Genomic DNA, 71,226 nt, shown 5'->3' with positions numbered 1-71,226 from the left:
TGCAGGCCTGGGAGGCCGGAGCCAGCGACGCTACCGCCGCGGGGTGAGTGTCGGTCCCGGGGGCGCCCCGGGATCGCAACAGTACCCCTCCTCCTACGGCCCCCCCCAGGAGGACGCGGCTTGTCCGGGTGCGCCCTATGAAACTGGAGGAGAAGGTCTTTGTCGAGAATGTGCGAGGAGGGCTCTCAAGAGTTCTCTTCAGGACCGTACCCCTCCCAGGAAAGGAGATACTCCCAGTGTCGACGACGGAACCGAACATCCAGGACCTCCTTAACCGTGTACGTGGCTCCAGGGTCAGTCGCAACAGGAGTGGGCTCCGGAGGCTGAGGTCGCAAGTGGGAGTGGACCACAGGTTTGAGAAGAGAGACGTGGAAAACATCATGAATCTTCAGCGTGGATGGGAGGCGTAACCGATAGGACACTGCTCCTATGCGTTCAGCTACCGGGAAGGGGCCGATGTAGCGAGGCGCCAGTCTCATGGAGGGAGTCCGCAGCTGAATGTGTCTGGTGCTCAGCCAGACCTTTGTCCCGGGTAAGAAGACAGGTGCGGGGCGTCGAGACCGGTCTGCATACTTTTTAAACCGGGCCGTGGTCTTGTGAAGTCTCTCCTGGGTGGAGAGCCAGAGCTGATGGATCTGCTCCGCTGTCAGCTGCGCTGCCGGGGAAGAGACCGTCGCAGGTAAGGGCAAAGGAGGTTTGGGTACTTTCCCGTAAACCAGTTGGAAGGGGGACTGTAAGGTGGCCGAGTGTTTGTGTCGGTTATAAGAAAACTCGGCCCAGGGAAGAAGCGAGACCCAGTTGTCTTGGAGGTCCCCCACGAAGGCTCGGAGAAAGGCCTTGAGAGTACGATTTGTCCGTTCGACCTGGCCGTTACTCTGCGGATGAAACGCTGTAGTTAGGTCCAGCTGTACCCCGAACTTCCTGCAAAGAGCCCTCCAGTACTTTGCTGTGAACTGGGGACCTCGGTCTGAGGTAAGGTGCAAGGGCAAGCCATGTAGCCGAAAGATATGGTGGACAAACAATGTGGCCAGTTCAGGAGCCGAAGGCAGTTTGGCCAATGGCACAAAGTGGGCCATCTTTGAGAATCGGTCAATGGTGACCCAAATGACGGTCTTCCCCTCAGAGGGCGGCAACTCCACAATGAAATCCGTGGAAATGTGCGTCCACGGTTCCGTAGGAATGGGAAGCGGCTGCAGGAGTCCCCATGGTCGACCTGGTAATGGTTTTTGCTGGGCACAAGTAGGACACGACTGCACATAAAGCCGGACATCCTCCTTCATCCGTGGCCACCAATAGAACTCCGTCAAGAGCTCCAAAGTTCGGGCAATCCCTGGGTGCCCGGCCGTGAGGGAATCGTGTGCCCATGCTAAGACCCTCCTCCTGGAGCGGGCCGGGACTACTGTCTTGCCCGCGGGTCTGACGTCAGAGGCGGCTAGACACACCTTAGCTGGATCCAGAATGTAGCGAAGTGGTTCTGGGGTGTCCTCCGTCTCAGTAGCACGAGAGAGAGCATCTGCCCTTACGTTCTTGGCCGCCGGTCGGTAATGGAGAGTAAAGTTGAAGCGGCTGAAAAAGAGGGACCAGCGTGCCTGCCGAGGGTTGAGTCTTTGGGCACGGCACAGGTATTCCAAATTTTTATGGTCGGTGTAGACTATGATGGGATGTTGGGCCCCCTCCAGCCACTGGCGCCACTCCTCAAAGGCTAGCTTGACTGCGAGTAGCTCCTTGTCGCCGATACCATAGTTTCTTTCGGCGGGAGAGAACTTACGAGAGAAATAGGAGCAGGGCCGGGTTTTCCCATTCTTGTCGAGTTGAGCCAACACAGCCCCTACCGCCACGTCGGAGGCGTCCACTTCTACCACAAATTGGCGCAAGGGATCAGGGTGTCGGAGGCAGGTCTCCCGTAGAAAGGCCCTTTTAAGTTCCTGGAAGGCTTGTGTTGCGTTGGGGGTCCATTTGTGGGCATCAGCTCCTTTACGGGTGAGGGCCGTTAGAGGCGCCACCAGGCTGGAGTAGTGTGGAATGAAGTGGCGATAGAAGTTGGCGAAGCCTAAAAAGCGCTGGAGCGCTTTCACCCCATGGGGCTGAGGCCATTTCTCAATGGCTGCGACCTTATCCGGGTCCATCTGGAAGCCCGTTGAAGAAACAATGTATCCCAGGAAAGGCAGCGAGTCTTGTTCGAATTGGCATTTTTCCAATTTGGCGTATAGCCGGTTCTCTCTTAGTTTCTGGAGTACTTGGCGAACATGTTGGCGATGAGAGGCAAGATCCCGGGAGTAAATTAGGACATCATCCAAATACACGATAACCGTGGTGTGCAGCAGCTCGCGAAGAACCTCGTTCATCAGGTTTTGAAACACAGCTGGGGCGTTGCAGAGACCGAATGGCATGACGAGATATTCGTAGTGACCGTCTCTGGTGTTAAAGGCGGTCTTCCATTCGTCCCCCGGGCGGATCCGCACTAGGTTATACGCCCCTCGGAGGTCAAGCTTGGTGAAAAAGCGAGCCCCTTGAAGGCGGTCTAAGAGTTCCGGAATCAAAGGCAATGGATAACGATCCCGACGGGTGATTAGGTTCAGGCCCCGGTAATCGATACAGGGGCGAAGGGACCCGTCCTTCTTCCCTACAAAAAAGAACCCGGCCCCGGCGGGGGAGTTGGATGGTCTGATGAAACCCCGTTCTAGGTTCTCCTTTATGTAGGCCGACATAGCCTGAGTCTCTGGCAGGGATAGTGGATAGACCCTCCCACGGGGTGGCGTAGTCCCTGGTAGCAGAGCGATTGCGCAATCAAAGGGTCGGTGTTCCGGGAGTAATTCGGCTTTTTCTTTGGAAAAGACGTCGCGGAAGTCGTGATACTGAGGCGGAACCGTCAAGGGGGTCGTGAGGAGAGGTAGTGTCTGCAAAGGACGAGCGGGGAGGCAGCGATGGAAACACGCTGAACCCCAAGACGTAATCTGAAGCGTGGCCCAATCGATCGTAGGCGAATGTTCCCTGAGCCAGGGCAGGCCCAGGACCACGGGGTGAATAGATTTTTCAAGAATGAGGAAGGACATCTCCTCCCTATGCAGGGCTCCGACTTGAAGCTTCAGCGGGGTAGTGCGAGTAGCGATGACACCCGGGAGGGGGACCCCCTGGATAGAGGAGACTCGCACGGGTGGTTCCTGAGGCAGGACCTTGAGCTGGAGCTGTTGCACCAGTTCTTGGAGGATAAAATTCCCCCCGGACCCAGAGTCTAGCAGGGCTAAGGTGTCAAATCCACCCTCAGGCAGACAAAGGCGTACCGGTACGGTACATGGGGAGTTGGGTGAAACATTGCCTAGAGTTAACTCCCCGCTAGACTCTAGGTTCGGGCGTTTTCCGGGCGCTCGGTACAGCGGGCTAAGAAATGTCCGTTGCTCCCACAGTAAAGACACAGTCTTTGGGCGCGACGGCGCCTCCGCTCTTCAGAAGATAGGGGCCCTCTCCCCAATTGCATAGGCTCCTCTGCCGAGGTGGTCGTGGCAGCAGGCTGGGAAGTTCGGGTACGAGGCGGAGTGACCCTGCGACTGGTCTGTCCCGACGTGGGTCTTCGGTCCCGGAAGCGGCGCTGGATGCGTCGATCCACTCGCCCAGCCAGCTCAATCAAATCTTGAAGATCGTCAGGCAGGTCCCGGGCTGCCAGTTCGTCCTGGAGCCGTGGTGAAAGTCCCTCCAGGAAAATGCCATGCAAGCTGTCTTCGCCCCAAGCCAGCTCAGAGGCGAGGGTCTGGAATTCCATCGCGTATTCTTCCAGAGGCCGATTCCCCTGTCTCAGCTGGAGCAATTCGGAGGCGGCTGTGGAGGCACGGGATGGTTCATCGAAGACTCTTCGAAACGACTTGACGAACTGCACTAGGTTGTTCAGTCTGAAGTCCTGGCGTTCCCAAAGGGAAGAAGCCCAGACCAATGGTTTCCCATCCAGGAGGGAAATGATGTACGTCGTCTTGACTCGATCCGTGGGAAATTGTGCGGGCAGCAGGTCAAAACGAATATAACATTGATTGAGGAATCCTCTGCATGTCTTAGGATCCCCTGAGTACCGGGCTGGTGCGGGCATCTGTACAGGAGTGATGGAACCCATACTAGCCTGAGAGGAAGATGCCACAGGAGCTACTGCGGAGGCCCCCTCCACGCGATCCGCCAGGCGTTGAACTGTTGACATCAAGGTTTCGAGGCAGTTCTGTTGCTGCTGTAGCTTCTGGGCTATGCCCGGGATGGCTTTGAGTCCAGCAACGTCCGCCGGGTCCATGGCCTTGCAATCTGTTAGCTTCGTGGACCCTTGGGCCGATCGGAACCAGGAGATGGAATACCTTAGAGAGGTAGGGGCACCGGTTCCAAACGGGAGGCGGCGAAAGCAGGCTCGCGGGCTACCGGGAGAAAGACACGAAGGGCCCTATGCGACCAAGGACCAGGAGATGAAGCTGACCCGGTGGGAGAGGTGCTTCGCCCTGGAAGCCGGTACTCCCCCGAGAGGAGCTCGTAGGAGTCCGGCCGCTGGGACTTAGGCGGTTCACCCTGGAAGCCGGTGTCCCCCCGGGAGGAGCCCGTAGGAACCCGGCCGCTGGGACTTAGGAGATCCCTATCGATGGAGAAGTAGCTCACCAAGCCCGGGTCAGGTGTCGGAGAATCGCTGTCAGCCGGTCCGCGTCTAGAGCCAGAGAAGTCGTTGTCAGCCAGTCCAAGTCGAGATCCAGAGAAGTATCGTAAGCCAAGCCGAGTCGAGAGCCAGAAGACACCGAAGCCGAACCAGGGTCAGAAGCCAAGAAGAACCACAAGCCAATCCGAAGTCGAAAACCAGAAGATCAAAGTGACGAGCAGGAACACAGCAACTGGGAGCAGGACGAACCTGGGAACCTCGTTGCAAGGCAATGGCTTGGCTGTACTGCAGGGTTTTTATACCCTGCAGCGTCTGACGTCACCCGGGAGCTTCCCCTGCCAATTTCCTGTGCTGGCCCTTTAAAGCCAGCTGAGAGACGCGCGCGTGCGTCTAGGGGGCGGGGCCAGCCGCCGAGGAACGCCGACGGATCGGAAGAGGCCGGGACGCGATGCCAGAGGGCCCTGCAGGCCCGAGTGAGGTCGGGACAGGCCGGGGGCGCAGCGCCCGCGGTCCCTGCAGGCCTGGGAGGCCGGAGCCAGCGACGCTACCGCCGCGGGGTGAGTGTCGGTCCCGGGGGCGCCCCGGGATCGCAACACCTATAGGTGGATTAAAAAAAAACAAGCCCCCTGTTGAGATCCTCTTGGTCCCCCCCCCCTTACAGCTACTGATAATTTAGTGAGGATAGGACACGGAATGGAAATGTTGGAGCCATTGAAAAAAGCTGAGCATTACAAACAGTCAGGCCGATACAGTAAAGTTCGCGGGAGAGCGGGCGAGCGCCCACTCTCCCGGCGCGCGCACAGGCCAGTGTCCTTTGCGCGCGATACAGTAAAACAAAATATTTAAATTAGGGCCCGCGGTAAAAAGAGGAGCTAGGGACACTAGTGCGTCCCTGGCAACTCTTTTTGGACAGGAGCGGCGGCTGTCAGCGGGTTTGACAGCCGACGCTCAATTTTGCCAGAGTCGGTTCTCAAACCCGCTGACAGCCACGGGTTCAGAAACCGGACGCCGGCAAAATTGAGCGTCCGGTTTTCAATCCGCGAGCTGATTTAAAAAAATTTTTTTATTGTTTTTAACTTTTTTTTAACTTTTGGGACCTCTGACTTAATATCGCCATGATATTAAGTTGGAGGGTTCACAGAAAAGCAGTTTTTACATCTTTTCTGTGCACTTCCCTGGTGCCGGCAGAAATTAACGCCTACCTTTGGATAGGTGCTAATTTCTTAAAGCAAAATGTGCGGCTTGACTGCACATTTTACTTACTGTATCGTGTGGGAATGACTAATAGCACCCGCAACATGCATTGGCATGTTGCGGGTGCTATTAGTCTCGGGGGGGGTTAGACGCGCATTTTCGATACGATATTACCCCTTACTGAATAAAGGGTAAAGCTAGCGCATCGAAAACGCACGTCCAAATGCGGGTTAACAGTGCGCTCCACCGGCCTGAGTGTGCTGTAATTCTGTGAACAGGTTTAACATACATATGCTAGGTTTTGGGGGTTTTTTTAACCCCCAATGTAGTAAGCTAATGTGCGTCCAAACTGGGTGCCCATTTTTTTTTTTTTTTTAACGTGCACATAACCAGGTCTCCTAGGCGCCCGACGCAGTATTGAAATGAGGTGCCATGTTAGCCATCAATTGTGCGGTCCCTAGCGCGTCCTTGGCATCGGGCACCTAACAGACATGGCAGTGCGCACAGCCACGAGTTAGAAAAACAGAGAGTGGTAAAGTTCAGCCCCACACTCACATACACACACAGGGTGATTACATAAGCCTCCTTCCCTTCAAACTGAGGGCTAACAAGGAGAACAACCATTGTGACAAGAGTGGCCAAGTCTCCATACAATCAATCAGGCCGATGCAATACCGTGCGCTCTGGCTGCAGCGCAGGGCTGAACCCGTGACTGGGCACACGTTTTGGAGCAGGCGTTAATTTTGGAGGAGCCAAAAAAAAGTCTACAGGAAAGCAGAAAATACTGCTCAATTAACGAGCGTCCGTTTTCCTAACCCGCTGACAGCCACCTCTCCCGGGCACCCGCTGCTGAGGAAGCGCTAGGGGTGCACAATTTCCCCTAGCGCCTCCTTTTTACCGGGAGAGGTGGATCGGTGCGCATTAAGGGAGCAGGCGCTCAATCATGAGTACCCGTTTAACGGGCACTGATACTGCATCAGCCTAAATACGTTCCAGGACAGAGGCCTGGCCCCTCCAAGTCTCTTTGCCTTCGCCTGTGACACTTAACCTCTTCTGTTGTTTCCATGGGATGCTATGGCTTTTGCTAATGCACCTATTTATCAGAGTTGAATCCTTTACAGGCCCAAAGACAAGAACTATCCCAGGACAATGATGGATATAAATCTTCAAGACCATATATGTTTTTTCTTCACATCTGAAGTACATTCTCATGGCTTTTGAAAGTCAAATCCATAACAGCATTCTAGCATTTTAAAGAAAGAAAGTCAACTACTTCCTCTCTAGCGAATGTTTTTTAGGGTTTTTTTGGGAAATGAAGATCCTCCAAGGCAGTGAGATTCCTCAGCTTTATTATCACGGGTTTCTCAACAATTCTACTAAGTGAGACACTCTGTTTCCATAAAATTACATTTAGTGAGGGGACTCCAAGGGGTCTCCAGAGGGCCCTCATCTTCCCCCGGATCTTCGTCCAAAACGTCACTGTTCCAAGGCAAGGTTAACCAAAGTCTTGGTCAATTTATCCAATGATGTCATACTTGGATTAAAATAAACCTCATCTAATTCAGAAGGACCTCATTTGCCTTTGGAAGTACAATAATTGTCTTGTGCTAACTCTGTTGTATATGAACAGGTTTAAAGATGGAGCATTTGGATTATTTTTTCATTTTAACAAAGGACATCTGCTAAACTCTTTAAGCTGATGGAGATCACTTAATGTTAGTAACTGTCTATTTTACATGCAGGTGTGAAGGGTCTCTGCAGTGTCATAGTTTACTTTCCAACTATGTATCCTGGCATTTGATTCTACAACTTCCAGGTTCTATTGCATGGGTTTGTGGCACTAAGCTAAAGGACTAGGTCCCATAGCTGAACTAGAAGGAAGATGCTATCTGATTTAACCTGGTTGCTCGTCTTTCTTTTCTTTCTACCTACCCTCAGGATCTATGCAATTCAGAGAAGAGCCGAAGACCAGAAAGAGAGTTGTGTAAATCAAGACAAAGCTCATGGACTTCAGCTACTGGAAGACCACAGCAGAAGAATTTCATGTGAACAGAATCAAATATAAATTGTTCTCTCACTCAGAAATGGGTGCATTATGAGACATTTCTGCCTACAGTTTGAAAGCATGAGCCACAGAGTACAATAACCTAGTGTACAGTGCTAAATCACAACTGGGTCTTGCATCTTAGCAACAAGTTTTCTATTGGCTGACTATCCCAAATTATGATTTCAGTTGACCTATTCTGGCTAATACTGGAAACAAACAAGACATTCTTTCATATGGCTTAGAGAAAGTTTGTCAGACACAATGAAAACTTGAATAATTTGTGGTATGGAGGAAAGGCTAGCATAGACCGGTCTGTTTTAGCAAGTAGAGGAAGAGATTCATCAGTTTTCTATCGGCTTTATTCCCATCAAAAATACTGGGCTAGCTTCATTGATAATTAACTCCGGAACAATTTGCGTCTAATGTTTGTTATCAGGGACCCCTCCAAGGATTCCTTTGTTCTGCTGCAGGATGATTAACCCTGCCCAGTAAGTAAAGACAATAGAATAATCTTTCCTGCTTCCATGATCCAACCCACATTATCCAGATGGTAATTGTTCTACTTTCCTCAAAGCACATGAAAGAAAATGGGTCGGACCAGCCATAGGAGTAATATAACAATTCTTCAATACTGGAAAAATACAGATTGATGTCTGGTTAAAGAACTCCAAGACTTAATGGCCAAAATATCATTTGAATGAATGAAAGCACACAGGGAAGATATGAGAGAGCTATGTAGTATATTATGGGACGAATACTTCTCCTGCATAAATACATTTTAAGCACATAGTATACGAGTAACAATAGAACCAGATCATGATCAGGTCAAACCAATTGTTTTAAGTTTGAATTCATTAACAAAACATAAATATCTTAGTGAAACACAGTTCCACAAAAAGACAACACATACATAGAAGAAAAAGGGAGACGTGATGGTGAAGATCTAGGGTTAATACAATTTTCAAAATCTATGTAGATTTGTTGAGCACATCCTTCAAAAAATTGGAACACCAAAGGATTTTATTTGTTGCCATATGCTACTGCTGAATGCTTAAAAATGTATTAATTATTGGATATTTTCTATAAACCACTAAAATGTATTAATTATAAAAAAAAAAGTTATTGATTTATTCATTTGAATATTAATCTCCAGTCCTAATTTCTGTAAAAAACGAGGGGTAACAAGTCCGTGTATGTAGTGGACAAAACCAGAACAAGCATCAGGGATAGTTTTAGGGTGGTGGAGGTGTAAGCAAGGCAATTTCTCAGGGCCTCAGCAGGGCCCCTCTTGGCAAAGTTGAGTTATGTCACTGAGGCATCCAGCTGGATCCACGCCTTAGTTTCTGCCCTAGGTCCTGCCTGGCATAGGCTGTCCCATATGGACAAGAGTCATCTTGTAAACTTTACATTCAGGTCATCTGTGCGTTCTTTTGGTGAGCTCTCTACAGCAGGATATTGCTTTTTGTTCCCGAGGCCAAGTGCCACACTATTAAAAATACCGTATGGCACTATCTAATATTATAGTTGAATGATTCAGAACAGAGGTTATGAGGTTTTGAAAAAAATGGAACATGACATGAACTATCATCTCACTCCTAGAAGTGCAAACCTATCATAGGTTAATAATAATGTTGACATCCAAGTTGAACTTCATTTGACCTGAATATATGTTAGAGAAGCTGGAAGGGTTCCAGGTAGGAGTCAAGGCAGATGCAACTAGGTCCAGTTGGCATAGCCAAAGGAGAACAAGAGGGTGGGGGCTTCAAACCTAATTCAAACTAGCTCAGCACCCCTTACATCAAGGAATCGGAAAAAGACTCAAATTAATACTATCATAAGAATGTCTGCAATCATGTCTTCCTCCTAGACTGATAAATAGCATAAGCTTTTCTTGTAATTCAAAAATGCAGATATCGTATCATATAACAGCTGGGGAAGTCTCTTAGTTCCTATATAATGCATCAGTCTTCTTTATCTCCAACAGGGCCAAATCTTAAACTCATTGCCCCTTACTGATACAATATCAAGATGCAGGAAGCATATATATGAATATCCTTATTACGAATACTATACGGTACTATACTTACTTCTTAAACTCTTAGAAAAGTCAATTTCACTTCAAATCCTTGTACTTTTTGCTGTAGGCTTTTGAAAACTGTTGGTATTTTACCAAAGGATATAACAGAGGTAAGAGAATGAGGTTGGCTTGTTTCTGCCACCCTCCAACCTGGTTAGAACCTGTCCTATTCTCATACCATCTAATGGACACTCAGGTCCAAAGTTAAGGCACCATGGGTCTTTACTCACAGCTGCCAAAGCCTTCCCCCAAATAAACTGTCATTGTCGTGACAGTCCTTGGAAGGGGGGCCATAGATAGTGAAACTTTTCATTCCACGTGTAGATGTTACTGTTGTGCAATGACCGAGATTCCTTATCCATGGAGGACTGCAAATTCTGCCTTCATGGCACTATCAGCCTCTGCCAACATGATAAGGAGAAACTGAGTTCAGGAACTGAACCCAAGGTCTCCTGCATGGCAGCTGTTTGCTACCTAATAATAATTTACTACATCAATTTCAAATTGCTTTTTAAGAAGGGCAGCTAAATGATCCACAGGGCTCAGACCACTATCACTCACAGTCCCACTAGGCCTCATCTTCCTATGTTGCATGTCTTCCTTCTTTTTCCTTTGGATTGGATAGGACAGTGTCATAGGGAAAGAGGATGTAGACATGGAAAACTTGAAGCCAGGGCCAGCCTAATAGCAGGCTGAGAGCCATAGAAATTTTAGCTGCCGTGCACCAGCCTTCTTAAAACCAATTGGTAGTTGATGTAGGTTATTATTGGCTAGTAGTCAGCTGCCCATTAATGACTATATTTATTTAAAGTCTTAAGCTGCCCTCCTCAAGGCCAGTGCTCCATTAGGCAAACTACGTAGTCACTTAGAGCACCAGGATTTTGGGGGTGGCAAACTTCTGCCAGGATAAGGATCAGAGTGGTGCTGTACCAGAGCCTATAATCACCAAAGAAGAGAGCACTGTGAAGGAGCCATTGCTGCCAACAGGAGGAAGCACTGTGCTGGAGCTGCCGCCAATAGTTAAGCTGGGCAGAGGGGTGGCGGGTGGGAATCACCAATAGTGCGCATAGGGTACCAAATATTCTTGCACCAGTCCTGGTCATCCTGACCTCTATGCTGCATGCAGTATGGGAATTTTCAGCTTCCAGTTATCTTACAAGGAAGGCTAACAATGAGAAGCTACACACAACCCAAAGCATTTTGTCAAAACAGCAGGCAGAATTATTTTCTCATTGACAGAAAAGTTAATAGTAGCCAATTGTAATATGTACGATTCCCAAAAATGTATTGTGGAAACACAGTACAGTCTCTAAAGCCATGGTATAAGTTTTGCTTAAAACCAAAAATTCATTAAAAATCACTTCATTTGCAACAGGGCAAATATTTTATTATCTCCCTAGATGAGTTATGGAGATCCACAACTAGTCGTAAACTGAAATGCACAGCCATCAGTGAAATATGGGACGGAAATGCAAAAGAATCTCTGAATGCCCCAAATTATGCAGCTATGTGTCAGCAGATTAATGTGGGAAGTGAAAGGTCACGACACTCTGTAGATTTGCCAGCCTTTCTGCTGGAATATTTCACAAAAGTAGGCGCTACTTAAAGTGAGCTTACTTTGTTTTACAAAGTAACTGACATCAAATAAACTTCCTTATTCTCTACAATAAGATGACTTTTTAAGTGAAGCTCTTGCTGCACAGTTTATGAAACCCGAGCAGGCTCACTTGCACGCACATCCAATGCCTTGGGCATTTTTGAAAGTTGGGCTCAGAACCGATAAACTCTAGAACCATTTTAGTTCAGGTGTACCAAGCATTTCTTTGCTGTGGCAGGTTAAAGTCTAACAGATAAATAAGTACATGGGGTGAGGGGTTCCCTATAAACCCTATATGGCAAACCACCAGTTCCTTACCTGAACCCGCAAAATCATATTACTTTCAGGAAGATTTCCTCCCATGTTTTTTTTAAACATTTTATTGGCAATCAAGGAGAATGATAATATTGATACAGAAAGCAAAAACAGAGCAAGCAAACTAAAGAGAAGTCACATTTAATCTCCCCAGGATGGCTGCCTGGGTGGCAGAGCAATGCAACTTAACTCCTCCCCACTGCTTTGTACACATAAGCACCCTGAGCACTTTACCTCCATGGCCCGCTTGCAAGTGGCCAGTCCACGTGGACAGGAGACACAACTGTGGGTTTCCTGCAGCAGAGCCAAGCCACAGGGCCAGACCAAGAAAAGATCCCTATGGGGTGGACATCATTGAATTAATTTCTACTAAACCCCATGTCACCAGAATGGAAGAATCTGTTGCAAACCTGATCACACAAGACAGATGTTTGGCTTGGAAGTATGAAAATTAGTGCTATCAAGTCACTGTATTAGATATCATCAACCACTGGACCCAATGGGTCTTATTGCTGAAGGGATTTTGTGACTATGGGAAACACCCGGGTTAAATCAGGACTAACTTGCTCAGTTATAATGAGTCAGCCCTAAATCTACTCTGTCTGAATTGGGTTTTCATAAGAGTTCATATGGGAATAATACCAACCAAGTGAACTAAAAAATAACATCCTGAAATATTTCTTACATTATTGTCCTGCTGCCATGTATCACTGGGAAAATGTAAATCGGCCAATATGATTGGTCATTTAGGGTTTGGCTCTTGCTATATGACTGCACATTGGCCCCCAAAAAAAGTCTGAAATGGGTAATTTTTTTAGTTTTCAGCCTCAATATTGCCCAGTTAAAAAAACTGTAAATTATGAAAAACAGCACATGTAGACAATGCTTAACTGATTTATAGCCTTATTATTCAATTTATAGACTATTTAAAAAAGAAATCCCACTTTAACTGTTGTACCATAATTATCTGATGCTCTTACTCAAAAGGATATTGCATGGCCTACTCTTCAGGAATTCAACACAAAGGAAAAATGTTCTAGTTCTTGACGTCCTACAGATAAATTGTGTGTTACTGAGAGAAAATTTGCAGGATAAATGTCTCCCTGGCCATACTTAAGATTTGCAAATGAACACCCGCTTGGCATGCTGATTGATCTCATTCCCCTTGTCTTCCCACATCCATATCTCGCTCATGACCTACCAGCAAGATCCTCAATGATATCCAGAGTGGAACTCCAGGAGAAACGCTCCATCGCACTGTATCCCAGCTCAGTCAGAGATGTAGGAAGGGTTTCCAGTTCATAAGCTCCACGTTTTTTCCAGTAGAGAAACATGGTGCAGCTTTGTTGAGTTGTTTTGTTTTTTTTTTAAACAATTCCAGTTCAATCTTTTAAAAAAGAAAACTCTTGTCTCTTCCGCTTTTCGTCACGTCTTTCTTGCTAGCCAGCCATGTATATTGGTTTGTTCTTCAGTCCTATGCAACTGTGTCTGTAGCATGGTTCAGCTATCCTGTGTGTGGGACTAGCGAGAAGGGCAACATTTGGCCTCAAGGAATGGATGCCGATCCCTGGACAAGTGCTTCATTCATCCCATGGTATAGGAGAAGGCCGGGGACAGCAAAGGGTGCCACTGTATACTGACCAATGGCCTATAGACTGGTCCAGACAAAGACCCTTTCTTCAACCTCCCACAGACATTTTAAAAAATTTCACTTTTCCTAAGACGAAAAAAAAAAAGGATCAGCTAAGGAAAAAGGACTTTTTTTTTTTTTCAAATTATTTTAATCACTTGGCATGGATCAAATTGTTTAGCATTTTGGCTGGTAAAAGAAAGATTCTACACTTTGCAGCCACCACACACCACAGAATAAAATTCAGATTCTTTGTCCAAAGGTGAATGGGTCTGCAATGGCGCAGACATTTATAAAATGCTTTTGTTTTTGCCTTAGGTTTTGCAAAACATTTTGGAGGACTTCAGTGCAGATTAAAACACGTCGCTTCGGTAGGCCTTTCACACATCAACAGATGGTCTACTATATTGTACTATGTGGCCTGGACCTTCAGGAAGCTATGATATCTTTTATAATCATAAACAAGCTTTTTCTTCATAGATATCATTGCAAATTTGTTTCCACAGTTCTCACAGAGCTCTTCTTCAGTTGTGCTGTGTTGATCACCGGTATGGTTCAACCAATGGAAAGTCTTAGTCATCAAGTGCTCTTCATCGATGGGTGGTCTTATGCAAAAAAAGGGGAAAGGCTTACATTTTTTTTAATGTAATGCCATTCAAAAACAATTTTTTATAAGTAAAACTAAACAAAAGAATTTCCAAGTCAGCAGACAGCCGACACATTCAGGAAATGACATCATTCACATAGGAGCAGTAAGTTTCAAATGGGCACGCAGGCGCACATTTACACACGTGCCAGATATGTGGCACATACGTGCGCATGTTTTAAAATAGCTCTGGTGCGCATATATGTGCCCCTAATTTTACAAGTGTGTGCACACAGCCGCGTAATGTTGGGTTTGAGCCGTACATGTGAGGGAATTTTATAACATGGGCACGTCCACACTATGACCAGTTTGACCAGACTAGAGTTAGGTCCTCCAAACCCCCCTGGTTCTTTAGCTTGCATGCCCCCCCAGTTAACATAGACCCTTCAAACATTTCATAGATGCCGGAAATAGTTTTATTGAGACTTACATCTCCTCCACTCAAATATACCTGGGCGCACAGGTACTTCTGCACACATCCATTGGCCACGCCCCAGAATGCCCTCATCCCGCCCACATTCCACCCCTTTTTTCCCCCAATGCAAGATATTTGTACATCGGGGCTTATGCGCACATGTGGGCTGTTTTTTTAATTGGGTGAGCACGCGCATGTCCTACATGTGTGCCTATCTCTGATTTGGGCATGCGCCCAGCTTTTAAAGTTCGCCGTTTAGGGTATGGATAGGGGGCTGAGTAAGTGCTCTCCAGCAGAGTCCAATCCAGTCTAGTAACTGATCACAGCTGAGCCAAGTCCATGGGATTCTGCCTTCATCACAGACCAGAACAGTTATAGAGGGCTTAGACCTATTCCAGAAATGGATTCTACTCACTGAATCCATCAGGTGCAGGTTGCAAAGGTTGGTTTGGTAGCAAAAGATGTTCTTATCTGTCACAATCTCCAGAGTCCTTGGGCATAACGCTTTCAGGTCAGATACAGTTTGTCAGCTTTGCCAGTGGCATAGAGATAAACTCCCTTTGTCCGCTAACTGGTTCCAGTTCAAATCTGGACCCACTGGAAATGTTAAGCTCAAACTGCAGCTCTATAAACAAAGCAAGTGCTGGTGATGTGGACCCTTAGATCGAGAGGGAGTTGACGCAACCTGCAGGGAGGAGCCCTGCAGGTCCACACCATTGGCAGGTGGAGCCCTGCTGGACTTTCACCAATACCAGCCCATGTTCCCCTTAGGTTGAGCCCTCGGGTGCCGGGGGCCAGCTGGACTTAGGTGCGGGCCTCCGGGTGGATGAATCCTACGCGGTGCAAGGTGGCAGGCCAGAAGCGCCGTGCCGGGTGCAGGCTGAGGTCAGGGCAGGCAGCGATCCAACAGTCGTGAACCAGGGAGAAGGTCAGGGCAGGCGGCAATCAGACAAGAGTCAAAAACCGGGCAGAAGGTCAGCCGGAGGATCAAATCAAGGAAGCGCTGGAAGCAGGTCGCTAGAACAGCACAACAGGAACCAGTAGCAGAGCGTCTGTTCTGGGGAACCTCAGGAGCGGGAAAGCCAGCAACCACAGGCGAGGAACCTGGCTGCCAAGGCCCAGAGGAGAGAGAGCTGACCTACTGACACCAACCATTCTCGCCACTGGCCCTTTAAGCGTGGGGGAAATGGCCAGACACGTGTGCCCAGGAGGCAGAGCCTCCACGCTGGGGGGAGAGAAGCCCGCGCAGCAGCCCCGACAGTGCATCGGGGAGCTAAAGACCGGAACAGCCCGCTGCAGCCTCCCGTCGTGCTGTGCAGGGACGGCCACGCTGGACCAGGAGTGAGGCGGCGAGGGACCGCCCCGCATAACAGCAAGGGCTCCCTGACCCCCACACATGACTCTGAAAATATCTTCCACCACAAGGATTCTCTGGACTCCTCCTACCAGTGAGAGTACAACATATCCATGTGTGAAGAGGAGTGGTCTGGGAAATTTTGGAAAAGATAAGGTGAAGAATTAAAGAAACCCCCCCCCCCCCTCCAATATCTTCCTACCTGAGAAACAGAACTATAGACACAACAAAGTGTTAGAATGGATTTATTTTTTATTTTTATTTCTTAAAATATATAAAAGACTGACAAAAGAAGGAAGCACTGCCAAAATATACTCTAAAGGTATAGAAAAATTGAAAAGCTTGGAAATCAGATCATAACAGGCTTGAACATACCACACGGGAGGACTAAAGACAGCTTCTGTATATAGTGACTCAGGTACCTCCATGAGCAACACAAATGTATGGTAGGGTAATATGTTCTTCAATTGCTCTGCAAGATAGAGGAAGCCTTTTGATGAGGAAAATATGCAGCTTGATTCACTAAGCTGCTTTTTTTTGGGATAATAGGGTTCAGCAGTTTTAGGGTGCCATAGTGGAAAATTTACAAAAACCAAGCCTCCAGAACGAAGCTGCAGAAACTATCCAATGCTTTTCTCTTAAAAAGCAAGTAAAAAAAACCAACCCCTAATCTTTTTCTTAAATGTTACCCACGCTGTGCAGTATCTAATGTTAATCTGTTTTTATTTCCTTAATGTTGTACTTCTGTTTTCCTCATTTACTACCGTGCTGCCAGTTTCCATTTCTGGAAGAGCTCCGGCTGTCCTGCAGTGCATTGCTGGTAACTGCTTCACTGCTGGGGAAGCCAGAAGTGCTGCCAGCCGGTCGCCGGGTCCTTGGGATACTGTCCTTCCTAGTTTACCAACAGCCGCCCCAATGCATTCTGCAAGATAAGATGCGCCAGACTGCATTAGGGCAGAGGTTTGAAGATTAGGACTGGAACAGCTTGTTGACACGATGCCTGATAATCTTGTGCAACCCGGCATTATCCCAAAGTGCAGACAACGCTGCTCCAGCCGTCTCCAGGATTTCAAACTTTTGTAGATCAAACAGTGCATCAAAACAGTTGTTATACCGGGGATCTGTTACCTGCAATAAAAGGCCAAGAAAAAAGTGCTCACAAGTCCACGGGAACAAAGGACCCATGGACTCGTAACCTTCCCAGGCACTTTAATTATTTCCCCCTCCAGTATTTGCACATCACTGCGACTAAAAATTGGGACATATGAGCTTTCAAAAAAAAAAAAAAACCTGCAATAATTTCCAGAGATACCCATGTGTATGATTGCCCCATAGAATCATTTTGAGAAATCAGTCCTTTTATATGAATATTTTGGGGGGTTTTAATTATTTTTACTTAGGGGGGTTAAAAAAAAAGTGAGGGGGCACTACTTACAAAGTCATCCTTTCCTTGAACAGAGGCGATCAGCTTTAAAAGAGGAGAAGGGAGCCGGCAGCAGTATCGTCCAGCCTAAATCCAAGCCCCTCCTTGTGAATCCTCAAGATGCACCTAAACCAGGCTTCTTTTTAAAGCAAACTGGGCAACATCTGTCCTTCGAACCCTTAAATCTATGATTTTCAAGCTGGCGAGGGCTTCTAGCCTAGACTGACATGGTTTAAATCTTCTAATGCCAGGCTACATTGTGTGTTTTTCTTTTTTTTTTTTCTTTCGAAAAGAAACACTGAAAGCATAACATTAAACAATTCCTGCAGAGTTCACTGATCGCAAGTTACAGAAAACGCCAGCGTCCTCTGCGTTGTTTGAAATGACCCGAGCTTCAGATCTCTCTATCCCTTTGAGGAACTTCAACCCTGCCAGATACTATAATGCTTGATAGACATCTCATATATTACATTCTGGAGGGATAACCGTAAACCAGCTCAGGAGCCAGGGAATTAAACCGAAAGCATGTGTTTTTCAGTCTAAAACTTCAAAGTTGAAACTGGACCAGATTTCTCAGACTGTCGCAAACTTGTTCCAAATTAGACTGGATTGCCCAATGGAATATTTTTTTTTTTTTTTTGTCTAAACCAAAAAGAGAGGCCTGACCGAGACTCAAACATGTAGATAGCATATGGAAAAATGATTAAAACCTGCATCCGAGGGTGGTCAGCCCTAAACCCTCGTCTTTAGGAGCGCTAAGATGCCAATTATGAAACCTAAATTTGGTTCCAGCTTTGGTTCCTTGGACCCAGGACTGCGGACCTCTTTACTCCTTCCTTATGGGTGGGCAATGGCCAGGGTAACCAACTGGCCCCAGTTTTTCAGGAATGAATGATCTGGTCCTGCTTTTTCCCCACTACATGCATGGCCTGACAGATTATTTTTTTTTTACTTAGGATGCAGGCATGCAAAGAGAGCAAATCCAGGACCGGATTGGAGGTCCTGAAGAAAAAAAAATGAAGCCAGGACAGCCAAAGGAGGAGGATTTGTGATTAGAGCAATTCAATTTGTGAAGACTTGTTTTTCAATTAGAATTATAGCACGGAAGAAAAATCCACAGAGAGTCCGATGCATGGGGCAGGGGACTCCCCCTCCAGAGACTTCTCTGGTGGATCAGTTACGTGGTTTTATAGCTCCATTCAGGAAGGGCTGAGAATCTAAATTTTAAAAGCCCGGGGCGCGCCGAAACCTGGAGATATGCGAATATGTCGGGCCGGTGAGCGCCGAGCGGATTTTATTAAGGCGCCCGCAAACACGCAAATCTCCCGCCAGGCGCACAGGTGAAAAGTTCCGAAAAAGGGGGCGGGGCACGGTCTGGGCAGGGCATGGGCGTTCCTAGATTTCAACTTCAAATTTGCGCATGAGTGCCTAACGCGCCTAGGCGCACGCCGGGGATCCCCCTGCCGCGTAACTTTACTTCCGCCACGGGGGACGCGTTAGCCAGGACGCGTCTGCGTGCGGTCAGTCTATTTCACAACACGGCCGCGTCCCTGCGCACGTGCGCGCCTGTTTAAACGCCGCTGTCCTTGTGTAGCAGCCGCTATGGTTTTATCTACTTGCAGCATTTATTTATTTATTTAATTCTTTTTTATATACCGACCTTCATGACGGGTGTCATATCAAATCGGTTTACGTGGAACGAAGGGGAAAACATTCTTATCAACCGATTAACAATAAAATAATCAGAGGAGGTAAAAAGTTACATATAAACAAGGAGATCAAACTTGGGAATTGAAGAAAGAAGGACAGAGAGATAGCAAAACCCTTTAATCACAATGGTTATGTAAGTTGGAAGGAAGGCTTGAGATGTAGAGTATCTAAAGTGAAAAGATTAAGGGAAAGCTTGGCTAAATAGCCAGGTTTTAAGCATTTTTCGAAATGTTTGCAGACAGGGTTCCTGCCTGAGGTCCGGTGGTAAATTGTTCCAGATAGTGGGTCCTGCTATCGAGAATGCTCGTTCTTTGGTTGCGGTGAGGCATGAAGTTTTGTTAGGAGGCACTTGAAGAATGTGAGGAACCTTTACATCTCGGGGCTCCTCCCCCTGGCTTTACCCATCCCTCTGGGGGCGGGGCTGGCTCAGGGGATATATATTGCCCCTCTCTGAGCACAAGCTCGGGGGGGGGGGGGGTGTCCTTGCCTTTTCCACAGTAGACAAACCAGGAGCTGGGTGCGTTGCTTGCTCCACACTGTGATGCAAGGAAGCTTTTGGGAGAGATTTAGAGGAAGTCTAAGAGATCTTTTTTTGAGCAGAGGCCGAGGAGGATGCGAAAGCAAATCTCCCTTGCTGACAGCTCTGAGAGGCGAGGAAGAGGGGGATGCGGCTACTTTTTGTCGATTATCTTTGCTAAAACATGATAGACATATGCGATCACAAGAAACTGTTTTGAGGTTTGATTTTTTTTTTATTTTTTTTTTTTAAATCACAGCTCACAAGAGGGTCCCGGATGGGAAAGTCGGGAGGTGAAATCTCCAGAACTCTGTGTCAGGTGAAGCGATCGAGAGCAGATATCTAGTACATTTTATTTTCAGCCATTAAAACTGGAATCAGATGGTGCCAGCTGTTCTTAAACAGCTGGGGGACACTAACAGAAAACAGCTGTGAGACAGGAGGCAGGGAGGGGGCTTGCATCGTGATTATTCCCCGACATGGCTCTGCCAGTCGCCATGAGAGAGAAGGGGGGCGAGAATTTGTAGGGCTGCAGCAGCTTTCAATCTTTTTCTCATTAAGGAAATGAACAAAAGTCTCCAAGGTTTGAATAAAAGATCAACTGTATCCCTTCTCCCTTCCTCTGTAGAGAAATTAAATATTCCAGTATCAAAACAAAACCCTGAAATGTTATATCATCAACAAAGATGGTTCTGAGAAATACATTGCCCTCAATATCACTACAAAAAAAATGCATTTGTTTACCCATTGGCAAACTTGGATGTTGAGAAACTTTGGGTCTTATTCAATAAAGATTTTTTTTCCATAGGCATAAGATGCAAAAATGTCTTTTTTTAAAATTTAGGCCCTTCACTGGGGGGGAGGGGGGGGTGAAAAACATTAACGCAAGGCAAATTGCATGAAAAACCCCAAAACCCTATGCCTAAAGTATTGAAATACATCAAAGTAAAACCATCCTAGAATTTACAAGTTTGTCAAAAGGTATTTTTCCCATAGGCACAAATGGAGTAAGAACAAGTTCTACTTTTCATTCCTGCTGGCGTTTAAAGCATGTAATGGGTTTCCATTAAAAAAAAAAAAAAAAAGTACTCAGTGGCTATTATGTGGGGCTAAACTGGAGACCCAGGTTCAAATATTGCCTTACTCTGCTAAGGTAGCATATATGGATTGGTTAACTGTTGCTTATATGCCGACACCTAGTGGCTAATGTGGATCAGCAGGGGAAGTAGCTGTAAGAAAGCTGCATCTTTCTGTTTTTTTCCAATCTTTTTTATTTCCAAGGAACAAGAAACTGACATGTCAATACAGAAGAAAACTACAGATGAAGAAAAAAAAAATAAAGAATTTGGTATTCCAGCAAATCAAATTTTAAATGCAAGCTTTCTGTGCCCTCAAAGGCTCCCAGATTAAATTATATTGTTCCATTTTGCCTTTTAAAGAATATGTGAGTTTTTCAATGGATACAAATCTTAAGAGTCCTGCTATATTGGCCACAGAAATGTTCTGCAGGATTTGGCCTACACATATTAAGGAGTACAAGGAAAAAAAAAGCTGGAAATCATACATGAGAGCCGAACTAATGTATAACAGGGATGAAGTGAGGCCCAGATGAGCACATTTGTCTCTACCATGCTGATTTCCCTGAAGTGGAACAGCCAAAATCGGCTCCTGGATGTCATTCTTGTTCAACAAGCCCTGAAACCAGGCCTGGATTTCTGCACAGGAACAGTTAAGCCTGTCCCTGGGTGAGCCAAATTTCTGGGGACAGCACAGGGGGGGGGGGGGGGGGGCTCAAGGTCTTTCACCTGGAAGGCCAGACATGCAGACACCTGCTGCTCCCAAGCATCTGTAGATCAATTTATCACGTTATCAATTTCCATAGTTCCATGGAAAATCTTTTTTGCTAGTTTTGTTGTTCTCTGTAAAGCTTATATACTATTTTAGTTCAGTGTAAACCCATGTGATGTTCCCATACTAATGTCGGTATATAAAAAAATCCACAAATAAATACATAAGTTTTACAATTCCAACCTACATCCAGCTAAAATTTTGCCATAATGCATGAACCAATGCTATAAAAACAACAACAATAGGAGTCGCTCTATCTAGTCTAAGAAGCTTATGCTCACAACAGCAGAGTAGGGAGGCAAGGACAAGCCCATTATAGGGGAAAAAACGACCCAATCAATAAGCAGCAACTGTTCAACAAACCTGGAAAGGAAAAAAAAAATACCAGGAAAGGCTACATAGAGCAGTACAAAAGGGAAGACAAGAAAGATAATATAGTCTGCCATATTGGATAGAGAAGACAAAGACTGCAATTTAAACAACTGATCAAAGACCGAGGCCATAATAAATTCTGCTTGCTGATTAGGGTTAAAAAAAACAAAAACCCAGCATCCAGACTTTGTTTAAATACAGTAAAATAGTTTTACACCTGAAGAGATACTGAAGAGCAGACGAACCCATAGGGAGACAATCTGTAGCCTAGGAGTTGTGTCAGACACTGAGCTAGCTCTGAATTCTCAGATTTCATCTGTGGGTAAGATTATGTAACCGGCCCCACCCATTTGATGCTTTATCCATCACTAAGGGATGGTATGGGTCCAGGTTTGGTCCGCATGGGAAGGATAATCTTCCGGGGTCCCTGGCGTGTCTATGCAGTGCTCACACTGGAGGTGGAGGACCTCCAACAGCAGCCAAACAGTCCAGAGGAGAAGCAATGAAGGCAATAACACCAGCAAGGGTCTATAAATGGATTCACACCAACGCCCTGCCATACAGTTCAACTACTAAAATGAGTAGAGGAATCAGGAAACAGTTCTGTCTGGAGTGCAAGAATGGTGTAGAAATAAAATAACTTTTACTGTGACTCAAAAAAGGTTAATCCAGGCCCCAGTACCAAAAATCAGGAATAGCATAAAAAATATCATAGCAATGAAGCTTCTTGTTGATTTCTCCATCCCTGCTTCAACGGCAGGGGAGAAGAAAAAACAACCAACAAGGGCTGTACAACATAGTCTAGGTAAAACAAATAAGCATGGGTGGAGCTTGCTTATTGCGGCGGTTACTACCCCTACTACCCCTAACTAATCAAGCTAGATATTTCACTTGGTTGCAGCTCCATCACTGCTCTCTACATTAATGGTGGGGGTGGAAGGGAAATAGAACCAAGAGCTAAGAGAAACAGATAAGTATGAGTGAAAAAATGTGTGAAGCTTGCTGGGCAGACTGGATGGGCCATTCGGTCTTCTTCTGCCGTCATTTCTATGTTTCTATGTTAAGGCGCTACCTCCCTTCTCACTTCTCTTGCACCATTATCCATGGAGAAAAACTGCTCCCCTTGCAATGTGGGAAAACTGGAATGGGGTTCCAGCACGTCGGCTGCTGGTTGGGACCAGCTGTTGTCTTCACAGTAGGAGATCAGGCTGATGCTGGGTACTGGTAGACTCAGTACTTTTAGTTTTCTATGTTTCGTTGTTTGCTTGGTTTTATCGTACCGATACCACTGCGTATATCGTTGTTACCTGCCGAGCTCGGTGGATCAGCGGGTTAGAAATTTTTTAAACAAACAGAATCTGGACTCTCATCTCAGGAAGAAGGGGGGGGGGGTGTCTCCAAGAAAACAAATCCCCTAACGCTCCAATAGGAAATCTTAAGGGTCACTGATCAGTGGTCATCACCACCACTCCAGCCACAAAACCAATAAGCCAGGATGTATCCATTGTGGAAGTGCTAACACCCCTTGTTGCCTCAGATTTGTCTTCCAGCATTGTCCAGGGCAGAGCCGTTCCTGGGAAAACCGCTGACACCTCACATTGCATCGGGCCAATATCTGATGAGGATGAACTACTGGCATGCAGCGGCAACTTAAATGTTTTGGATTTAATCACTCGCCTTTCCACATCTGAGCTCTAGGTGAGCTACGGTCAGGTACAGTAGTTGGTAGTTGCAGAAGAAAAGTGGCATCCAGCGCTTCTTTTCCCATCTGCTCTTCTAAAGTTTCACTGAAGGAGCTGGACCTTGGTTTGGTGTCCGCTCTTCCTCTCCTGGGGCCTCAGGAGCCTCATCCTCCATGCCTTTGACCCGAGGATGGTCTTTCCCTGCTTGCTCCAAGCTACCACAGGACAAAAGACATGCTGCCTCCTGCCACCAGATCTGTGCAGGGAGACCCCGCTGCCTCCTGAAAAGGTCACTGGGTTACCTCCATGAGCAGCGCTGGGTGGGGGGGGAGAAACCAGAAATACAGTCAGGCCCAGATTTAGGTGCAGGCAAAATAAGGCCGCTGCCTAGGGTGCCCGATATCCAAACCAAGGAAGAGCCGCCCGTCTTAGGGTCGGGTGCTGGCACAGTCACAAAGGGGTGCCATCGCAGCACTCTGCCTACGGACACCAAAATCTTAAATTTGGCCCTGGATTCAGTGATGGGAGAAGAATTTGGAGGTTCTGGGGGAGAAAGTGTAGCATCGATAAGTGTTTCGGCTGGCTTGACAGCTAAATGTGTCCCTGGCTCAAACACTTAACCGTCTAGCCCAAACAAGGATACGTCTAACTTAAGCAATCAGCACCGACAGGGTAACAGGACAAATTAACAATGCTTGACCTTGGCAGCATGACAGAGGTAACGTTTTCTCAGCTTTTTCAATAATGTCTCCTGAGTGCTGAACCTGCTCAGGCTTTCCATTAGACACGTGTGGCTTCGTTTTCTAATCTCCTTTTAATAAAGTGAGGGATACACCCTGCTTGCTGCTTCGATCTGAGCTCTTACGCTGTGTGCTCACATTAACGATCCACTGAGGGAACCTGGGGCCTCAATTCATGACCACCAAACGTTTTGTGCTTGCTTACATGCCCTCAGGCCTCCCCCCTAAACTTCAGATCACCTGGTTAAAACGGAAGAAACTGCCAGGGGAAATGTCGCGACACTGAACAATGATGATTAAAACCATCATTTTGACCCCCCCTTTTAATTCTGGCATTTTATTCCCCAGGCGAAAGCTTCCACACACAATCACTCCCCATCCGTCAGGTGTCTGCTACACGGACCCTCATCAGAACCTCACACAGGTGTCACACCCAAGAAATGGGTGTGGTCAAGGCGGCTGAGGAGTGGGCTCAGGGGAGTGCACTTTTTTTGGACAAATTTAAGAAATTGACTACAAATAAAGGAAAACAGGCTTTAGAATAAAGGAGGCAGAAACAGATCCTAGGAACAGGCAAATCTGCATTTCAAAGAATCTAGCTGGCGCTGCTAAGTTAGGAATACAGTTCAACATATTTATTGATGCTTTTCAACAAGCTGTGGAAAAGCACTTAAGGGGATGATTCAATCTGTCCAACCCGAGGCATGATAATTGTCCTTAAACTGCATGGATCAGTTTCAGATTTGGGGGTGATGGTCACCCACAACTCTTATTAAAAATAACCTGAACCTGAGGAGGATGAGGTCATTTTCAAGAGGGTCAGATTGAAAAGTATTCCAAATCCCAACATAAGCATGCTTTCTCCTCTTGCTCTGTATACTACACCACTTTGCGTTATAGTATTGTACATTCTAGGACTTCTGCAAGGTAAAAATACTTTGAACTATTCTATTTTGTGATTTAAACAAACAAAAAAACCCCAGAGTTTTGGCAGTACTTACTCATTTTCATGCGCAGGTTAAGCCAGCTGCGGGGAGGTGACCCACATTTGGCCAGCACTGAATTCATGGTGTCCCGCCTCTCTCCAGGTTCCTGCTTGGGAGCTACCACAGCAGTCCCGTCAGCAGTCTCATGCCCACTGCCCGGTACTGTGATTCAGGCACTCTCTTGTGGGCTTTTGCTCATCTTCAAGAAGCCAGGATCGATTGCTGTTTTTCCTTCAGCTTTGCAGAGACTGCTACAGAAACAGCAAGCAAGAATGGAAAGGTTCCAAGTTTACTGCCTTTAATATTCAGTTCTCCAAAAGGCCTGGTCATGGGATAGCACTCTCCTCAGCTTCCCATTCTTCCAACCTCCAACAGCAGCTGTTCAATTTATCATCTTGCGGATGAGTTTGGATCATTCACTTTCTTCCTTCCAACAATAAATTTCCAGCATTAAAAAAAATAAAATCTTTTTTCCTTCATAAGATTTTTTTTTTTTGTTCCTTTGTGCAAATGATCTTTTCCCCCTCAGTTGGGGGAAAAAAAAAAAAGGAAGAGATAGGGAAGAAAGTGAAGCAGTTTAGATGTCTCCACTCCCTGTCAGCTTAACTTTCTGCCTCTGTCCTGAGGTCTTTTCTGAAAACTCAAACCACAGTCCTGCAAGCATCACGGCAGGAGGAGGAGGAGGAGGGGTTTCCATAGCAACCATCTGCTTTGAAGCTGTGAGGCATCATTTTCCAGGTTTTGCTTCCAGCTCTTTCACCTTCTGCTTCACTTTATCCGACGGGAAAGTGTTACGCTTCTGCTCCTATCTGGTTTTTTTTTCTTTTATACAATGCCTTCTCTGTTTTGGGGTTTTGTTTTGTTTTTGTTTTTTTTCTGGCAAATTCTGAAAATATGTTTACCTTAGCAGGGTCTGTGTGAGGAGGGCCCTTGTGTTTCGCATGCGATTTTTTTTTTATTTTCCAGTCTGCACAGATGGCTGCCATACTTATTTTAGCCACTGTTCAGGCTTGATTGTCAGCCAAAGCTTTTCTCTGCCGCCAAACCTAACCATATGGGGAGAATTAAGACTGAATAAGCTTAAAATGTAACCCCTTCTGAAGAGTCCTATCATAAGACCAAGAAGCTGCCCTCCCCGAGACTACAGGTTCAGAAGGCATCATTCACAAGGACCGGGGGATTTCCCCATTTTTTTTTTTTAAATCTGCTTTAGCTGAGGGGCACAGTACTCCGGTTCCCTCTAGAGCCCAGTCCAAAGATACTTCAAGCCAGGAAGAGGAATGGCCTAGGAATTAGTGCCACTCCTTGAGAGCTTGGGCAAGTTGCTTTCTCTCTAATTTCTATTATAACTGAATGTTTATCGTAGTATAGTGCTGCATACATGCTGTAGCACTATAAAAATGGTATTATTAGTATTAGCTTGAAGGTGTCATCATTCAGTGATAGCCGAGACGCTCTTCCTCCCAGACCATGAGTGCTACCTCTGTGGCACATTCCATCCCTGCTGGCCCCCAGCCCCCGAAGCAGCCCAGTGCTGGCAGTCACAGCTGGGTTTCCCATAAAGCTGATGCTGTTGGGCTGGCAGACGGGACTGGCATACTCCTTTATGAATTAATTAGGACTTTAGCAAAAAGTACTGTTTCACTCAAAATGTAAATTCCCTAAAAACTTCCCCCCTCATACCAATTTCAGTGGTCTGAATGCTTGCGAATATTTTCTGCTTGTTTTTGAAATGTGCCTTTAAAAATAATCCAAAACAAGTTTTACTTTTACAAGAGCAAGGCCATCCAACCATTGCATTCTTGGTTTGTTAATATCTAGCAAAGTTAAAATTCAAGTCCTTCAACCACTATGTCAGGAAAACCCTTGGTAACCGAGGGCTATTGAGCCTAAATTATATCAATATTTAATCTGTACTGCAGAGCACAGCAAACTCCAGCCCACAGTCACACCACAGCAATGAGCGGAGGCAGTACTGGTCCGCACAGGCTGGAAGGAGACGGCAGCAGTGGCTACATCCGCCCCAGCTGAACGGGTGGGAGGGCTGAGGCAGATAGGATCAAGCCTAGAAGCAGGAAGGAGAAGAGTATTGGGGTCAGGTCTGGTGGGGGGAATGTGTGTGAGTGGGAAAGTTTTCATCCCTCACCCCCAATCTGAGTCTAGAGGGAGAAGGGGAGAAAGTTCAACACTACCCAGAGGGACCTGTGTTCCAGTCTCAGATCTTCCATGGATGCTGCTGAGCCAGCATTCACAGCAGCTAGGGGGGAGGGAGTCAGCAATTGTGCAATGACCAAACCTAGGGCCTACATTTAGGGCTTTGATTGCAGGCAGCCCGAAGGAGCCCTGCTGCATTTTCCCCATCCGAGGACAATGAGGGGGCAGGGGATATGAACGGATCAAAATCTCCATCTGGTTGCAAATGAAAGCTGATGGTGCCAGATCCATTGCCTGGTTCTGCTTGAGCTAGAAATACAAACACAGTAGGCAGAAACCGCCCAGTCGAAAAAAAAAAAAAGCCCGAAACATGTATTTGCCTCTTTGATCTAAGAAAAATTAATTTGCGTATTTTGATTGCCCTAAAGAAGGAGGGATGAAGCCCTGGCCCACTGGGCTGGGACTGAACATTGCTGGATGATGGCCACCATCACTAGAGAAAACAGACAGACAAAGGAGCTCATTATAAAGCTGAACTTCCATTCCAGACAAAAGCAAAACTCGGCCAGGCAGGAAAGGAAATACTGAAAATAATGTTTATTATTTTTACATAGGCTTGCTAGTGGCTCTGCAAAACTGCAATGTTAATCACATGGAGCCGGCCTTGCTGTTCACACTCATCCTGTACCAACCGTGTGTCAACTTTTTCAAACATCTGGGATTTGTGAAAGTGCCCTTACTTCCATGAAAGAGCTCACTGTAGCTCTTACCAAGTAATGCCTTGATCAGAGTTTCCATGAAACCAAGCTGAAGTGGAGGGAATAATATTTTTATAAGCAGCAAACTTATTTTTAGCTACAGAGTCATGGCTTTGTTTTAAGAAGCCCATAACCACAGGATTTTGTGTGTGTGTGTTTTGGGGGGGGGGGGGGGGGTCCCAAACTTCTGCTACAGATACTGGGCTCAAGTCAAACATCCCCGCATAGAAACGTTTAAGAGCAACGTAGCGTTCAGGATAAAGCTACACATTCATGGTACAGCTGGAGCAGGGCCTCCACCCACCACCACATTGAGCACGGAGGGGGGAGGTTATGCTCTAGAAAAGGCTGAATAAGATCTTTTCCTAGCAAAAAAAAAAAAAAATTCTGAAGTATAGTCATTAAGCCTAGTGGTTTTCAACCTGGTCTGCAGTCATGGTATGCAAATCTCTCATGCAGATCCTGAAAACCAGACTAGCCCGTGATCCCTAACACTGGGGTTGACGACCAATGTACCTTCTCCAGGATTCTGTATCTTCAGGGAAGTTTTCTAGACTTAAAGTTAAACACAGACAGTTGATGATCAAAGGCATTTGTGGAATAACACTTATTGTTTACACAACAGCAGAAAACCCATCACTAGCAACAGCATAGCTGAAGCCTAGTTCAGAGCCTCGCAGAAATATATCCACCAGAATGGCACAAAGATGGAAATTGTCTATACTTCCTAGAGTCTCAAAGTTTATTGCACACTGGAAGAGGACGAGAGGATCCCCTTAGGCCCATCCTCCAGTAGCCTTGGCATCTTAAAGTCACACCAGACCAGGCCATCTTTTCTAGATTTTTTCCCCCAAACAGTTGCCCTTTAAAGGGCAGCTTAATCAAATTGGTCTTAGAAATGGAATCCTCCAAAGACGACTTCTTGCCATTACTACGGACATCATTCCCCTGGCAGTCATTCATACCAAACCAAAGGAGGGATCCGCTAAATATGCAGACCCTGGTGCCAATTGATTTGTTCACTGCATCCTCCTGCACATGCTGCAAACCAGATATTACAACTATACAACTACAAGCTGCTACCTGCAGAGCCATGCTGAACCCCTCCATAGGCCTGCTTTTTTATATTCTACTTTTCCTGTCCTCAGTGTCCTTCAACCATATCTCCTTCTACCGGAATTATAGTTCACTTTGTCACTGAACAATCCACTCTGAGTGACCAAGGGATACAGTCTGGCCAGAACTCAACCACCTCTAAAATTTGCTTCAGGAGTCACCCACTCCAGATCAATCAGGCCCTTCACTACCTTATGCAATCAAAAGGATTTAGAAGGCTTTCTAATGCAGACTATAACGGGATCCTCTGCTGGGCTGGGAGCCTCCTCTGCTATATTCAGGGTACTAAAAAAATTGAGTAAGCCATGCCAGCTCTTCCTTAGGGAAGAAAGGCACCATTGAACCCTGCTCCTCTCCAGGAGGGAACTCTCCTGAAGTTCCTGATCACTAGCAACTAGATAAAAACATTTGACTCCCATCACCTCATTAGGGGGAAAAAAATCAGCAGTTACATTGAAGAGGGGGTAAAATATAGCAACCAGGCACTGGTCCTCTGTGCCCCCAAAACAGGATAAGAAGAGTTCAAAACTGCAGCAGGACTTCCCCTGGTTGTAGAGATCGTCATCTTCCGTTATTGTCTGCTCCTACTTGCAGATAAAGAGCATCACCGGCTTCACTTTATTTTCTGGCACTCTCTTATGCCCCAGAAAACTCCATTCGTGCATGGATATTTCCACTTATTTCCTTCTGGGTGGCTCTGGCATCATCTTAAGGAACAAACTACCATATAATGCACAGGGTCCTAGTAACCAGTGCTGTAGATAAAAAAAACCCCAGCTATCAATTGAAATCGTTAACTTGTGAAAGCATTACACATCTTGATAGGAAAGTCTGAATAACTCTGGGAAGATGCTGTCTAGCAGATCAGGAGAATGACTAACGATACAAACATGTAGACTGCTTCTGAACTCTTGCAGGAAGCTCCCATAAAAGTTTATTTATAATTTTAAATACATCATCTCAGCAAAAACTAAAAATTAATTTACTTTACAGATATTGCACTCTGTCACATGGCTTGACTCCTGCTAGCAGAAAGCTTGGGAGGGACCAAGTTCTGTGCCAAAAGCAGAAAGCTGATGCATTTATAGCACTAACAAGTCCTTTCACCTCATCACCCCCATTACGATGTTCAAACACCATATGAGCAAAACAAAACAAAAAAAAAAAAAAAAGATGCCGAAAAGTGCATGGTTCCAGCCTTACAACAAAAGATGCATCGTAGTCTTCACGTGTTTCAATATTTTTATTAATCAATAAGCTTAAATAGTGTGGGCAGGGCTAACCTCGTGATATTGGTCTGTAAGTGGACACAGAGCATGCGACTTACAAAGACCACTACTCTATAAAACAGGTAAATCACTTTAGATATACATTTTCCAAACATTAACAGTCATTTTTGTGTCTCACCAAAACTGCTGCACATCCAAGTAAGTACAGCACGTCAAAAAGAACCAACAAAACTAATCGGTGCTTTCAGTCATTATAAAATGTACTTAGAAATTTAATGGTGAGGAAATTAACATTTTAAAACATTAAGCTCCCTATTCATATCCTTCACCTGCTTCCACTGTGCCTAGACTAATTTTGTTTTTAGAATTTCTGAGCCATGCGCTTCTCTCCCCTTCACTCCAGCAGCAGGGCTCCAACCTCTTCATATTTCACTACTGCTTTGATGTCAAACTTAGAAAAAACAAATCTCCATACATGGAAAAAAGATACTGGATAAAAAATAGGGTGTATTTACTGTATTAGAAGATTTCATCAGCAATGCGTGAATAGTTTAAAAGTGCATCACAGACCTAAAATATACTTGCAAGATTTGATTTAGAGTCAATCTAAGCTCAGAGTAGAAACATCCAAATAAATTGAGTGTGCCTGCCAGTAACATCTATAAAATGCTCTTGTGATGCACACTTCTAGGAAAGAAAAAAACTCCTCCAGAAGAAGATTTAATGTTAACAAAAGGTTTCTTGTAATGGAATTTACTTCCAGATTCCCCACTGTTTTCAGCAGGCTCCTATTTAAAAAGGACAAGTAAAGGCTGCTGGATTTACAATTTATTTTTCTTTTTTTTTTTTTAGAGTTTTATTTTAAAACCAGCAGATTAAACAGTGAAAAAAAATGAATTAAAAACCCTAGCACAATCAAGGGCCCTTGTGTCCATTGAAAAGAAACTTTACAGATCCAGGAATAATGCAGAAAAAAATGCCTCGCTCTGTGGAAAGGATGAGTGGCTCACAGAAAACTCTCTCCCAGGTGGAAGCAGAGAGAAAATGGTAGTGGAATTGAACTAAACTGGAGAATCCTCCACTGTAAGTGTAAAAATCAGATAATCAAGAAGAGTCTGTGGTATTGCAATAGATAAAAAAAAAAAAAAAAAAGATGATTTGACAGATGAGAGGCCTTACTGTCCTATGGCAGATCTCTATCCAAATGAACACTAAATCCGCATGGGCACAACAGAGTTCCCTCTGCCAACTCCCAGGCTAGAGCCAACACGTAGGTCATGCATCCACCTGTGGGGGCACTTATTGCTTGCACAGCAGGCCTGGAAGAAACCCTCCGGTCACATGAGCGCGCCAGACAAAATGCAAGAATACCCTTTACTTTTATACACAGAAATACTTTTATTCATCATAAAAGGAAACGTGTAAAAAATAAAATAAGCAGGTAAAAAATATTCTGACATTCAGAAAGATTTCCGTTATTCAAGTTTTTAAACAAAGAATCACATGCACTCATACCAGACACATGGTAAAGATTATATTAGCAAAAACAAATCTGTGAGCAGCATCACTAATAAAAGTCTTTACTATAGGTGCTGCTACTTACATTTATAGATTTGTACTAATTCAACCTTTTTTGTGCAATTAGGTTTTTGGGTTGTTTTTTTTTGACAAATCACAATAATTCTTTCATGTTCTGTGCTCCCAGAGAGAAAGGTAACATTCTGGGGGGACGACGTAGGATTTGCTCACTTCCCCAGAAAGAAAAGCCATCAGTGTGTCCTCTGGTGCTCCCGCCTCTTCAGTTGTTTGTTCACCTTTATCTTCCCAGCTCCCGAAATTTCGAAGCTGTAGGCGGAGGTTACATACGGCGCCTCTCCTTTAATCCCAGGCTTGGACGTGCCAAGGAAAGAGGGGGTGAAGAGAGAATAAAGGAAAACGTACAAAAATCCCAGCCCTTCAGCAAGGGTAGTCAATTATTTGTAACACGAATATATAAAAAAAAAAAAAAAATGGTAGACAAGACTTTATCAAAGCACAAATGTCATGTGGGGAGCAATGGGAAAAAAACCCCATAAAATAGCAAATGCTTTTGATTTCCACTTTGGCAAGCAAAAAAAAAAAAAAAAAAAAAAAAAGGTTTTCTTACCTGATTTTTGAAGATGCTGTGTGGAATAGTGATGCTCCCAACCAGTAAGCAATTAACTAGTCTTAGCTTTTCTGGTGCCACCGGGGTCAGTATGTGGTACATCTTTTTCTCCATGTCAATCCCTCGAACAATTCCTGAAAGAGTATACGCCATGCTCAGGAAACACACAAAAAAATAAATAAAATTAAAAGGACCACTGCAAGCAACAAAAAAAAACCCTGAAATAACTGAAGCTTGACAGCACTTCTCATAGCTACTTTTGCATGTGGCTTAGAGTCCAGCTGTGGGCACCGACTGGCTGCTAAGAGAGGATCTCAGGAGATGTGTGCCAACACTGAAATATACCAAGTTTTATCATCTAGAAAGATCGTACACCATCGAAAGAAGCTGCGGTAGCCACTTTATACCATCAAAACCAAGCAGCAATGGAAAGTCTCAAAAAAAAAAAAACAACAAAAAAAAAACACAAAACCTCTCTCTCTCTCCAGGGCCCAGATTAGAGGCCAAAACGTGCAAAATAGCCAGCAAGTGCATTTCTTTGGACGGTTCTGAATAGATGCACCTTTTCCCCGGCTCTGCATTTCCTGCAACTTGAGAAAATTCCAGAGAAAGAGCCATGGAAGCAAAAATAAGCCCCCTGCTGTGAAGCTCCTGAATCTGAAGTCCCAAAGTGTTTTGGTGGACAAAATGTTGCTCTCTACATCTAAATAGTTGCAAGACACAAAAGCCTTGGAGGGGTGGAATGGGGATTTAATACCTTTTACCCTTTTCTTAAATCTGGCCCCTGTGGATGCAGAAGAGTTCTTCGTGTGACATGCAAGCTACAAAACACCTCTACCACCACTCCTCGATTTTCCTGTGTTTTAAGTCCCCAGATAGCACCAGAAAGCAGGTACAGGCTCCGTATCGTTCAATAAATAAAGTTTGCTGAAATCTGTTGCGTGTGTTAGGAACTCCTTGAGACTGCAAAAGCTGTGGTTGTTGACATTTAGAACAGAACAGGTAATGACATTGGCTCTAACCAGACATAGCTCAGACTCACCAAATCCCAAACAATCACAGACCGGAGTCTGTGTGAGTAAAATTGGTCTCTCCAGCTGATATCTGAAGTCCTCCAGTATCCTGCAGAGACCCACCCAGCTGGCATTTACGGTGTACATGATGTGGGTGGGAGCAACATCCGAGTGAATGGTCCATAGTGCAACAGCATTGAAAGGCACCTGAAAACACAAAAAAAAAAAAATTGTGCTTTTTTCATGCTTCGTTCAGAAACAAAGTTATTCATTTGGTTTGTCTCCAAAAGTGTAATATTGTTTTGTAGGACAGAACTTATCAAAGCTAACCTGACCACTGTTAACCAGAGGTAAGAGAAACCCAGGAAACGTGAGCAAGAAAATGCTAGGGTTAAGCAGCTTCTCTGCAAGACAGGGTACTGAAAGTGACAGAATGGGTTTACAAAGTTCAATAAGTCAGCATGAGTTACAGCACAACACACCAGAGAACAGAAGATTTAAGGTGAATTCTAGCCTGCAAAAGTTCCCAATTGTAATCCTCTCTGGGAGTTATTCAAAAGCACTGAAGACCTGCCACTAACACAAGAAAATTCGGTATCTCCTAAGCTGTGCGTTAATTCTGCACTAAAATTCAGTGCAGTTTCTTAAAGCATGCGCTAAAAAAAAATGTAACTCATAATGTAGTAAGCTAATGCATCAAGAATTTAAAAAGCATGCTAACCTGAAAATGTGTGCAGAAGACACTTAGCATGCATAACATTTCTGCACAGTAATTCTGTGTGCACGAATAGATCTTCTGCACATAAAGTATGATTTATGCACACACAACACCCAGAAAATATGCTTTATGTGCAGAAAAGTGTATTTGTACACAAAGTATAAATTCAGAGTACAGTACTCCATACCATGAATTCCAGATCTGAGCAGAACTTACATTTCTGGTGTTCAGAAACCATAGCTAAGCCTCTGTGCCTCTCTGCATCACTTCATTAACATGGCAGGAGCAGTAATATGTGCACTCAGTTTAATGCAGGTCTGTGCACAGCTTTTCTGCATGCAGAACTCCTTGCTGAACCAGGAGTAAAGATTACACACCTTCGCAGGTAAAACTGTGCACAACACACTGCACGTTACCACATTGGAGCCTGAAGTAGTAAGGCCAGAGTGTCTTGTGCATTCAATGGCAAAAAGAAACACTTTGGCTGCCTGAACAGCCTGAAATAAAAAGCATTCTCTGTATGCAACTCCCATCTCCCTCACCTGGTAGGGTATTAAACTGTGAATAGGAATTAACTGCTCCAGTTCCACGGGCTGCATCTTACTAAGATAGCTCAAAGTTGCCAAATCCCTCAGAATGCTGCTATGACAGCGCCTGAAAGAAAGAACGGTGACAGGGGGGAAAAAAAAAAAAAAAAAGTCAGTGCAACTCCTGATGAAAAATAAAACAGGAAAAGTTACTCAAGCTGTGCCTCCAAGGCACACAGAGCAAAGCTCCAGAACTCAAATTTGCAGCAGAGGATTGGAATTTGAAAGCCTAGAAAAATTCAGCATACACTGTTCCCATTTTTTTCTTAAGGCTACAAAAGTTGGCGGGGGGGACGGGAACTTTTGCAAACATGTCCAATTTTTCCACTTGTAACCTGGGTGGCAAGGGAGGGGGGGGAAGAAGAGAACCAGGATTTTTCTGTCCCCCCGTCCCCCCCAGTGCACCTACGCATCTCTAGTTAGGACACTAAATAAATCCCAGACTCTCTTTTTCAGTTTTGTTTTCCTTTTCACACCACAGCCACAAGTTACTTTGTTTTTCTAAGTAGTGAATTTGGTGCTTGTGAAGGGAGCTGAAGTCTCCTCTACACACAGGCGTGCAAGCAGCTCAGCTCCCAGGTGCTCCAAAGGGACGCTGGTTTCAGCCACATCCGCAAGTCACCACGTGTTAAGCTCGTGCTGGATTAGCAGCCTGACCAGTTTTAAAGCAGTTACCTTCTATGTAAGTCAGTTGACTGTCAAAAATCATTAACGTGCCACTCGTTTATTTAATTTCTGGTGATAAAGTAGCGTGTGGGGTCCTGACAGCTCCTATCTGGTCCTCTGCCAGCATCATGAAACGAAGTTAAATTCAGGGACTGCTTATAATTAAAAAAAAAAAAAAAAAAGCTTCCGATCGCTCCTTTGAAGCAGGAATATAGCACCCGAAGGGCGAACACTGCTTTAAGAATATCCTTCTAAGTCCGTGTTTTAATTTAAAGAGGTGCCAAAAAAAAAAAAAGTTATAAAATGTTGTAAAAACTAAAGGGCTGACACCCCAAGACACGCATTGAAAACCTGGGCGCCCGTTTTCCCTAACGCACACCCAGCCAAATCCCCTGGGCACCCGATGCAGTATTTAAATGAGGGGGGGGGCTGCGTAAAAAAAAAAAAACACAAAAAAGGCTCGCTAGGGGAGAATTGTGCATCCCTAACGCTCAAACGTATCGGGCGCCCACAACTGCAACAGACGCTCAATATGAGCGCCCATTTTTATCCCTCTTCTTCTGGTCGATTTTGCAGAGGTCGCAGAAGACGCCCCTTGCTACGGGCGTCTAAACTGTACGTCCAGAAGAATTTTTTTTTTTTTTTAATTAAGCCAATATACATTTTTTTTTCAACACCTCAAGCAGTAAATTTAAGGGTCACAATGATACTAAGTAAGAGGAACCATAGAGGACGGTATTTTTTTTTTTTTTAATTTCCCCTGAGCCCTGGACTGTATATGCCACCTCTAGGACGCGAGATAAGTTTGCCATGTTAAAAAGTGTGCATTGGGCACCCAGCAATTTTCTGCATTGGGGATAATAGCTAACAACTCCATCTACACGGAATTTACACGCGAGGAGCACCACTGGATGTGCATTTGTTTGGGTCCGCGTTTTGGACGCGCTAATCTCCTTATTGCATCGGCTGCTATCTAGCGTTTCCAAAACTCGCATAAACCTGTGCGCTAGGCTCGGCACACTTTATTGCCTGGACCCCTTAAGTGCCATAAGAATAGAGGGGACAAAAAAAAAAAAAAAAAAAGCCAAGCACAGAGCCAAAAACAGGCCACTGAGACCAAGCAACCTACAACTGCATCAGAAATATCAAAGACATGGTGGATTATGGAAACTCAGACCATCACAGCCCTTCCAAAATGGGTTTCTTACCTCAAAAGGCTTATTAGTGGAAGAGGAAGCTGCTCTGCCACTCAAGAAAATCATTGTAAGAAAACAGAATCAAGTTGCAATGTGTTAACACATTTATAAAAAGGTGCTTTGAAACAAGTTCTAAAATAGTAAAAAAAAAAAAAAAAAAGAAAGAAAATAAAAATCCACACAAATGCCAATACACTGGATTTTTTTTTTCCCTGTAAGGAAGAGAGGAAAGCAATGCTGAAATGCTGCTTTAATGAAATCCAGGTGCATGTCAGAATCAGAAAAGCTCTCGCTGCACCACTCAGGCATCATGACTGCTTAATCAGCAGCAACTGAAGGAAAAAAAATATCTTCAAAGGGATTCATACATAATTGCTCACTTCTTTGACTGTCTCAGAAGAGAAACTTTATTTATATTATAGTTGTTGATCTAGGTGCCAGTCCTTCAGTGCTTTATCTTGAACACAGGAAGCATGATCTGGCGGTATGTGATGTGTTTAAAGTGCCTTACGTGAACGATTGAACAAGTGCTAAGGCTGCCAGAACCAATGCTAAAGTAGGTAAGAGGGAATATGTTAGAAGTCCAGGCAAACATGGAGCTGGGTCTGCCCGACAGGGCTGCACCTTCTGTAAGAACTCACAGCCCCAGCGGAAATGCAAGTCCTCCCTCCGCCAGCTCAAGCAAGGGGACCTAGGAGGCTAGATGTTCAGACAGTCCTGCTAGCATTTTAAGTTATTACAGGAAGGGGAGGTGGGAGCATATTAAGTGGGGGATCTTGTATGCTCATCTGCACGAGATAAGAGAACAAAGGAAGATGACAAACTCTCCTAGATAAGGAGCGATATCCGACAGGCCCTCACATTCTCTCTCTGGCAGCTGGGATATATTTGGGAATATGGACAGGAATAATTGCGCATGCAGATGGACTGAGACTTTGTCATCTATGTTACTATATTTTCATGTTTCATCCTACTAACCATTGCACAGATGTATACATAAATTACATGTAGGTTCTCTTAGAAGTCCATTTAATATAACAGAAAATCACTGACCAAATCACTGGAGCCTTCAACTTACACACTGCCAGGATCCCCTACTCCCCGAAAGTTAGACTGAACGCAGAGAAGCTTATGTCCTGTAGACATCTGAAAACGAAGACCGTCTTTTCCTTCCTCCTGCTGCTCTGGATCCTGTGCTCCCATCAGCCCCAGGCTCTTGTGCTTCACCTGCAATTTGCCTTTGGTATGCAAACCAGTGGCAGACTGAACGTATTCTGGGGTGAGGGGTGCCAGGTCTTCCACGTCTTTAACAGAAAGCTGAACAATGTGACTAGGTGATAGCAGTCGGATTATATCTATCAGGAGCATCAGTCCAAAACCTGAGGAAAAGATATAAAAAAGACAGCATACACACATCAGTGCAGCCAATGACTGCTACACCACAGCAAAAAGGACCCTACACAAGATCAAAACAAAGTGCTACACTACAAGTTGCTAACTGTGTATTAGAGCAAAATAATCTCCCGCGCACACACAGTCCCCTCAATCTTACAAGGCTTTCTAGCCACCTTTGTATTTAAAATTATGCTGCAAAAAAAAGATACCTTGTACAGCAACTTATCCCCAACTCAATGACAGCTGTCAATACAACAGAGGGAGGTGGCATGAAAGGACCTAACCAGCTGGGTCATTAGAGGAAAAAAAAATCCTAATAAGAACTGAGCAAAGAGTAGAAATCTAATCAGAAAATCTACAGAACTGTTTGTGCCACCTTGAGAAATCCCAAGTCTACATTTGTTCGTTTTCTTTTGTAACCCCCTGCATGCTCTGAAAAATAACCATTGCGCATACCTTTCACCCATCCCATGGTATTTACTACAAGCGGTGCCTCTCTCTTGCAGAAACACAACATGTATTTCACAGTCTCGATGTATCGCTCCAAGTCATGCTCACAGGAGGTCTCCCCGTAATAAACCATTTTATGGGGCTCTCTCTGGTGAGTGAAGGGTGGACCTGAAAATTAAACAAAGGCCAGAGAACGGCTTGCAGTAATATGGGTGAAGGCAAGAAAATACATTAAAGATACAGCATGGGATAAACACAAGATGCAAACTGCAAAGAAGGAAAGCTGAAGTTCGTTAGGGTCTACATGGGCCCTACAGTCTGTAGCTGTCACATTCTCTAAGTCACAACACACTCATTGGACAAAACATAAAAATGCCCTCAGAAAAGTGATCAAACCCAGTGACGAAGTGACTATTGCGCTAGATCTGGATACCACCCTTCCTTAGACATAGTCCAACCCAAAGATGGAAGTTCAATACCAATAAGACATAAAAGTACTGCATTAGAAATACAATAAGCATTCACAGTTTGGGGTATAACTCCAGCCTTGGTGGGAGGGGTAGGTCTGAAAGAGCTATTTCCCCGACAAGCCGAACAAAAATAACTTTTAACACTCATTAATCCACCCTATTTTGGAAGCTCACTCTCTTATTTCAGCTGCTGTGTTTCTCCAACCCTTCTCTCTAGTGCAGACTTCCTCAATGATTACTAGCAATGGCAACACGTTTAAAGAAATCATGAATACAATTGGAAGTATCCCATGCCTAGGGGATGGTCTATCCCATCCCCTAGGCATGGGATAGAAGAAAGCTTCAACAGATCAGGCCCACTAAGCCCATGTGAGATAAAACCCTGTACTCCCATTAGGTCTCCAGGTTCACTGCAGAACATTTCTATTGGAAAGCATAGCAACGTAACATACTGTTGAACAGTGGGGTTATGTTTGTGTTAAAAATAATTAAAAAACAAAACAAAAATACATAACTACTTAGTAATGATGGCAGAAAAGGGGCAAATGGTCCATCCAGTCTGCCCAGCAAGCTTATGGTAGTAACTGCCGCTCCGTGCATTATCCCTAAGCCTTGTGATTATCCATTAAAAGAAACAAAAACACAAAAAAAACACACCCCACTGCCAGCAATGTTTTTATTGGGTGATGAGCCTTCTTGAAAATTCAGACAGTGCTGCTTGATGAGCTTTGCTTATGGACTAGGCAGTAGAAGCAGTCCTGTTCCTTAGCCCTTATCCCTGTGTATCAGTACTGCAGACAAACGATGGCCGTCATTTGAATCCAATTTCCCTTTTTTCACACCCTGCAGAGAGCAATGTTGCAATTTCGTCACAAGCATAGGAAAAATTGGTTACCACCTGCTAATTTTTGTTCCTGTAATGCCACGCATCAGTCCAGACTCCTGGGTTTTGCAGCTCTGCCAGCAGATGGAGGCTGAGAAAAGTTTTACTGGCACTGCTACACAATCCCGTGTGCCACCTGCAGTTCCTCAGTATAGACCTGTACCCAAGCACAAAAATAAAACACTCAACAAGTCTGTATTTAATATCATGAACAACTGAATTTCCTACCAAAAAACTGAACTGAGAGGATGACTCTCCACCTCCACCCTTCGAGCGGGTTCTGGACTGATCCAAGGTACTACAGGAACAAAAAATTAGCAGGTAAGAACCAATTTTCCTTTCCCTGTATGTACCCAGATCAGTCCAGACTCCTGGAATGTACCAAAGCACCTTATTTAGGGTGGGACCTGGAGAGTCCTGCTCGCAAGACACTCTCGCCAAAAGACAGAGACTCCGGATCCCCCACATCCAAGTGGGACTGGAATCACTGCTCCTAGCTTCCGCAACCGGTCCAGACTCTCCTGAACCACCAGTTGTTTGTCTATAGGACAGCAAGGGGAAACCAGAAACAAATCCCGGACGGACTGAAAAAGTTCCAATCGGTAGCAGTCTCTTACTATACTGAGGACCCACTGATCCTCCGTAATCTTGGTCCACTCCTCGTAAAACCACGCCAAGCGACCTCCTACGAAAGGAACAATGGGGTGGACCAGCCTCGACTCATTGTGAAGATTTACTCCAGAAGGGCCTCCTACCTCCCTGAAAGGACTGACCCCCCCCAAGACTGGCCACAGAGCGAAACTTGCCTCTGCGGACCGGCCACTGCTCTTGCTGGTCAAGTTCTTTTAGCATCCTGAAAACGGGAACGGGTCTGAAAAAATCTCTTGCCCTTAGGTTTATCCTCAGGCAGCTTGTGAACTTCGTTCTCGCCCAGACTGTTTATCAATTCCTCCAGGGTCTCCCCAAACAAGACGCAACCCTTGAAAGGCAAAGAGCCTTGCCGAGACTTCGATGACACATCCACCGACCAATTACACAACCACAATAACCTCCTGGATGACACGGCCGACACCACAACCCTAGAGGAGCTTCTTGCCAGATCATACAGAGCATCAGCGACATAAGCCACAGCCGCTTCTGAATTCTCAGCTTTAACTGGCTCTTCAACGGGTCTAGCCTTAGCATCTTGCAGGTGCTGCACAAAACTGGAACAAATGGTAGTCCTTAAACTTAAAGCCGACACGTCAAAAAAATCACCTTAAGCTGCACCTCCAGCTTCCAATCCTGAACATCCTTCAGCACCGCGGACCCCGCGACCGGAATGAATGTCTTCTTGGTAACAGTCGAAACAGCTGCATCAATCTTGGGAAGGGAAAACAGGTCTAACATCTGCTCAGGCGTTGGAGTCCCCCACTCTCGATCCACCAGCTTCTTGACTGACATAGGCAAGGCTTTCGCCGGGCCCTGCAGGCCATCCAGGACAGGATCAGCTCCTTCAATATCAGAGTCCTCCTGCGGGACCGTGCCCCCCCCCGAGTTCCTCCAAAAACCTTGAGGGATCAACGGCCCAAGCTCCTCCTTACAAAATAGGCAGACCACCTACGGTTCATCCTCCTCCAGATCCTCCCCAGATCCGTACCAACTGCCTCCGGGGTCACCTGGCAGGCTCTCAAAATGGCTGCCGCTTCTGCGCCAATCGGGAACGGGGTCCTCCAACCGGTGCTCAGCCTGCGGCACTGGAGGAACCACAATGGGCTGCAATCTCCTTTTTTTCACAGCCCCCGAATTATCAGACAACCCCTTACCGCCGGCGGAGCAAGAGAGGCAATGGCTGATGCGATTAAGGTGCGAGCCACACATCATCTGTAAAGGATGGCGGGGAACTCATCTGTCCTGAAACAGCTGCAGACGCCGAAAACAGCCCCAAGAAAGAGGCAGGAAGTCTGCTTGCTCTAAGCAGCTTCTCACACTTTTTTTTTTTAAACTTTATTCAAGGGTTGGAACACAGAGCTGTCCAGCAGAACAAAAAACAAAAAACATTAAAAAAAAAAAAAAAAAAAAAAAAAAAAGACAGCCCAAAACCAGCTATGGTGAACCAAAAGCCACTAGAAAAGCCTCATGAAGGGGAGGGATCTGGACCACCAGATTTACACCCCATGGAAACAGGATCAAGCATACAAAAGTATCACTGACCCCCAGCTCGTCCACCTCAACCAAAAGGGGTGGCCCCACCAGGAAGCATCACCCTCTGGGTAGAAGGCTCGTACTCAAACCCAAAGAGAAGAAACATTTTGGTCTCCTGGCTGCAAAACCACAGGTTTTGCACCATCCACCATCTGCTGGAGACAGAGAAATACTGAGGGACTGCAGGTGGCACCAGGGATTATGTAGCAGTACCAGTAAAACTTCTGTCTCCATCTGCTGGCAGGGATGCAAACCCCAGGAGTCTGGACTGATCTGGATATGTTCAGGGACCAAGGCATGTTGGTTAAGTGTAATAATCCCCAAGCCTTCTGGTAAGAATAGTAAGTGCACTCCGTGCAGGTTACCCCCTTGCTTATCAGTACCCGAGCCCGTAAGAGTCAGGGCCATCAGTGGCTGGCTGAATCCAATTCCCCTTTTCCCCCCCTACTGAAGCAGAGAGCAATCTTGCCATTGCATTAAAAGTATCAAGGCTTACTGGTTAAGGATAGTAATCTCCATGCCTTCTGCTAAGGGTAGTAACCGCTGCACCAGCAAGTTACCCCCCCCCCCCCCCAGCACGGTTATCTCATTTCCTTCCTCTTGCCTTTAGAGATCCAGTGTTCATCCCATGCTCCTTTGAATTCTTTGACTGTTTTTGTATTCACCACCTCCTCCAGAAGGGCATTGCAGGAATCCATCATCCTCTCTGAGAAGAAATATTTCTCTACGTTGATTGGAGTCACCCCGCCCTGGAGTTTCATTTCGTGATCCCTAGTTCTACTGATTCCTTTCCAACAGAAAAGGTCTGACGTTCATCCGTCATTAAAAACTTTTTAGGTATCTGAAGGTCTGTATCATATCTCCCCCCCCCCCCTGTGCTTCCTCTCTTCCAGGGGGTACATATTCAGATCCTTCAGCCTCATAGCTCTTCCGATACAGACCAAAATGGTGTGGGATTGCCCTTCTCTGGCCTGCCTCTATCCCAACTCTAACTAAACAGAATCTCAGCCTACCAAATAGACACGAGATAAGCACTACAACAGTACCAGTAATGGTCAGCCAATCTTACCAGATGAATAAATGTCTTAACAGAAATACAATTGTGAAGACTAGGAGGTAAAACAAAATTACATACCAAGAAGTGGCTCTGTAATGTTAAAGAATGAGATACAGCCAGGTGGCGTAAACTCCGTCTGTCCTAGATCAAATTCCAGGTACTCGACACAAGGAATTCTGAAACACAAAGCAAAGTCTTAAGAGAGGCGGCGAGCAGACGGAGATTTCATTTTCTCGCTTAAAGCTTCATGAGCAAGAGCCTCACTTCAGCTTAAAACACACATTTTATTTCAAACCGTGCTTGATTTCATAGTTATTTACTTTTACTTACTGATTCAGCAAGACATTAATAAGATATCTATTAAATGCTGACTTTCCAACATTCCTTGGTCCGCATACCAAGATAACCGGGTAACCATCATTCTCTTCTAGAAAACACAAAAACGTTGAAGGTAACTTTTACAAATTTTCAAACTAATGAAGTTTTGGGGTTTATGATGACTAATTTCTTCTTTTCATCTAAAATGAGCCCCCTTTAATTTTTTATTTAAGACTTTCAAGCAATAAACACAACGGAATTTATGTGATATATGTATCATATCAAATACAAAATAATCCGTAATGAACTCCAACATACAGATCTCTGCACACACAAAGCATGCTGCCACCCTGAAAGCTTCTGCACCACCCAAACGCCAGCAAGTCCAAGCATCTCTTCCTGTTTGCTCCGATTACTCTGCTTCACTTTTCGGCAGGACAGACTAAGAGCAGCTTGCCCAAAAGACAAATGAGGTTTTGGCCTTTGAAGGGAAGGGTTATCCACATTTTTCATGGCTGAATACAGTTTATACCTCTTTGGTGAATTTATTTCTGTGCTTTAAATACTACCTCTTCAATACAAATAAAAAGGTATTCAGTTTTGCTACGACCACAAGCTGCAGAACCGGAAGCACTGGAAAAGCCAGTGACCTACTGATCACTGAGCATGTGCCAGGGACAGGAACCTGTCAGCAGCTTGACCTGGCACAGAGAGATTATTTTGTTCTTAAGCACCATCTAGTGGTTGGGATAAGAAGCTTAAGGCTAGCTTCCTAAAGCCCTTGTTACTGAACAGCCCTGCAGGGAAGGGGATAGCCAGACCGAAAGGGAATTAGCCAACAGGAAAAAGGACTCGAAGTCACAAAGGAAAAGCCACCACCTCCATTAAAAAGCAGAATATGTACAACATTAGTACGACAAGAGTGATTAATAGGCTCTATCAATGTTCAAGCTGCAAAGAAATGCAAACATATTCCAAAGTAAGCAAAAAAATCGGCCAAAAACGTAGGCCTACTCCTCTTTATTCAGATAATGCATACTTTAAACATCAAAACAAATCTGAATAATTTACCTAGTTCTGCTAATTTATCAAAGCACAGACTTGAAACCTACTCTAAGTGCAACGCCTCAAAAAAAAAAAAAAATAATCCAATTATGCTTTTTACCACCTTTTCTCATGCAAAGGTTTTTAGCCATGCTGCATCAGGACTATGCTGTTCCTGTACATTGCATAACTGGATGTTATACAGCTCCTAAACACCACACACAGAGTTCACATTTATTTTTTTCTCCTGGCAGGTTCCTCCTGATCCTTTGGGCTTCACGGTCAGTCAGAACCAGGGCTAGGACGCAGCAGCATGAGTTCATTGGCAACTCATTTCCCCCTATTTTAAACACCTTCCCAACTCACTCATCTCAACAGCAGTCCTCGGCCCATAGGCCATGCAACAGGGCTCTCTCCGAAATCAGCCAGAGGCATTAAATCTGGCCTCTGAGTGTCACCACAGCACTCCCCCAGGGGCTATGAATGCTGCCTTTGTAGCAACCCCAGCCAACCCCGAGAATGAAGACCCAAGTTTAATAAAGCTTAATAGCACAATATACCCTGTGTGGTGTGCTGCCAATCTGTGCCATTGGGCATTCGCCGTTATCCTTCCCAAATGGCCATGACGACAACCAATGTTCTAACATCACGTGATTAATCCAAGCCACTCACCCACACAGGCTTGGACCAATTCTTCTGTAGCTAAAATGCTGCTTTCTGACATAACATGGCCACAGTCTGCCTGAAGCTGCTCGATGCCGATGGCCTTCAGAGCTGGGTCCCGTGGCACCACACAGTAATGCCTTTCTTTCTGTACAAGAGGAGAATACAGCTGTAGTAAGAATGGTTTTATTCACCGCCCAGCCTGCATCATAGCTGAACCATTCCCACATTTTACATAGTGTGCAGCACTTCAAAATAGCAAAAAACCTTTCACTCCAACCTTTACCACAGTATCCTTCGTTTCAGTATTCATTTAGCATCGACAACAGAGCAGAAAGGAAACCACTTGAAAAGAGCTTCTTCTCGTGCATATAAACCATTTTCTACACATTTATTTCTCCATGCACATATGCGTGTGCATGCTTTCGTTCCTGATATATTAGCATACCATTAGCTTATCACATCAGGAGTCTTAAGTTAGCTTGTGCGTTAAGAAACAGCACTGAATTTCAGCACACAGGCTTTTTTTTTATTGTATTATTTTATTTTAATCAGCCCCTACACTAGTAACCTTAGGGAGACAACTATTACCAGATTAAAAAAAAAAAAAAGTTGTCATATTTGTCTTCTAAAATCATAAAGGCACGATCCTCAGAAATCAGTAAGAATTTTACAATGTTCCAATTCCAACCTAAAGGAAAATTAGTTTTTTACCTGATAATTTTCATTCCTGTATTACCACGGATCAGTCCAGACTGCTGGGGTTTGCCTCCCCCCCTCTAGCAGATAGAGACAGATGTTTTAAAAACAAAACTCCACCTTATATAGGAGAGCGCCACCTACAGTCCACCAGTATTTTGTAATGACAAAGCAAGATAGCTCCCATAAGATATCATAACTATATACACTAACTCCTGAACAAGAAAAGGAAACGTTACCACCGGGTCACTGAACCCCAGTAAAACCGGAACCTATAGAACCACACAGGCAAGAAGGAACAGGAAAAATTTAAAAATCTGCAGAAATGAATGGCAAGGCAAGCGGACTCTCCCCCTCTTGAACCATTCTGACAGGGCGGGCATCTGGACTGATCCGTGGTACTACAGGAACGAAAATTAATCAGGTAAGAAACTAATTTTCCTTTCCCTGTATGTACCCGGATCAGTCCAGACTGCTGGGATGTACCAGAGCTGTATCTATCCGAGGTGGGATCCAGAGAGGCCCGCACGTAGCACACCACCTCCGAATCCTCCACATCCAATCGGTAATGCCGCGTGAAAGTATGCAGCGACTTTCACGTTGCCGCCCTACAGATCTCCTGTGGAGACACGAAATGAGACTCCGCCCAGGACCCTGCCTGCGACCTAGTAGAATGAGCCCGGAGGCCAACTGGAAGAACTCGGCCCTTGAGCAAATAAGAGGAGCTGATAGTCTCTTTCATCCAACGAGCAATGGTAGCTTTTGAAGCCATGTGACCCCGTCGAGGACCTTTCCAGAGCACAGAGATGGTCCGACATGCAAAACTCATTGGTGACTCTACGAAGTGCTCTACGAACATCCAGTTTCCGCAAATCGCGGGACAGAGGAGCCGAACGGTCCAGATCCCCAAAGGCTGGAAGCTCCACCAACTGACTGACATGAAAAGATACCACCTTCGACAGAAAAGAAGGAACCATTTGGATGGAAACGCCCGAATCGGAGATCCTCAAGAAAGGTTCCCGGCAAGAAAGAGCTTGGAGTTCTGACACCTGCCGAGCTGAAGTGTTAGAGATGAGAAAAATCACCTTCAATGTAAGATTCTTCAGAGTTGTCCTCCTTAAAGGCTCAAAAGGCACCTCACATAAGGCTGTAAGTACCAAATTCAGACTCCAAGAAGGACAAGGCTGGCGAAACGGAGGACGTAAATGCTTAGCTGCCCAAAGGAACCGCGCCACGTCAGGATGCACCGCCAAAGTTCCGCCCTGACCGTCCTGCGCAAACCACCAAGGGCTGCTACCTGTACACATAAAGAACTGCATGATAAGCCCATGGACAGCCCCTTTTGCAGAACATACAAAATATTGGATACTGAAGCCCGGGTCGGTGAAACATCTCAAGACACCAGGCCTCCAAAACCTTCCAAACCCGAACGTACGCAAGATTAGTGGATGTTTTGCGCAAACGGAGAAGAGTAGTCACTACCGCAGGAGAATAACCCTTGCCACTTAGGTGGCGCTGCTCAAAAGCCATGCCGCTAGACAGAAGTGATCTGCTTCTTCCAAACAAACGGGTCCTTGGTGAAGCAAATCCAGGATTCCTAGAAACCTAATGGGACCCGGCATCGCAAGATTGAGGAGGTCTGCGAACCAAGGATGTCTCGGCCATTCCGGTGCCACCAGAATCACCGATTAACAGCCAGGGTGGAAACGCGTACAGAAGAATGTCTATGGGCCAGGGTTGAGCCAGAGCATCTACTCTGTTTTCAGGGGGCCACAGCTGAGGAGATGATTGAGAAGGAAAGGACCCCCCCCCCCCATGGTTGTCACAGTAGCAGAGCGGAACGAGGGCAAAATGGCTTCTGCTCCCACGCTTAAAGGAAAAGGATCCTGTGCTGAGTATCCCCTGCTGCCAGCGAGGGAACCCCCGGGAGCCTGCTTTTATTAATATTTCTAGCCGTCCCTGCACCGGAGGAACCCTCTCTCCCCGGTAAACATTGAGAACACAAGTTCTGGTGGAAGAGCCGCGCGCGGGCCGAGCCGCATGCACAACTCGCGGCCAACCGCAGCATCGGGGAAGGAAGGGAGAGAAAAAAACAGCTGAAAAAAATTCAAACTTAAACCCCCCCCAGGCCAAAAACGTGGCGAAAACCCCTCCCACGATAAGAGCAAAGGAGGGAGAGCCTGCCCGATCGAAAATGAAAGTAAAGAAGAAAGTACCTCAGAAACTTTTTTTTTTTTTTAAAGTGAAAACAGCCTACCATGCTCCAAATGCTGATCTTTAGGGTGGATATAGCCGGACTCCCCGGTATTGCACCCACGCTGCCTTAATTAATAGTTAGGGTCCTCAACCCCCGTCGGCAGCTGCCTCTGACCAGCAGGGGACGGCCCTCTCAGAGCCTAACAACCCTCTGGGAGGCGGACCACAGGAAATGCTAGGATTATTATTTTTTTTGTTTTAAATAAATTTAAAGAGACAAACTCTGAAATTATAAAAATACATAGAAAACTTACTATCTAAAACTAATCTAACCCAAAATAAAGACTTTGACCAGACTGTAGGTTCTGCACCTCCACCATCTGCTAGAGACAGAGAAATACTGGCGGACTGTAGGTGGCACTCTCTAATATAAGGCGGAGCTTTGTTTTTAAAATATCTGTCTCTGCTAGAGAGGGGGCAAAACCCAGCAGTCTGGACTGATCCAGGTACATACAGGGAACTTTATTTAAAATGTGCACATTGCACCCTTACCTATTTTGTCTTAAGAAAAAAGGCAGAAGAGTCACATACATTAAAACCCCTTAAAAAAAAAAAAGCATAAGGAATATCAGTGACTTTTCAAAGCAGCTAGAGGATAAGGCAAACTTTGCTAATTTTCTTTGAAAGTAAAATTTTAAAAGCAACATTTTAGGGGGTAGGCTCAAGAATGTCAGGAAATGGTAGTGGATGCTTAGAATATTCTCCTGGAGGTGGTGGGAAAAACAAAATCCAACAGGAGCGAGAAAAAAAAAAACAAAAAAAAAAACAGGATTCTAGCAGCCAGAGGACAGTAATGAAGCACTGGAGTTACCTGCACAGAGTGACGATTCAGCCCAAAATATCAGCAAGGTGATTGCACCGTACTTCCAAATGCAGCACTGCAATGACCTGCACGGAGCTGCTGTTACAACCTTCAACAGAAGGTATGGGGTAACGTGCACAGAGAAACAGTTACAACCCTAAACACCTTGCTGGCCAGTTTGGTCTTTTATCGGCAGGCTTATGTTACTATACGAGCGTGTACCTGTTTAGTAGCAAAAATACTGGCGTAGTCTTGATGGCTGAGGATGAAGCTGGTGATCCAATCCTCCAGACTGGTCAGCAGAACAATGGAACATTCAGGCGAGAACTTCTTCATCAGAGTGCGCCTGCTAACTGCAAGATAAGGGCATAGAGTTAGCTACTGTACCATTGCAACCGACATAGTCGTCTTCTTGGTAACAGCCGACACCACTCTATCCACCTTAGGAAGGGAAGAGAGACCCAGAGTCTACTTGGGCAAAGGAAAAAGCTTTGCCATTGCCCTTCCGACTCTCAAGCTGGTTGTCGGGAGCAGATCACTCCTGATCCACCAAATTCCTCACTGACTTATAAGGGAAGGCTCTTGCTGGACCCCCGAAGTCCATCCAGGACCAGATCCATCCCCTCTTCCGAGTCTTCCTGCAGAACCTTCACTCCCAGTTCCTCAAGAACTCCCGACAAGCAATCGGAGCAAAGGCCGACATGATTCAGGCATACATGGGCCAAGCCGCAAGTGCGGCAAACTGAGCCATGCACCATACTGCCCCGCAGGAAAAAACACCTCTCAACGCACCCCCAAACCACCGACAGAACTAACATGGTAACCGCATCACAAATTCCCCAGCCACTCAGACCATAAAGGCAAGAAGCTGTCAGGTTCACCTGCTCAGAATCCCTTTTATTGTCATCGTGTCCCCCCCCACCCCCAATAAACTTTACCAGACCTACCGACAAGGATGAAACACAGATTCCCATAAAGGGAATTTCAATACACACTACATATAGCTTATAATATTTTGAATCATGTATCTGAACAACTTCGGCACCCTCTGTTTAAAGTAAAATCTATTTCAAATTTATTCATGTGCCTATTTGTAAACTGTTGTGATGGTATATCACTAAACGATGGTATAGAAAAGTTTTTAAATAAACAAACAGCTACAAGCCAAATTCAAAAAAGGGCAAAAAAAAAAAAGCCCAACTTCCCTAAGCCAGCAGCTGCCTCAACAGCCTCATGAAGGGGAGAGATCCAGACCACCAGATTTACACCCCAGAGAGTGATGGCGCGAGCATACAAGGGTCACCAGCTCGTCCAACACCCCCTGGGAGGAAGGCACATAAGATCAAACAAGTCTCCTGACTGCAGGTTTTGTATCATCTACCGAAGAGAGAGATACTGAGGAACTGCAGGCGGCACACGTGATTATGTAGCGGTGTCAGTAAAACTCTCTCTGATCCATCTGCTGGCAGGGATGCACAACCCAGGACTCTGGGCTGATCTGGGGGCGTACAGGGAACTAGCTGTTTTTTACTTTATAAAAATAAAAGTTATTGTCTGACCTTTGAGTCCAATATATTTGGTACTTTTCTAGACAAAACGGGATCTGGGAAAAGAAGACTTCAGAGGAGGGGTAAAATGATATGGGATGAAGGAGGACAGAGGCACAGAGAGGGAGGATAGAATGAGGATTCAGGGAGAATTAGAAAAAGGAGAGGGGGAAGGGAAGAATCAAGAGTGAGGAGAGGAGGAAGGATCAGGGATAGGGAGAAAGAGGGAGGGAGGACTAGGAATGGAGATGAGGAGGAGGGACAGTTGAGATGGGGTAGAAAAGGAAGGAAATCACAGGAGCACCCCCTCCCCCTCTCTTTCCTTTATCTTCCCTTCCAAAGCCCGTTTGATCCCCTCACACCCAATACTCCCTCCAAACCCATTAAGCTTACCAAGGCACCCTATTCGTCCCTCAAGCCAAAACCTCGCTAAGTAATAGGGCACTATCCACTGCAGGTCCTACCCACTGGAACACCCACGAGAACTCAGACAAGACTCCTGCCAGACTTCGTTCAAGAAAAAACTGAAAACATGGCTATTCAGTCTTGCATATCCTTGAAGGCCCACAATGTACTACCCACGACAACTTTAATTGGTTCTATTTGTTATCAATTCACCGTCCCAGTATTCCTTCTCAATCCAGACAATCATTCCCCGGATTTTGTTTTAACATTAATGGCACATTTACTCAAATTCGCTATTAGAATTGTCACCAAAGGCTTCTAAATGTTTAAATGTTCCTCGTTTTTTTTTATGTAATGCTCGCAAGCACTATTATATTGTTCCATGTAATGCTACTAGGCAAGTTGAATTGTTTTACTGTAAACCGGTTTGATTTGCATCCAATGCAAGAAGATCGGTATATAAAAAAACCAAAAATAAATAAATGAAGTGCAACTACCTAACATTTGCTTTCCCATTCCTGTAACAGCCCCATGTTACAACTGCAGCTCCTTGCCTGCCTCACACCCATCAGCTTTCCCTGCACTGCCAAATCAGGCCTTTGCTTTCCTCCTTCCTCCCCCCACCACTTTCAACTCTTCCACTTGCTAGCTTCCCTAAACTGCTGCAACTTCTCTGGCTCCTTGTACCTCTCAACAACTTTGGTCCTTGTGGTGCATGCACTTCTGAGCCGGTCTCTCTCTCATGCCAGAATAGCACAGGAAAATGGGCATTACAAGACTCAAATGCAGAAAGTCACGCAGAGCCAATCAAGTGGCAGCAGCAATGCAGGAAACCGGCAAGCAGAAGAGCTGACAACATGAGTGGTGGTTGCATCCGAAAAACATCAATTCAGAAGCAACATTGCATATCAGGACAGTCCCATGAAAATTACTTTCCTGTGACTTTGATTCCCACACGATCCCTGGCCCCCCCTTGGAACCCCTCACTCACCCTCTCCTGTGGTGAACAAGGAGTGGCCTTGCAGGACCTCGGGCACATCCTCCTCATCCCCTGCCGGAGCATCACAATTCAAAGCACGACAATCAGGCCATTAGGGGAGGCGGAAAAGGAAGATGCACCCAGGCACTGTATGTAAAGCCACCATCTTCTTCCTCCTGTTTTGACAGAGGGCAGGGTAAGTGAAGGGATGGCTGGGGTGCACTATAGAGGGAGAAGACAGTGCCATCCCATTGCCACCAATGCTTTTCTTCCAGAGAGGGTCCCTGGTATCCTGCCGCAATTTGGCCAGGACTGGCCGTGGCAAGGGCAGAATTTTACAGCCCTTACCATGGCCACAAAAAAATCGCAGGCCCAGGGAATAGTTAATGCCTCAGTTAATGTGGAATTTGCAGGGAGAAGCGCTGATCTGTGCATCACTTTTTGTGCGATAAACTCCTTGTCACACTGGAACTACAGTTCTACACAAAAAAGTGTACCCAGAACCACCCAAACTTGTGTATACAGCCTAGCACACCTTATCAGATTGCAGCCCAATCTGTACCTGAGGCAGCAGAGGGTAGTGTGACTTACCCAAGTCACAAGTAGCGTCAGCAGTATTCAAACCCTGGCTTCCCCAGTTCTCAGCCTGCTGCTCTAACCACTCCTTTGTACAGCCCCTTAAGACTGATGAAAAGGTGCTATAAAATTGATTGAAATACATAAATAAATTTCTCTTACCCAGTGGTAGATAATGTTTAAGGATAGCCCTGGCCTCCATCCTTGTGTTCTTTTTTTTTTTGTCAGGCTGTTTGTGACTCATGGCTTCGATTGTCAGTGCAGAGTGAGTGTGAGGAGAAAATAAACTATATTCTGGTTGACCTTGGCTTATAATGAAGCCAAACACTTCCACACACCCATACAGGCAGATCATCTGACATTTCCCAGTGAAGGTCAATTTCTGGAATAAAGTTTTTTAAAAAGAGAGTTATTCTTTCCAGACAAAAGTAATATCTAATAGAACACTAAACAAAAGGGAAATAAATATGAAAGGTTATAAACTATACATACTTCATAGACTTGCTCCATGCTCTCTCTGATACTGTCATTTTGGATAAAACTTATAAAACATGAATCACAAGGCAGACCTATGGCGCTTTTACAGCCCTTGGGAGGGACAGTCCCCACCATCGCATAATAAGTGATAAGCAGCCAGATTTAGGTCCATTTTGCAGGGTTCAGGAGGGAGCCTGGTGCATGGTCCCCAGCCCATGATTGTGGCTACAATGACTGGATTAAAGTAAACTGGAGGAAGATTAAAAAATAGGAAAAAAAAATTCTCAGTATAGCTGCAACTGAAAACTCATGGCACCCCATCAAGGGTATCTCTTACACGGCAGCAGCATGAGAGGTTTGATTTGATATTGCTAATTGTCACATACTGTACCACAACTTTAAAAAAAATAGTTGTATCCATTTTGGAGAGGAACAAATAGAAATGTATTGCAGAAGCTCCTACAGACGTTTGAGAAAAATATGCAACATAAAACTTACTACCCTAACAAGAATATCTGCTGTAATTAAGATCTGATAACATGTTAAAAAACAAAAAAAACTGGAAAGGTACAACCCTGTTTCAATGAAAGATACTAATATTTTATACACCTAAATATAGGTCTTTATAAATTGCAGAGCCAAGTTACCTAATTTAAGTACTGCCCATTAAGAAGAGCAATCACTCAGGAAACCTGCATCGCTGCAAAACTAACCAGATAAGTTTCCTCTCCCCAGTCTCAAGCCTCATCGCGCTCACTGCCCCACAAAAGGCAGACCTAAAGGACTCGCGTTTCAAGCATCTAGGCTGAGCCGGTCCTGACTTTACCCCACGGCATTACTAGACCCGAGTTCCCAGTCCCCGAAGCAAGGCAGGACTACAACTCCCTGCCTGCACTGGGGCAAACCCCGGCCTGGCTCCCTTCCCCAGTAACACGGAGGCGGCGTGACTGACCTGTGCCGGAGTTAGGAGCAGCACCGCGCCCCCCTTGGGGCACTGCAGGGCGGTCAAGAGCGGGCTCCCGTCGCTGCTCTCCACCTCCTCCTCCACCACCACCACCTCTTCCTCCTCCTCCTCAGCCGCGCTCGCCCCGTTCGTTGCCAGGGACTCGGCGTAGCCGCGCCACGACTCCCACTCCGCGTCCGGCGCCGAAGTGCGCCGCCTGCGCTGCTTGCACAGAAGCGCCGCGGCCGCCACCGCCCGCTCCCGGAGCCGCGCTACCCGGTACGGGACCGGCCGGAGCCGCGGCCTGGCCCGAAACGAGCGCGACTTCATCTTCCCCCGCTCCCGTTCAAGGGAGCAGCAACAACAGCAGCCGCTCTCGCGATATTTGCCACCACAGGACCTTGGAAGTCTCACGAGAACGAGAGCCACACCTCCCCTTCCAATTCCCACCTCCCTGCGGCAATGTGGTGGGAGGCAGGAAGTCTCGCGAGAACCGGAGTTGCATTCTCTGAACGTTGCATTAAAGCCCTTTGGTGGGCGACCCGCAGTGCACTGTGGGCTGGCGGGTATCACTCGAAACAGCAGTGCCATTTAGATAAGGTTTTCAGGCTCATGCTGAGCCAGTCCTGCTTATGCAGCATTACATGGGGCATGAGGTTATCCCTGACAGAGAGAAATTAAAGCTTCCCTACGTGAGGGGAAAACAGGACTGGCGCAGGCAAGCCTGCCCTACTCACAGCAGGGATACAAGCAATCCGTGGCGCAAGTTTAAATTAAGGGCCCCCAAGTGACAATTTCGGAAAAAGGATAGGGAGTCCACCTTAGAAAATCCTACAGCAGCTGCTGGTAGATCCCTTTCTGTAGGGCTGCTTGGGTGGAAATTACGCCATTGTCTACAAGCCATTACTCTTAAGGAATGCGTTATTAAATTGCCTCCCCACCTGCTTTCCATGTGGACACTCTCCTTTATTTTTTCAGTCACAACTTTGGCAGCCTTTCATTATACTACTGTTGCTAATACTACTTATTATGTGTATAGTGCTACAAAACCTATGCATACCTGCATCCTTGGCCTCTACTAGTAACCCTAGCCCAAATGGATCAAAATATAAACCTTCTGCTTTTTGGATATGCTGTTTCCTCTTTTGAACTTATTTCTAGGATCCCTTCCAGTTTTGTTTGTTGACCCTTGAGCTGGTAAGGTTTAGCTGTGCGCTGATACCAGGGCTTAGCTTAACAGTTTGGATCAGTAATACTAGGAAAGTGGTATATAAATGATTTGAAATAAGAAATAAATGCTAGTGGAAGTGGTGGAGGCCATCAGTATGGCAGAATTTGGACATACTTGGGATGGATAAGGAGGGCAAAGGTAGGAAAAGAGTTGAGAGGTCAGGTAAAAGACATGGGATAAATGCCTAAAGTGGACAAATCTTAACTGGGCAGCCTGGATAGGCAGTTGAGTTGCCAACCTTTGTCTTCAAGATGGCATCTGATGATGATGAAGGGCTCTTGATACGTTTTAAAATCTTCATCCCTCAGTTTGCTCTTCCATTCCTAGATGCTAGGTTTAGCACAGCAATTTATTTCCAAACATTCTTAATGTCAACTCAAGGAAGAAGTAAAAGTAGACAGAAAACAGAATATTAATGATATCGTCTATATAAAAACGGAATTATTTTTTCAAATAAGGTCACTAGCACCATTGCTTAAGAAACCCATGCTTTATCATCTTCGTGGAGAGATTAATGTAAAAAAAGGAGAACATTAAGAAGAGTTAACGTCTGATGCATTGATTAAGAATTTGCTTACAAATGTACTATATTTTGGGATCTGCCTTTGGTTTGACCCAATATGGCAGTTCTTAGGTTTTTATGTACAAGGAGAAAAACAATTCTTTCATTTATACTCTCCTTGGGGCTTGTCAGGATCAAAGGTGTTGCTTCTCTACTGCTAGCTAGGAGACCAGTCAGGGTTTCGCCTCAGAAAATTACAGTTTATTGCATCAAGGATCTGTATGCATGCTTCTGATTCTTCACTCCCTGCCTGGTTGCTTCCATAAACCAGAAATGCACTAGAAAATGTTTTAAAAAGAAGATCTAAAAGTTTCTTTATTTATATTAACAACTTTAAAGTGGTGACACAAGTGATTAGCAGTCAAGCAGTTGCTGTGGCTTATAGTTGCCTCTTTGGGATTATTTAGCAAAGCACATATTCCTGTAACTTAAAAAATAAAAAGGATTTATGAAAAATAAGAGAAACAGGGATCCTCTTGTAAAATGACTTATTTGCATGTAGGAAGCTCTTTGGCCATATAGTTTCCCTTTTAAATATCCCAAGTCCATATTTGGCTATTAGCAGGTTGAGGTTTGAAAGAAAATCACATCCCAAAATACTGAAGAGTATATATATATAATAGCAGAATACCTGGATCGCTTCATCATCTGCACAACCTTTGATAGTAAAGCTTTGATTTCATTGATTTTTTTAAATTTCAATAAGACATGCTGTTTCCTACAGAACTGATTTTCCCTTTGTACTTGTATGTTGCCCTGGATTTGGCTCCTCGTTGCCAAGCCACGGATCATCCTTCAGAATTTAGCGTTCCCGGAGACTACATCATTGCCGGAGCCTTCCCAATTCACGATTCGAGTGCAAACATCAAATCCTCCCCTGAGGTAGATGAATGTGACCGGTAAGTGAGAAGCGCTGTGCTTGAGCTCAGTTAGAAACAGCAGGCAAAATGAGGAAAATCTGATTTTATTTTTTGTAATTTTATTTCTGAAAAAGCTTATGGTGTCAATAGCAAATGGACATATCAAGCAATCATATTGCAAGGTAGTTAAGTAAGCTGAACTATACAAGACAACTATAGTGAGTTAATGTAACCAATTATATTTATTATTCCACTTTTCACAGCATTTCAAAGTGGATTACATTCAGGTACTGTAGGTATTTCCCTATCCCCATAGGGCTTACAATCTGAGGGTAAAGTGACTTGTCCAAGGTCACAAGGAGCAACAGTGGGGCTTGAATTCTGGTCTCCTGGTTCATAGATCAATGCTCTAACCACTAGGCTACTCCTCCACTCAGAGTGCTCAGCTTTGTAGAAATCCAGTTCTTGTTATTCAGTGTATGTAGGGACACATTAACCAGCTTAACCAAACCTTTAGTAAACTTTTCTCATAGATGCTTAATTCATCCAATTTAATGAAGAAAAAAGGCTATCATTGCTCATCTTTAAAGCCATCTATAGTCATACAACAGGAGGAAGAGAACTGGTAACAGTTAATATTATGTATTCTTCATGTGAAAGGCATCCAAATCTTATACAATTTATCTTTCACCAACCCCCCCCCCCCCCCCCAGAGGCAAAGTCATTTTCTCAAAAGACATGGGGCTGATTCACGGAGCTTCAGTAAGGGGTGAATTTTAAAACCCCCGTGCATGCCAGAGCCGGGAGACACACGCAGAAGTGGGTTTGGCACTTGCTGTGCGGATTTTAAAACGCGGCCGTGTACACGCGTATCTCTATGGTACACGCACAAAAGCTTTTTTCTGAAAAAAAGGGGCGGGGCGTGGGCATGGTCTGGCAGGGCATAGGTGTTCTGGGATTTCGGAATGAAACCAGCGCATAAATACTTACGCACACAGGTGCCTGCCGGGGTCCCCTACCGTGTAACTTTACTTCCGCTATGGACGGCGCGTGAGACCTAAAGCAAAAAAGGCTAGGCTAGTCAGCGGGGCTTTAAGGGTCGGGACTAACAGGGTAAAAGGGAGGCTAATTAATTAGGGGAGGGGTTAGGAAGCCCTATCCTTTACCTGGGATAACTTGGAATGAACTGGGGAAACTGGTAATTGCATCGGCGCCCGTCTACCAAAATCCCCCCAACTTACGCGGTAGAGGCAGCATTTGTCCCTATAAAACTGTGCGCACATGTCCGCGCGTATGGCCTATTTTATACCCTGCGTGCACATACGTGCGTATGTTATAATATGGCCGTATCCTTTGGCGCAAGCCGGCATCCGCGCGTCCATGTGCGCCCATGTGTTGGTATCAAAGTCAGCGTCTAAGCTTTTCAGGTGGAAAACCCGCGTTATTAATGTATAGCTCCAGTGAATAAAATGGGATGTGGGGGGGAAATAATGAGGGTTTCCCCCAGCTTTGTGCCCAGTCTGAAAATTCAGCACTAGTAGTAAATGCTGTCCACATTTTAGCCGCAGTGGGGTGAGCAGTGAATCAAAGTTATAAGACAAATACTCTACAAGAACCGAGTATAAAGGCGTCATCCATAGAACCCAGCAGGAACAATTTGGGTTCTAAATTGAGTCTCACATCAGTTAATTCTTTGATATATTGCTGAACGTTTGGCCAACAAATCTATATCTTTGGATAGTCCTGCCTAATAGGAAAGAAGCAGCCCATTCTCCCACAGTTCCTCCAGCAAAGAGGCAAGTTCTAGTATCTGATGCATTTTTATAGGAGTAAAATACAATTTGCATTGCAATTTACAGTGTAATTCCTTACAATTCGATGCTAATGAGCACCTGTATGCCTGAGCATGGATTTTACCCCAGCAAGATCCAGCGGAGAGCTTAACTACTTGTTCCTGGCTTCTGCATGTGGCGGACCAAAATCCAGCCAAGCCCTTGGAGGATCTGTGGAACTAACTTTAAATAATCTGATTTCCAGAGGGTGCACATCTCTCAAAATTTGGCGAAAGTTATTTGCCAGCAAAAGATAATATCTCCAGTGAAAGTACTGATGAAAAGGACAGTGGTATCAAATTTGTCCTCCAACTGGCTCTGAGATGGAAAGGTGGTCCATCCACATCATCTAAATGTTCCAAAATTAGCATGCCCAACTCTTGTAACATATTCAACAGCATCTTGTATTTTGTGGTATTGAATGGGACAAAGGACAAAAAAAGTCACCTAAACATTTTCCAAGTGTTCATTGTCATTTTTGTAAAAGGAGGATTATGATCAGGAGTCACATCATTAGAATTAGTTACAACTGAATCTGTCCTCCTTCCGGTGAGATAGGAGTTAAAAACAGGCTTACTCTAAAAGCAGGGACTGGCCTGGGGACAGGCTTATCAGGCGGCTCGCTGTCATCGCTAGGATTCTTGTTTTGAAAGTCTTGCAGGTCCTGGCAGCAGAAGGAAGTTGGCGATGCCGGCAGTTGAGAGACCCCCCCGTAAGTAAACCTCCATGAACAGGTTCCGGTAAGATGGCGACATATAAATCCTGTAATAAATGCAATAAATCAGTGGGTGAGCGAGGTGGTTGCCGCATTGGATAAAAGGAACCGGGACACTATGATTCGCACCGGAACAGGGCCAGCCAGAGGGCGCCTGACTTGCTGACTGGGACAGGGGGTGCTGTGGGGGGGGGGGGAGGGAAGAGATGGGGTTCCTGGTCATCACGCAGTGGCTACACCTGGTGTCCCGATCTGAGGCCCACAGCTGCAGGGTTCCAGAAGGAGCCCTGGTGCGAGGCCCCCCCCAGCTAAGGACTGTCACTGCAGTGAATGGACTAAAACGCCAGTCCCAGGCTGGAAGTAGACAGGAGCGGGAGGAAACTGCTGGGCCAGTGTACAAGAAGGCACCAGCAGGGTGCGTGGAGGGACATATGTAGCAGCATCTCTTGGGCAGCAGGTCATGTTCTGCCACCGACCCCTCTCTTGGACGCATTTCCCAACTCCGACTGCAGAACCCATGCGGACGCATTTGCCTGGGCGTTGCTTCCCGTTAGAGTCAGCCTTGTCCATTAGGCTCTGAGGTTTGCATAATAAAAATACCCTAATCCTCTAAGCCCTCGTCATTGGGGGAAGGCTTCTCCAGTCTCGGTTTTGCCCCACTGTTGCTTTGCTTTGCTTGGGGAAGCCGGAACAAGTCCATGGATGCACAAGGACAGCACCAGGGTTGGCTCAGGCTGATTTCTGATGACCTGTAGCCGTCTGATAGCCCCGACTTGTTTGCTGTGCACCAGTGCTTTGCTACCATATTTGCCCCTTCTGGTTTCTGATCCCACAGTGTTACAGCCCCAGGCTGCGTTTCAGAGAGAAACTGAATCACTCCGATGGTTTTCCTCTGCCGTTAATTGCATTTTCCGATCTTCTTCCCTTTGTTTCGGTAGATCAGCCCTCAACGATCATGGCTTTCACCTATTCCAGGCTATGAGGTTCAGCGTTGAAGAGATAAATAACTCCAGCAGCCTGCTCCCAAATGTTACCCTGGGGTACGAGATATACGACATCTGCTCAGAATCCTCTAACTTGTATGCGACCCTGGATTTTGTCTCCCAACGCTCATTCCCCTTCGTGACAGTGCAAAACAATTTTACCAACTACCAGCCCCAAGCCATAGCTGTGATAGGGCCTGACGACAGTGACCTTGCTTTCACTATGGCAAGCATCCTTGGCCTTTTTCTGATACCACAGGTAAGATCTTCTATAGATAAGCAAAGATTCTGAAGGGCAGAGGCATGGACCGGGGACAGGGCCAAAAAAAAATACACTGGAAACCTGTGGGTCCGTTTACTCCTGCCACTTTTTTAAACCCTGGTATCGTTTGCCCCGAAGGATTTAACTTCCTGCAAGTTCTGGAACAGAAGCCCACAAGGGATCAAACTCCTGTGCCAAAGCAAAGAAAGTGGAAAAAGCACGGCTGGATCTTTTTTTTGCCAGAAAGGATTGCGCAACAATTCTGCACTGCTTTTTCCTGCACATTGCTTTCTGTGGTCTTCTCTGATAAAACCCAATGGAAACCAGGGCAAATAAACACAACTAGAAAAATATCGAATGCCCTTAATCCATTCTTGAAGTCTATTTTTATTTTTTAGTGTAATTGCCAGCAATCAAGCCATTGATTCGTATAAGCTTAGAGCCCAATATTCAGCGGCTTGGGGAGCAGACAAGTTAGCCGGGCACTCCACTGAATATGTCCAGATAAAGACCTAGTTAGCTGGACAAACTTATCTGGCTGACTTTAGGGCTGCTCCAGCACAACTGGAGCTCTCCTACTAACTTAAGTCCTCCCTGGAATGCCCTCAAGTTATCCAGATAAGTTTTATGCACTTAGGGGCGGATTTTAAAAGGCGCGCGAATAGCCTACTTTTGTTTGCGCTCCAGCCGCGCGTATCTGCTAAAAACCTGGATCGGCGCGCGCAAGGCTATGGATTTTGTATAGCCGGCGCGCGCCGAGCCGCGCAGCCTACCCCCGTTCCCTCCAAGGCCGCTCCGAAATCGGAGCGGCCTCGGAGGGAACGTTCCTTTGCCCTCCCCTCACCTTCCCCTCCCTTCCCCTACCTAACCCACCCGCCCGGCCCTGTCTAAACCCCCCCCTTACCTTTGTCGGGGGATTTACGCCTCCCTCTGGGAGGCGTAAATCCCCGCGTGCCAGCGGGCCTCCTGCGCGCCGGGCCGCGACCTGGGGGCGGGTACGGAGGGCGCGGCCACGCCCCGGACCGCCCCGGGCCGTAGCCACGCCCCGGTACCCGCCCCAAAAACGCTGCCGACACGCCCCCGAAACACTGCGACGACCGGGCCCGCCCCCGACACGCCCCCCTCAGAGAACCCCGGGACTTACACGAGTCCCGGGGCTCTGCGCGCGCCGGGAGGCCTATGTAAAATAGGCTCACCGGCGCGCAGGGCCCTGCTCGCCTAAATCCGCCCGGTTTTGGGCGGATTTACGCGAGCAGGGCTCTGAAAATCCGCCCCTTAGAGTGGGGGAATCTTGAAACCTGTTGTTTATCCAGCTAAGTCCCGAACTTAGACGACCAGTTTGAATATTGATCTTCTTTATTTCTGCATTCCTTGCATGGTTAAGAACATAAGAACCTGCCATACTGGGTCAGACCAAGGGTCCATCAAGCCCAGCATCCTGTTTCCAACAGTGGCCAATCCAGGCCATAAGAACCTGGCAAGTACCCAAAATCTGAGTCTATTCCATGTTACCATTGCTAATGGCAGTGGCTATGGTTGAAGATTGTGTGTTGCAGGGGAGCAAAGCGTCCTATTTCTAAGGGCAGTAAGCGGTGCCAGACTCCAGCCGGGGTTTCCGAGTCTGTTCCTGACAGAGGGACAGAACGTGCACCAGTGCTGCTGATTGTCGGGAGTTTGGACAGGGCTATGAGCTTCCACAGCTCCATTCAGGTGGGGCAGGGACAAATGTCAGATGTCACACACAAGAGTGGCAATTTTTAAATGGATCCGTCTTAGCCAAAAATTGTCCTGCGCAAAGTGGATAAATAGAGCTTCACTGGGTGATTATACTTAGACACTTTTAATGCCAGCATTCCCGATGTAAACTTCACTCATGTGATTCAAGTTTGGTATGAAAGCTGTTCATTTTTGCCACCTAGCCCCAGCTGCAAATAAAGCGGGGGCAAGATACCTGGGTACTTTTGCACCCACGTGCCATCTAGTGACTTTTCAAAAGGAAAATCGGTTTTCTTGGGATGGAGGGGTGGGCACCCTCAGCCCCTAAGTGGGGGACTCTTCTAGTAACAAGCCAACCTCTTGCATGAAGACAGATACAGAGAAGGGCAACCAAAATAAAGGGGATGGAACAGCTCCCTTATGGGAAAGGCTAAACAGATTAGGGCTCCTCAGAATGGAGGGGATAGGATTGAGATTTATACAACCATGAGTGGGTGGAAGGGGTAAATAAGGAACGGTTATTTACCCCTTCAAATAACACTAGGACCAGGGGAGGCTCCATGAAAGCAGCAACCGGCAGATTTAAAACAAATCCTAGGAAGTATTTAGTCACTCAGTGCACAATCAAGCTACAGAATCTGTTGCCCGAGGACGTGGTGAAGGCAACTAGCACAGCGGGGTTGAAAAGAGGATTGGCCAAGTTCCTGAAGGAAAAGTCCATAAACAGTTATTAGCCAGATAGAGGTGGGAAAGCCAGGGCTTATACCTGGGAGTGAGATCAACCCTTGAGGAACTGACAGGTACTTGTGATCCGGACTGCCCAGTGGCCACTGTCGGAGATGGGATGCTGGGCTCAGTGGACCTTGGTCTGACCCAGGAGGGCAATTCTTATGTTCTTATGATGATGTGAGGGCATCTGCTCGGCATGGCAGCTGGAACGCTACTCACTAAGTTGATCTCCTGCCTTGTTTGTTCTCTCGTCCTCTGTGTACTGTTGCAGGTCAATAATACCTTAGAGTGTGCATAATCCAAACAATTATTGTTAACCTTAACAGATCAGTTATGAGGCTACAAATGAATTGCTAAGCGTGAAAGATGTGTATCCATCCTTCCTCCGAACTATTCCAAGTGACAAGTTCCAGGTGGAAGTGCTGGCTCTTCTCTTGAGGCATTTCAATTGGACGTGGATAGCAATTTTGGGGAGTGACAACGATTATGGCAGAAAGGGGATGCAGAGCCTCTATGATCTGACAGACGAGTTTGACATCTGTGTAGCTTATCAAGCAGTCATTCCCTCTAGTGCCGACGGGCAGGAAGCAGAAATGAAACACATCGTCAGCAACCTCGCCCAATATGAAGTCCAGGTTGTGGTGGTTTTCGCCACCAAGAATCTTGCTAAAGTGCTTTTTGAAGTAACCATTCAAGAAAATGCCACTCAGATGGTGTGGCTTGGCACCGAGGACTGGTTAATGTCACCCCTGATTTTCAGCATACCAAATATTCAAAGACTCGGCACAGTGATGGGCATTTCAGTGAAGCAAGTTGGACTGCCAGGTCTGAGGGAGTTTGAGATTGCCTACCTGAATTCAGAAAAGAGCAGAAGAAATAGCCAGACCGTCAGGGAGAGCTGCAATCAGATCTGCCGCGAGTGCCAGTCGTCCACCCCTCAGAGCATGCCCGTGCCCAGTGCTTTTGACCTCCAGGCCTCGTTCAATGTTTATGCTGCAGTCTACGCTGTGGGACATGCCCTGCATGGGCTGCTTGACTGTGAATCGGGAGCCTGCAACAGAGGCACATTTTATCCATGGCAGGTAGGTGACATTTACAACTGAATTTTCTGCTCTGAGTTAAAGATGCACTTCAGCCTAGCTGACCAGTTGTCCACCCAGATAAACATGTTCCTGACCATCACTTTAAGACTATCCTTGTTTTCCAGCTGTGAGCATGCAGAGATCTATCTGGATCCAATAAAATGCACATTTTTAAGCTCAAAAATGAACGCCTACCTGGAGCAGGCATTAAGGGGTAGATTTTAAAAGAAGCGCGATCAGCCTACTTTTGCTTGCGCATCAGACTCAAGCAAAAGTACGCTGGATTTTAGTAGATACGCGCGGAGCCGCACGTATCCACTAAAATCCCTGGATCGGCGCGCGCAAGGCTATTGATTTTGTATAGCCGGCGCGCGCCGAGCCGCGCTGCCTAACCCGTTCCCTCCAAGGCCGCTCCGAAATCGGAGCGGCCTCGGAGGGAACTTTCCTTTGCCCTCCCCTCACCTTCCCCTCCCTTCCCCTACCTAACCCACCCGCCCGGCCCTGTCTAAACCATCCCCTTACCTTTGTCGGGGGATTTACGCCTCCCGGAGGGAGACGTAAATCCCCGCGCGCCAGCGGGCCTCCTGCGCTCCGGGCCGCGACCTGGGGGCGGGTACGGAGGGCGCGGCCACGCCCCCGGACCGCCCCGGGCCGTAGCCACGCCCCCGTACCCGCCCCCAAAACGCTCCCGACACGCCCCCGAAACGCCGCGACGACCGGGCCCGCCCCCGACACGCCCCCCTCCGAAAACCCCGGGACGTACGCGAGTCCCGGGGTCTGCGCGCGCCGGTAGGCCTATGTAAAATAGGCTTACCGGCGCGCAGGGCCCTGCTCGCGTAAATCTGGGCGGATTTACGCGAGCAGGGCTCTTAAAATCCGCCCCTAATTGTTGAGTACTCCCAAAAGTTGTACAGTAAAGAAGAAAATACTGCTTTTCTGTATTTATTTATTTATTTATTTATTTATTTAAGTTTTTTTATATACCAACATTCAGGACGATAGTCCCATCATGCTGGTTCACAAGAAACAGGGGTGCAATAATAATAAGACTTTACAATTTGAACAAAAGTGCAGAAAAGCAGTTACATATAACAAGGAAATCAATAACTTGGAGTGAGAAGGAAAATGAAGATCAGATGATTATATATATGTATAAATAGCATTGTATAAATAACATTGTAAGAGGTGGCTATTAATGTTATTATTAGCGAAGCGTGTTGATTGATGAGTTAAATAATGTTGGAGTTAGGAAATGCCTGCGTGAATAGCCACGTCTTGAGTTTTTTCTTGAATGTTGAGATGCTGGGTTCCATTCTAAGATCCGGGGGAATGGAGTTCCATAAAGTTGGACCGGCTGTGGAGAATGCCCGATCTCTAAGCGTGATGTGTCTGGTAGTTTTGGCTGGGGGTACTTGAAGTGATCCTTTGTAAGCATCTCTTGTCGGTCTTGTTGAATGGTGTAATCGGAGGGGGATATGGAGGTCGATTGGAGCTAATTAATGGATGTTTTTGAAAATGGTGAGAATGGCCTTGTAGATTATTCTGAAGTGTATGGGCAGCCAATGAAGGTCCATCAGGATTGGGGTTATGTGTTCTCTTCTCCTGGTGTTAGTGAGTATACGGGCGGAGGCATTTTGGACCATTTGCAATGGTTTGGTGTGTGATGAGGGGAGACCAAGCATGATGGTGTTACAATAGTCCAGCTTTGCGAAAATGATTGATTGTAGAATCGTTCTAAAGTCATGTGTGTGGAAGAGAGGTCGTATTCTTTTCAGCACTTGGAGCTTATAAAAGCAGTCTCTGGTGGTTTTGTTGATGTTAGCTTTCAGGTTTAGGTGATTGTCAATTAGAACTCCTAGGTCTCTTACTTGTGTAGTATTTGGTACGGTGGGATGAGTGTGTGTGAGGGAGCTGTTTTCTGGTGTGATGAGTAGAAGTTCCGTTTTTGATGAATTTAGTATCATCCCACCTAATATGATGAATTTAGTAACATCCTCCCACCTAATATCGTTGCGATATTAAGTAGGAGGAACAAAAACTTTTTAAAAGTTTTTTTTAAAAAGTCCGGCGGTCAGGTTCGGGGAAACGGATGCTCAGTTAACCAGCGTCCATTTCCCGAACCCGTGGCTGTGCGCCGATTAGGAAAATGAATGATTGCCAATAAATTAGGTGTCCGTTTTCCAAACCAGAGGACAGCCGCGGACAGCCGACCGCTCGCGGGCGCCAGTTGTCAAGGAGGTGCTAGGGGCGCACAATTGACCCTAGCGACCCCTAATTTAAATATTGCATGGCGCCCCCAGGAGGAGTGCTGGGGGATCGTGTTAGGAAAGCGGACGCTGAACACTCAGCACCCGCTTTCAGCGCGTTTGAATTCCATCGGCCCCTTGGTGTGATAGGCACGATTGTTGTTGCTTTCCATCTCTATTTCTCATCTCCTCCCCTCTCTTCCTCCCTCAACCACCGCCTGATCCTCTTCTCCATCTTTCCCGTTTTCCATCCTGGTCCCCCTCTACCTCTCCTGCTATAAATCCTCTCTGTTACCTTGTGTTTCTGGTGCCTTTAGTTTTGGTGGCGTCATCTTACCCTTCACATGAACCACCACAGAGTTCAAGGGCAAGGAGCATGAACCAAAGAGGAGAACTTTTATGCAAAGGTTCAGGCGTATCTGTCAAAGCCTCTTTAACTAGCAGTGGTGCTGGTAAGAGCTGAAAGCAGAGCAGAGTCAAGGAAGTTGCTTCTAGGAATAGTCAGTTTGTCATACCTCTGCCAGTTGCACAAAAAACATAGAAGGATGCATGTAAAGAGCAGCAGTGGAGAAACAGAGAAATCTGCATCCTGGAAAGTTGTATCTGAGGGAGAGGCATGACTCTCACATCAGGGAGTGCACACGGTCTCCCCAGTTACCCTACCAGTTGTACCACTGCAGACCCTGTTCGATCTCCAGTAAAACAAATTATATGCTTGCGTTTTACAGCTTCTGGAAAGAATAAGGAACATTAATTTTATTCTTCACAATCAGACCATACGTTTTGATGAGAAAGGGGATCCCTACATTGGCTATGACATAGCTATGTGGGAATGGACAAGGCAGCGTTGGTCCAGCGTGGTGATTGGGTCATTTACCCGAAATCTAAGAAGACTGGACATCATTAAAGACAATCTCAAATGGCATACAGAGGACAACAAGGTAAAGTATGCTTCGTTAAGTATAATTTTATTATGCAGAAGATTTCAGGCTCCAGCAAACAAGTCCTGTTTTGACACTTGGCATGTTTGCCCCATAGAATAAGGAGCTACACTCCAGAAAAAAAAGAGCGTGAGAGTAGCCAAATATTTATAACACAAGTGGTGCTCCTGTTCAGGTGATCTGATATGTACCAGTGACAGGATTTTGAAACAGCTTCAGAGTTGTTTCCTGCTCTGCGAGCAGTACATAATTATTATTATTATTAATACATTTATATAGCATCTTTCACCCCAATAGAAGCAGTAGCACTCCAGAATCATTCCTCACCACCACCACCATTGAAGATGGTCAGATATGCTCTCTGCATGATAGCCACTGACCTAGATTAGAAGATGGCTGGTTATTCTCATTCTTTAATTGCAGCTGCATGAAGTCATGTACGGGACGGTCACCTGACTGGCCCAGAGTCATAAAGTAAATTGCTTGTACAGCCAGGAATAGCAGAAGGGAACCTGTGTGGTTCTTCTGTCCTTCTCCCCAGCTTCATGTAGTAACTGCTAGACTGCGCCTCTTTGTTGGCAGCATGGACAGAAAAGGATTATTTGCATTTCAAATTTCTGTCAGAATTCAGAAAGTTCTATTTATAGCAAAACTGCAGGAATAAGAGCAAGCTGGTGACAAGAACCTCAGAGAGACAAAAAATGACTTGTCCTAGGCTGGTGACCTGCACGTAGTGAGGCGTGGGCTTGTTGATGCTGATAAATCATGATAAAATGGACTTCTGAGGGGGGGGGGGGGCTAAGCCACGCGGAGGACCTGGGTTCGATACCTGGATCAGGGCTTCCTTTCCCCAAGTCTTTCGAGAGAGAGCATTCACAGCCCCTGGGGAGGGAGCCCCGCTCATCACAAATTTGGCGTCATCTAGTGGCCAGACTCAGGATCCACGTTACTGGAGTTCAGGAAGGAGGTTGTTCTTTGAAGCCCCTGTCTAAGGGTCGTCACTGCAGTGGAATAGGGGGGGAAATCTCCAGGTACCTGTGAATACAGGCTCATGAGGAAACTGCCAGGCCCAACCCCTGCCCTACACGTGAGATGCATGGGAATGACATGGTGCCCCTCACATGCATTGTTCCCCGGATTAGAAAAGCTGACGCAGAACTGAGGACACAAAGGAAAAATAGTAGAAAGGAATTTCCATAATAGCAGCAGAACCTTCCAGGGTCTGTATCTGTGCCTGTAATTACACGTGGTTGAAGTCCCTCTGCCCTTGGCCATGCTCTTCACAACAGATGTCCCGCCACTGAGTCACTTCCATGCCAGTCCCTCCTGCCTTGCATCGTCGTCGTGACGATGCGCTCTCTTTTTAAGGTTCCTGTATCAGTGTGTTCTAAGGAGTGTCCGGCAGGAGAGCAGAGGGTGCAGAAGGGCCCCCACCCATGCTGTTTTGACTGTAAGCCTTGTCCAAAGATGACTTTCCTAAACAAAAGTAGTAAGTAACAGCACTGCCTCCACAAAACATGTTTTTAAAAAGTGTTTTCTCGAGTTTGTTGTTGTTGTTGTTGTTGAATTAAACCTTGGGAGATCAATGCCTGTGATCAGAGATGGGGGCGTCCCTAAGATTAGAAAGTTGGGTATGCATTCTGGTTACAGTGACAGGTACCGGACAAAACTGTTACCTCGCAGTACTCACTGGGCCCGATTTAGCCAAGGTTTCTCTCTGAAGAACAGAATGGGAGAAAATCTGAGATGACTAAAACCCCCTTGTGGTGATGCGCAGAGAGGGCTTGGCCACTCCTTGGTACAAAACCTTGCATGCTAGCTGCATCACATTAACTTTATATATCTGACATATAAAGTCATTACAGCCCCACCAGTCACATTATGTTATAGTGCATCGCTTGCATGATTTTGTAGTGCTGCTAGAATGTTCTTTTCAGGCAACCACTAAAGCGCATTAATCGAATTCTGTGCCTTTCACTGGAGCATCCTAAGGGTTAGCCAAAGGCAGTTTGGTAAATGAGCTTCGAAGATCCCACAGATCCCTTCTTTAGAAGGAAGCGCCTGTGCATAGAGAAGGTGAGGTTAACATTGTAGGGGTTGGGATGAGTGGTGAAATGATTAGCATCGGTAGGATTCCTTCCTCCACTCTTCTTTTGCATCTCTAGTCTCTAAAATTCATGTAGAACATTGAATGCTGATGCAATAAAAACTATCAGAACCTGCAAAGGATTCGGCTTTCTCTAGGACCCATAGAGCAACCCGAATCCTATGCCAAAGGGCAGCAGCAGATTCAACACTGCATTATATTTTTGTTTCTCAAGAATAAATGGAAGGACAGTCCATTGCCAGAAGTACTTCACAATATGTATTGCCTAATTGGACTATACTAAAGTGCAACAAATTATTTATATATAGACAGTTTTCCCTAGCATGGGAGTCTTCTGCTGATATAAGCAAACATTTTTCCTATTTATTTCCTTTGCAGACCTCTATGATTGTCAGTTCTGCACATCACGTGAGTGGTCCCCACCAAAGAGTCATGCCTGCTTCAGCAAAACCATTGAATACCTCTCCTGGACTGAGCCAGTAGCTATGGTACTGCTGTTTGCCATCATGGTCCTCTTCTTGTTGGCCCTGGCCATTGCAGCAGTCTTTGCACTCAACCTAAATACACCTGTGGTTAGGTCTGCGGGTGGAAAGATGTGTTTCACCATGCTAGGGTCCCTGGCGTGTGCGTGCTGTACCTTGTTCTGCTACTTTGGGATGCCCACTAAGATGACTTGCATGCTGAGACAGCCAATGTTTGCCATTAGCTACACGATTTGTCTCTCCTGCTTGGTCATAAGGTCATTCCAGGTCGTCTGCATTTTCAAGCTGGCAGCCAAGTTCCCCACATTCTGTGATTTCTGGGTAAAAAAGAATGGGCCAAATGTTTTCCTGTGTGTGAGCTCAGTCTTTCAGGTAATGATTTCCATCATTTGGATCAGCAGCCAGCCCTCCGTGCCAATCGAAAACTTAGAGAATTTCGACAGTCAGATCGTTTTGGAATGTTCAGAGAGCATCTCCAAGGAGGCCATCATTGAGATTCTGTACATTGGCTTGCTCAGCATATTTTGCTTTGTATTCTGCTACCTGGGAAAGGATTTGCCAGAAAACTACAATGAGGCAAAATGCATCACCTTCAGCCTGCTGATCTATTTCATCTCCTGGATCTCATTCTTCACCATCTATATAGTCTACAAGGGCAAATATGTCACAGCGGTCAACGTCCTGGCTGTTTTGGCCAGCTTATTCGGGATCCTGGGAGGTTACTTTGTACCAAAGTGCTATGTCATTCTTCTCCGAAAAGATCTGAACACCCCAGAGCATTTCCAGACATCGATCCAAAACTATACAAGGAAGAAGAACTCTGACTGAAAGGAGCACCACAGCATTAAGTGGCCCTGCTTTCCACACCGTCCTTGAAGACCATTTGTATACCCATGAGGGATTTATTTTGTGATGTTTTAGGCAGCTGCTAAGGGCTTAGGAATTGGGTTGTCAACTGGCTCCAGTTTTTAAGGACAAGTTGATCCAGTCCTGCTTTTGCCTCATTCCATAAAGAGTCTTGGAGTTTTGATTTCCCCTAAGCAGAATTACAAATCCATGATCCATGCAATGGGATTAACTCGGGACTGAATTAATCTGCCCTGACAGCCTTTAGCCAGCTGACAAGTCTAATTAGGAACTGTATTCTACAAGATGACTCCAGATTGAGAGGTACAGGCTGAGGAACTCCTAGTTTCCAAGTGCCATCCCAATGCAGATGCAGACGGCCAGTAAAATCAGAGCTACATATCCCAGGCAACAGAGTTGGTAACTAACGTAGAGAACTGAAGAAAGAGAAGGCATTATTATTACCATGTGTATGTAGCAGGAGAGAGTTCTGAAAGAGCCATATTAGGAGATGGTCCTCCTTTTTTAATAATGCCTCTGGTCAATTCCAAGAAAAATGGATTTCCTGCCTTATTTATGAAGGCTTTTTTTCCCCTCCTATTATACGTCAGTGGGGAAAAGAACATAGTAAATCAGGCCTTTAATGATGCTGACCAAAGTGGGCATAGCACAACCATAGAAATAATAGCAGAAAGCCAATCCAATCGAAGGCCCACCTAGCCTAACATCCTGT

The 71,226-nt window shown here is 45.8% G+C and overlaps 2 protein-coding genes across 3 annotated transcripts; one reads left to right on the top strand and one right to left on the bottom strand.

Annotated features, from left to right (window-relative positions):
- Positions 1-32,014: 32,014 nt before the first annotated feature.
- On the bottom strand, positions 32,015-54,300 carry NOL9 (nucleolar protein 9). 2 transcript variants are annotated; one of them, XM_029578665.1, is made up of 12 exons: positions 53,909-54,300; positions 52,642-52,861; positions 49,195-49,325; positions 45,225-45,363; positions 43,521-43,617; positions 43,269-43,366; positions 38,603-38,764; positions 37,830-38,130; positions 34,845-34,956; positions 33,614-33,791; positions 32,572-32,705; positions 32,015-32,314 (listed from the first exon to the last, which is right to left on the bottom strand). In XM_029578665.1, exons 1-12 carry the CDS (start codon positions 54,227-54,229, stop codon positions 32,195-32,197), a joined length of 2,013 nt encoding a protein of 670 aa, XP_029434525.1. In that variant the 5' UTR covers positions 54,230-54,300; the 3' UTR covers positions 32,015-32,194. The 2 variants fall into 2 exon arrangements, with proteins under 2 accessions (XP_029434525.1, XP_029434526.1); XM_029578666.1 differs by lacking the exons at positions 43,269-43,366; positions 43,521-43,617.
- Positions 54,301-59,305: 5,005 nt separating this feature from the next.
- On the top strand, positions 59,306-70,901 carry TAS1R1 (taste 1 receptor member 1). The gene is made up of 6 exons (XM_029578055.1): positions 59,306-59,514; positions 60,038-60,341; positions 63,116-63,871; positions 66,846-67,058; positions 68,427-68,547; positions 69,544-70,901. The coding sequence occupies exons 1-6, from the start codon at positions 59,306-59,308 to the stop codon at positions 70,473-70,475; spliced, it is 2,535 nt and encodes an 844-aa protein (XP_029433915.1). The 3' UTR covers positions 70,476-70,901.
- The last annotated feature ends 325 nt before the right edge of the window (positions 70,902-71,226 follow it).

This window comes from Rhinatrema bivittatum, chromosome 15, assembly GCF_901001135.1.
Source record: "Rhinatrema bivittatum chromosome 15, aRhiBiv1.1, whole genome shotgun sequence".
NCBI lineage: Eukaryota > Metazoa > Chordata > Amphibia > Gymnophiona > Rhinatrematidae > Rhinatrema > Rhinatrema bivittatum.
Note: the sequence above shows the minus strand (reverse complement) of the source record. Positions and strands in the feature narration are given on the sequence as shown.

Excerpts from the sequence above, each read along its gene's own strand:
- NOL9 (XM_029578665.1), bottom strand. The coding sequence starts at position 54,229 with ATGAAGTCGCGCTCGTTTCGGGCCAGGCCGCGGCTCCGGCCGGTCCCG. Across the intron at positions 52,862-53,908 it reads TGCTCCTAACTCCGGCACAG|AAATTGACCTTCACTGGGAA; the intron begins GTCAGTCACGCC and ends ACTTTATTCCAG. Across the intron at positions 45,364-49,194 it reads GTATTTTTGCTACTAAACAG|AAAGAAAGGCATTACTGTGT; the intron begins GTACACGCTCGT and ends CCTCTTGTACAG.
- TAS1R1 (XM_029578055.1), top strand. The coding sequence starts at position 59,306 with ATGGGGTTCCTGGTCATCACGCAGTGGCTACACCTGGTGTCCCGATCT. Across the intron at positions 59,515-60,037 it reads TACAAGAAGGCACCAGCAGG|ATCAGCCCTCAACGATCATG; the intron begins GTGCGTGGAGGG and ends TTGTTTCGGTAG. Across the intron at positions 60,342-63,115 it reads GCCTTTTTCTGATACCACAG|ATCAGTTATGAGGCTACAAA; the intron begins GTAAGATCTTCT and ends TAACCTTAACAG.